This window comes from Pleuronectes platessa, chromosome 4, assembly GCF_947347685.1.
Source record: "Pleuronectes platessa chromosome 4, fPlePla1.1, whole genome shotgun sequence".
Lineage (NCBI taxonomy): Eukaryota > Metazoa > Chordata > Actinopteri > Pleuronectiformes > Pleuronectidae > Pleuronectes > Pleuronectes platessa.
In genome coordinates this window covers 8475647-8547735 of record NC_070629.1, presented here as the reverse complement: position 1 = coordinate 8547735, position 72089 = coordinate 8475647, and the positions used below count along the sequence as shown (strand labels likewise).

The 72089-nt window shown below is 41.3% G+C and overlaps 1 long non-coding RNA gene across 1 annotated transcript; it reads left to right on the top strand.

Moving 5' to 3' along the window:
• Positions 1-36899: 36899 nt before the first annotated feature.
• LOC128438694 (uncharacterized) lies at positions 36900-40727 on the top strand. The gene is made up of 3 exons (XR_008338379.1): positions 36900-37173; positions 39546-39695; positions 40616-40727. It is a non-coding gene; the product is annotated as an uncharacterized LOC128438694 (long non-coding RNA).
• The last annotated feature ends 31362 nt before the right edge of the window (positions 40728-72089 follow it).

The following is a 72089-nucleotide window of genomic DNA, read 5'->3' as shown; positions in this document are numbered from 1 at the left end:
CTCACATACTGTACCCATCCGCTACTTTAGATCTATCTGTTTTTTTTGGTTTTGTTTCAACATACAAACATATAAATACATATTTTATTTTCCCCATTGCAAAGGATTTGTTCAACGTGAGACTTTTTACTGGAGTAGTTGTTATTCTGCTGCTCTTGTACTTGCAGCACATTCTTCCATAGTCTGTTGATTTGGTTGCCCCTGGGAAAGAGGCTGAAGGCCAAGGTCTGGATCCCAGCACACTCACTGCTGCCATGTCTGCTTTGTTCTGCCTCCTCCACCTCCAATCCTTCACACCATCAGCTGGCAACTGTAAGGTTAGTGTATGACCCCGCTGCTAAGCCACCAGCTTTATAAATGGACACGCTAGCTGAAGAGACTCTGTCAGGATGGAAATGCACGCTTTGGAGATAAACTCAGACGATGATCAAGGGCGGCGGTGGAGATAATTAATGATTTCTCTTTTTCCTCTGTGGAAAAAAAAGAAGCCCCCCCGCCCCCCCCTGTGGCTACAGCTGACCAACATTAGTAATAAATTCCTCATGGTTTGACAACATGTTGGGTGGACTTTCTGGCCCGGGTAAAGCTCGGCACTATGTAGCCCCTCATTGTCCCATAGGTTTTACATTACATTTGGGATTGAGTAAGTCCCAGAGAGATCAGGATCCTCTCTCTTCCCCCCCCCCCCCCACTCTGTCTCGCACTCACACAAACACATGCGTATGCCTTCCCCCTTTTCAGGCCTTGCTCCCACACACTGCTCGCACTCAGAAAAGCTACAAATCCGGCCTGTTAGGAGAAGAAACACAAGCTGCTGTTGCATTGGCACTGCAGTTGTGTTTGTATCGCGATGGCATGTCAGCGCATGTTTTCCTCCGCTGAGTAAAACTGCTGGCACCGCAGCTGCCGAGGAGATAAGCACAGGTCTGAAAATATTCCTCAGAGTGAGAAATGCCACAAAATGTAATATATTATCTTGACGTATCACACATTTAGTTTTCGATTGAATTTCTGTCAAATCGCCCTGAAGGTGATGAGGTGTAGATGTTTAACAGCCATAGTCTTGTCAGAGAAAAACGCCGGCAGTGCACCTTAATTTAACGGACATGTTTAATGCTTTGCTGTATGTCATAACTTTTCTTGAACTTCAGCCCTGCAGCGACAGGAGTCATTTATGGTATAGGGAAACATTTGGAAAACTTGATAACGAATGAAAGTCAGAACAGTGAGGAGTCAGGAAAGGGGTTGTGTTTTTATTTTTGCTGAAGGGAAAGTATCATTATTCATCTCGATGCAGGCTGGTGTTTTTTTAATCTTTTTATTTGTATTATCTTTAAAACTTTGAACCTGATTGTTGATGCTCCAGTCATTAGTGCCCGCGTCATTCATTTAGGAACATTTATCGTAACATGTTGAAAATCAAAATTTAAACAAATAGTTGCAAAAGTAGCAGGAAGATTCATGGATCAAAAATATAGAGATTAAAATACTGCTTTAAATATGTGCATATATAGGTGGCAATGGTTCAAATGATTCTTCTTTTAACTTATTGTAGATGAAGTACACTAGCTGTTTTCAACTCAAAACCATCTATTTCCATGAGTTGATGGAGACCAAATATGGAGACTAAAACAAACTGAATATTGTGCTTACAAATGTCAAGAGTTTGTTACAGTGTGTATAAATATATAAATATGTGTGAGTAAATATATCTTATATAGGATATATGAAAACCCTCTACTGTTTCAAAAATAAAAATAAACAATTTTTTTTTGTCATGGAGACTACACAAATTATTCCCAGTCTATTTTTTTAAATAAAAAAAAATGTCTTCGGCGACAGTATGTTTGAATAAAAATGCCATCTTTAAGTGACAAATATTTGAATTACCCTGAAACCCAAAATGCTTTTAAAGGATTGGAGATCTTGAGGTTTTAATCATTTGTTTGAAGACGCCTTGCTCTCATCTCAGCTTCAGTGGTTGTGGATCATTTCACTGTCGGCCTCCCGGAGCACATCTGTCCCATCTGGATCGAAGTGGTTTGTGACTGTGGATCCGATTACAGTGAGGCAGCAATGAGACAAAGTCATGTTCTAAAAAAAAAGAAGAAAAACAGGGAACTTAAACGTGCCTGTTGTATGGGCTTGTTCTGGTGGAAATACAGTCGCTTTTATAGTTTTATAGATTTTTCACTGTATTTGACTTGTAACGTTTCGGTTATTTCACAATTCTGACTCCACCAGACTGTATATCACAAGTTGCCCTCAATTGCTGCTGCTGCTCTCCAAAGCTTTGGCATCAGATCTGTGAGCTTACGAGCACAATGATCACATTTATACCTACAAGACATCTCTCAGCACCTGTTCAGGGAGGGGCAGGAAGCTGAGCATCCTGTACATGGGCATCGCACACCGCTTGGCCTTGGGCATGTGCTTTGCCGTGCCATGCAAGCACTGTGTCACACTCTTCAGCCATATATCATGCTTTTACTTCATGATGATTAAAAAGCACACAGTCAAAATCAACACACACACACAGAACATATCCTTGATCGAGCTCAGTCACTCTGCAGGATATCCTAGAGAATCCACACTGCAAATGTCACAGTTGTTTGTTTAAGCCAGGATCTTTTCACTTGATCTTTGTCTGAGTGACTGAGCTATAGCTTCCTCCATTGTTGAATCTCGCTGATTCTCTTTCACGACACCTGCACATCCAAATAGGTGAACAAAGTGAAATTCAAAACTAGTGATGAGATAATGGGACATTCTGTTCACCATAGCATTTCTCATTTTTCTCCAGTGCTATAATTCTAATACAACAATATAACACAGCAAACACCCTATATGTTTTTTGTGATCCATCAGTCTACAGGCTACCTGTATTTCAGAAGTATGAAATGAGAAAATCCACCCACCTTTAATGAATTTACTTATATATGTACAGTACACAGGGGTTGAATGCCTATGTCATATACCAAACTGTATTTTAATGCAGTTTCTCCTACCCCTCCCTTTCCGACCAATAAATAAATAAGTGGGAGTCAGAATTCGAGACGGGCCAAAACTAGCAGAAAGGAAAATCAAGGTCAATCAACGTTTTTCACATTAAAGAAACAGGCTATTTTTAACAAGTTTGCAATATGAAACCAATAATCATTTCGTAAAGTCGGCATAGTGAGGTTCTGGTAGCCTGAGTCTGTTGTAGGTTTTCAGTGTGGCTCTAGCAGTAAAGTCAGAAATTGGCTTGACTTGGACTTTGTATCTTGACAAATACATGTATGACTATGTCCCACATTTGGTATGTTCTAAATATGAAATACATAGTGGTTAATAAAGTAATAAAAGTGCATACAGCTTTGCAGTACATCTGTTGGAAAGCACAGCTATTTCATGCATCTTTGATTGTGTGCTACATGAAAAGAATAAGAATTAAGGGCATAAATTATGTTGCATAAGTGCACAAATTATATCAATCACGAATTCAAAGTAAGCAGAGGCCGCCACTTTTCTGTTTGTTTTACTCCTTAGAGTAAATATCAGCTTTAAAAGTCAAATTTATAACCTGTCAGTTGTATCTATATTTGCACTTTCCTTACACATGTGCAAATTAACTCTAAACTATTATCTTTCTTTAGAGGTGGTGGTGGCCTGGATGACTGCGCTGTGCAGAATCATGGATGAGCTGTGAGGAAGACAAATCACTCTGTGAGTCGGTGTAAGTTGTCCCGGAGCTGAATGAAGTGGTATATTTATAGGTTTTCCTTCATACCTTTGCGATGCATGTCAGGCTAGAAAAATAACTGCTTTCAGTTTGATTTGATTGATTACAAAGAGGAGCTTCTGCTGTTTCAGTCCAAACAGCCCTAAATCACACTTGTCACAAGTTTCCGGATTTAACAAGGCATCTCGGACTGGAGGAGAAGAGAGACAAACATCTCTTATGTGCAAACTCTGCAGCAGGCTATTTTTCACATCTGTGATAAGGATCTTAGAAAAAAATACTGGTGCTGCAGACAAACTAACAAGCTGCTTGAGTGTTTATGGATACATTTGACTTCAGCTGATAAAGACACAGTGTGAGAATAACAAATGGACGCAGACGGCTTTCCAAAAACATCTTGTAGTTTTACACAAGAAACCATTTAAACTAACCCACTCATTTGTGTTGTTATGTAAACTCCTGCAAATACTTTAATCTGCACATTTTTATGATCACAGACATTTTTTTATTAAGGCAGACATTTTGTCTCTTGTGTACACATTTCCTGTTAGAAACCCAGCAGGGCGTAGAGTGGATATGAATGGTTAAAAATGACCAATGTGTTTTCTGTCACAGGTTCACACGGGTCAAGTCGAGTCTCCTTAGTGGATTTACTATTCTACTGGGGCTTTAGGTTGACTCTGTTCAAAACATCAACTCCACATGGCTATTTTCAGAACTGATAATCAGGACTTCATATTTAAGAATGAACCAGTTTGGTGATTGCTGAGGGATTCATTCTTCTTCTTCTTTTTTTTTACTTATGTAAAAACAGTTAACCCTTGAGGCCACAGTGCATTTTATTTTTGCATTATAATTGTAGAGGATATGTGCTGGAGCTGCACCAAATACATGGTGTTAAAACAGTGAGGGCATATACAAGACATTAGCACTTCATAAGAGCATATAACATGTTCAAAATTATGTGAAGATTTTAAACTAATTTTAAATTAACCAAATGTCCAACAATCTCTGATGGATGTTGACAGACTGTTCCCAGGGTGAGCTGCTCTGCTTGCCCAAGGTCTGCCTCCTCATCTTGAGGAGAATCTGCAACAACTTGAATCTTGAATTTTGCAGCGTGCCAACAACCTGTTTCCCGACCCACACGGCCACAGTCTTAAAGAACTTTCTTCTGCGACTACAAGAATTAGGAGTCTTGTCACAGATGGTTACGGCCCCCGCAGTGCCCTAATTTCAACATCATGGATTCAGTGGGGGATTACCTGAAGAGAGAAGGCACTGAGACAGACTAAATCCACATCCAACGCCAGCAACTTCTCCCAGATGGTTGGAACCACCTACCTGCCAAGTACCTTGAAAAATGGTGCGCAGGTGTGGAATCGGTGCAGTTTTAAAGGCAACGGGTGGTCACACCAAATATGAATTTAGTAGGTATGAATAGTATTCATTCATAGAATATTTCACAGCCCTGTATAGATAGTCAAAACTAAGGAAAAACAAAAGCACAGAATATGTCAGGTTACGTTGTGGAGAAGATGTGTATAAAATGATAGACATGTATAATAGTGCAATGTAAACTTACAATACATTGGAATAATTTCTATAAAAAAACATAATATAAATAAAACATTATCCCCTTGTATGGAATAAGTGTTAGCCCCCCCTGTATTGCCATATGATGAAGTTTAGCTGCCCTTACTGTTCTGCATCACGTTAAAGCTGATCAGACGAATTGAAGGTTCTGCATGTGAAGCCGCCTTTCTCTCCACCTGGAGCCCATCATGGCTGCCAGTGCAGGCCGAGCAGCTGCAGCACTGCACTCTGGGATACCGGACACCCTGAGCTGACGACTCTGATGAATCTGTCTGCTCCTTGCCCTGTGGCCCCCATCAGATCCATCCTACTGGGAAACAAGTGTGTCTGACTGACCCAGACCAAACACACACACACACACACACACACACACACACACTTCTCGTGGCCTCGACTGCCATGCCACCCCATTAATACCAATTGGCCTTTCTTTATGGCTACAAATATTTTTCACATGCTCCCCACATTCTCCAAGATCATCTTCAATCTCAGCGGCCACAACAAACGCTCCCAGCTCCTTGTACTCTGGAGTGAAAAACCACAGGATACTCAGCCGGGGATATTTGTTAACATGATTTGTGAAACTTTTCTGACCACAAGACAGACTGCAGCGGAGGGCTGCACGGTGTGTGGGTGGAGAAGAAGTCAGATCCCCCTCTGCCACGTCTGATGGTTCCTTTATTGTGTCTACAACACAGCCAGCAGGGGAGTCTGTTAAATGCCAGTCAGCCACACACACAGGCTCATTGTCAAAATAACGCCGAGCGGCAAGGTGTTTGCTCTTGACACATCAACAAACAGAGCTGAGGAGATTTCACTGCTCAGACCGAGACCAGTGCTCCCCCAGTGCAGGGCAGATTCCCTGGTCGACCAATTAAAGAATTACAAGCCACAATGATATTATTAATAGTGTTTACAGAAATAAACACTTCTACGTTGATAAATCTAACTGCATGGTGTGCGTCCTTGGGTCAGACTTTATCGTGGAGCAGAGTTTTGTTCTGGTTCACATCCTTTGGGTCAGATAAATCCAAGTTTATTAAACAGATAAGGACCAGCAACAACAGCATAGTTCTGCATCCCCATTCATGCATTAAAGTAACTATTGACCTTGGAAATAGTAGTCTCAACTGAAGCTCCACTTAATGATGTGGCTTTAACTCTTAATGCTTAACTTAAAGTTAGGGTCAGTATTTGTCTATGAAACATATTTTAGTTTCCAGTGCACGCTCATGTGTTTTGGGGGCTGAGCTTTGACGAGAGGACAGATGAGAATAGGCATATTGTAACCTAGTCATGCTAACTTATCGAGGATTATCAACCCTGGCCTCAAAGCTACTACAGGGGTGGGAAGTCGGAAGTGTGGAGAAACTGTGTGTCTGCTTGTTTTAGATCTTTGCTTTTAGTTTGAAGTTCAGCATTGTACTTTATTCAATTTTTTTTCTTTCTTTCCAACAAAGTGAATTTTTCTCGTCATCTACATTAGCAAAAAGCATCCGCCTTCCCACAGCGGTTGCAGATATTATCAATATAAAAATCAGTTACTCTGGCTGAGTGGTGATTAAATGTGCAAACACAAACACACTATCTGCAAATCCCCAGTCCTCCCTTGTAAATAATTTTGGCGCAACTCTGCTGTATAGCTATTGACAGAAAAACAATAGGGCAATTATATCTGGTTGCCTCCTGCTCCGGTTTTGTGCGAATGTGTACTTTTGTGTGTTTTATGGCCGGGCTGCCTCCTCCTCCCCCCGGGCCACACCCTGGACTCCTGGAGGCATTCGGCTCCGGACTTGTTTTGAGTCAGATGGTTTGCCAGTAAGCGGGAAGCCCTGATGCCACAGGCCTGTGTTTACTTTTCACTCAGCATATTAGATATGGCTTCACTCGACCCTTATGCTGGTATCAGCTGGGCCTGTGTGTGGGTACGTGTGTGCCTTTGTCTGCATTCGTGTGTGCACAGATGCGAACGTCCTTTTGTGTGTGTGTGAGTGTGTGTGTGTGTCATCCTGCTGCCAAGACTCACACGTCACATACACACGAGTTTATCAGATGAGGATTTCATGCCTACCCCATGAACCCCTCTACTTCTCATGGTTATATTGGTGTCTGTTACAGATACAGATCCAAGACTGTCGCTTCAGATTTAGCGCTTTCACTATTGTGTGTATATTGCATAAACAAAAATAAGGACACCTATCAGCATCTGTGTGCATCATGTGTTAAAAGAAAGATATGGGCAAACTTGAATTCCTGCACTGCCAAGATTATTCTTGACTGGATCTCAGGAGTTGTGCAATTGTTTGTGATTGAGTGTTTAGAACAAGAAACCACAAATGTAAGATCCTCGTTATTGCAGCAAAGCTGAAAATGAAGGCAGGTTCCTGAAGTCCAGACCAAGGTTAACTGCAGGAGGCGTGATTGGTGAGTATGACTTGCGGTCAGGGGATGAGAGGGGTCTAGGGGCAGGCAGAGGGTGTTCTGAGAGTTTTTTTTTTCTGTAATGACAGGGTGCCGGGCAGCTGGATCCTGTTTTCCAGTGCAATCGGGGAGCGTAGCAGGGCATGGACAGCTCTGTCTGTGGGCCCTGTGTTCATTAGTGGAGCAGCACTGCAGCACTGGGGGTGATTCACAAGCATATCAAGTTAAAAAGAAATGCCTGGCCGCAGAGGGATTTTCCTGCTGGGTCAGAGTATGAGTGTGTGTGCGTGTGTGTGTGTGTGCATGGGGGGTGTTGGGAGAGCAGAGTGGGATGGGATCAAGGGGATGGAATTAGTAAACTTCAATTGGAAAACTTCCCTGCATTGGAGGAGACACTTTAAGGTCATCGTCAGCACTCCCGTCGGCTCCTTGAAGCCTGCTCAGACAGTTTGGGGGGTTTCAGTCGTGTATCTGACCTGCTCACCATGTGACTGTGTGAAGACCTGGGTCCTGTGCTTGTGTTTGTTTGTCAGTGTTTTTCCCCCCTGACGCTGCACTGGGCCACCACCGGTCCAGGCACGGTGCCAGTCGATCCGATTTCAGCCTGGTTGTGTTTGCTTCTCGGACTGGCTTGACAGAAACCAATAAACACTGTCTACCCACCCTTATACCTCCTTCCTAGTCTCACCCTCTCAGAAGAACTAAGAAATGCCATTCTTGCTCTGCCAAAGCACACTAGGCATTATGGGTCCATTTGATTTGTTTTTTTCTCCTCCAGTTCTGTTTCTTCTTTGTTGTAATTTCTTGCATTCCTGGCAACGTGCAACACAACAAATGAAATCAAAACAGCAGGTAAAGTGAGAACAAACTTTTCTGTATTTTCAAAGTATAATTTTTCTGCGATGCCTCGGAGCCTCACCGGTCCATTTGTCTCTGGTGAGACCGCAGGGTGACTGTGGGGGTGGTCTCCCAGTGTTTGAGCCTGTTTCAATCTGGATATATCTGGACTTAATTGTCGGCCCGCTCCCCCTCTCACCCCCCACCTCTGTTTGTTTCATGTGGTTTTTAAGCGCATATTGTTCAGCTCACAGTTCCACTAACATTTAACCCATCATCCGAATTCAATCGTTGAATGCAATAAATTAAACAGTTCAATTTACGACATGCCCTCATGTTTCCTTTGACTAACAAACACATGTTACTTGTTTTGATATAAAATAAGCAGAGCGCTTTTCATTAAGGCTACACGTAGGCAATCATGGAGGCTAATATGGCTGTCATACAAAATGGTGTTGATATTGTTGAAATTGCAAAACAATTAAAGCAGTGAAGTCGATGGGAAATTAGAATTTATATCGAGAAGAAATTTGTATAGATTCAAGATTCAAGATTTTTATTGTCAAATGCACAACAAAAACATTTAGCAGTCGCTGGCAATGAAATGCTTGAGTCACAGGCTCTCTTCTAGCATTGCTAAAGTAATTACAACCAAAAAACATAAAATAGAAATAGTATAAAATTGAATAAAATAGAATATCAACATTTAAAATAGAAAATAAAGTATATATATCTAAATATATATATTTACAGATGAAGAGAGAAATAAAGTAAAACAACAATAGTGCAAATATGCAAATAATATAATATACATCATCTGTCAAAACCTATACGTGATAAAAGGAGGGAATTTATGCTTTATTAGTTTTGCTGCCATCATAGAGTTCTCAACAGGCACGCTTTGCACGTGTGTCCAAAAATGGTTTAGAAAGCAGGCGACACAGTGGTGCAGTGATTAGCCTCATAGCAAGAAGGTTTCGGTGGGTCATGTTCTCGCGAAGTCTGCTTGAGTTTTCCCCGGGTACTCCAGCTTCCTCATACAGACCAGAGACCTGCCAATTGGGCTTAGGTTAAGTGGACATGTGAGTGTGTATGGATGTTTGTCTCCTGGCCCTGTGATACATCGGCGACCTGTCCAGACTGTACCGCGCCTCTCACCTAATGTCAGCCGTTCTCCGCTCTAGCTCCCATGTGATCCTCAAAGTGGTCAAAGATAAAAGGTGGATGGACGATTGATAGGTACTGCGTCATTATAAGTAATATTCACTTGTTCAGGCAGAGAGAACACAAATTTCATTTTGGCTATTGGAGGCTGTTTTTATTGCCACCATTTTAATCTATCTCTTTTTCTCTTCAGACAAAAGTATGCTTTTTAAATGTGTCACCCTGCATGTGACAAGCTGGCTGCTGTCACGTCTGTTGAACTGTGAGAAGAGTTTTTCTTTTCTTTTTCCTGTGCAAGAGGTTTTTATCTCTCTCTGTATCTCTGCACACAATACACCACTATGCCTCCATAATGGCATATTTGCCCAAGACGTCAGTGTTATGAGAGTACACACTTAGGGACCTTTGAAATGTGCATGTGTGCTATGGCTCGACATGTACGGATGCAGACTTAGAACACACACACACACACACACACACACACACACACACACACACACACACACACATACACACACACACAAGCACACACACACAAATTATTTCGCATGAAGAAACACATGTAGTCTAAATAGAATGGAACCGTACCCGTCGGACTAGTTGCTGTCTGTGACATCCAACACAAAGAGCCTGTCACATGAAGACGGCTTCGAGGAACAAAGATCTGCCACATGTCTGGTGCAGTTGCTTTATTTGACATCATGCAAACTGTGTTTATCTTACTCCCCGGCAGTTATGCCTGGCATTTGCACAAGCATTATGCCAGGTTTCCACATCCAACAAACCACAAGACAAAAAAAATAACATAACTTTGTAGATTCATTCACTAATGTCTCTTTGATGTGATTATTCGTCCTAAATGGACATGGAATACTCTTATTTCACTCAAACGTGTTTCTTGGATAAATAATCCACATTAATGAATTTTCTGGCGATTATTGAAAGGCCACGGTAGCTTGACCTCTTCTCAGTTTCTTTCTGAAACTCATTCAAACCATATCAGCCTCCCTCCTCTCCCCAAAAAGCCCCATAAATCACTTTCCTGTAAACAGTGGTGACACGCAGCCTGATGTGTACTTCGATATATCTGTAGGAGCCCACAAGACCTGAAATGTATGCCCGCTTGTGTTCCAGAGTCAAACTGTAGAGTCTGTGCTCACATGTTTTTTATGTGTGTGCTCCTACCTCTATGTTTGGGTGGTTGGTCTCTATATGAGCTGTGCACGTTGTACACACATGGCATCGGGGAAATGTGTCCTTATTGTTACAAATTATGTTGTTGCACTTAAGCGTGGTAATGCTACCGGTAACAATAACACAGATAGAGAGCGGGCCGCGGCTGGAGCAGCTGTGTGACGCCACCGCTGGGCTGGTCTGCTGCACAAAGCCACTCAGTGGGAATGGTTTCTGGTGTAAACACACTCTTGGCAGGACATGAGCCTGCAAACAAAACCTGCCAGAATGTCAGTTAAATAACATTCACCTCATAGCGCACATAACTTTACATCATGCTTCACAATGAACATACACACCTATGACACTTGTCATTTTCAGATTAGCAGATACAAAGAACATTGGCAGGGTTGGGTTACACCATTGTCTTCACAGAAATTACTGTAATAGTAAGTGATGGCACACGCACAATCATTTTACTAATATTCATGTGATCACACACGGGTATTTTGATCAATGTGTGAAAGGCTTCACAAAAACAATCACCTCATTGATTAACCATGAGGCTAATTAAATGTGTCATGTGTACACACCCTTTTATGTAACACCTTCAATGCTGCACATGTCAGGCTCACAACAGCCCAAGAATAAAACGTGCACGGAGAGAAATTAAAGGCACATTTTGTTATTGTTATTTTAAATGTTTCACTTTGTAAAAGGACAAACACTATATACAACATGTTAGTCCCAACAAGGTGGCATATATCTCTATCTAGTAAAAAGAGGGTTGTTGGAAATCATGGAGTAATTAGGTTAAGGAGTCCACGATCAAAGCTGTGGCAAGAATAGACTTTATGCTGCAGATGAGAACTATTTTGGAAACTATTTTCAGCTTGTATAATCAAGTTGAGATGCATTTAGATTTTTGTGGCTTGATCGTGTGTTAGATGATCACTTATAGTTGACTAAGGCATGTAAACCTGCCACTGTAGGAGCAGTGGTTATATAACCGTCAGAATGAGCCACTTCCTAACCATGCACATGCACATATATGTGTGTCACAGGTGCGTTCCAATTCGTGGAGCCTGGGAGAGAATAACACATTTATAATGTAAGCATGGCTGCTCTCTCCATAAAGGTCCTGTCACGTCTGAATTACGTCACTACGAATCTCTGTATATCCAAACGGGCGGTCTGAATGACCTAAAGCCATTTTTTAACAGATATGTGAAGCCTGCAATGTTACATATGACAAGTCTGAAATGTCTTGAAAGTGTGTTTGTGTGTGTGTGTGTGTGTGTGTGTGTGTGTGTGTGTGTGTGTGTGTGTGTGTGTGTGTGTACTTGTACTTATGTATTTGTCAGGACCATCAGCGCTTACAGAGTGGGGGCAATTTTGGAAAGTGAGAAAATATTTGCCGGTCCTCAGTTTTGCAAAGGCTTGTTTGAAGGTTAATATTTGCATTTAATGTTAAGGTAAGAATTATGTTTAGGTTAGGGTAAGGGTAAGAGGCTAGGGAATGGATTATAGCTTTGAGTACAAGTAGAAGCATGTGTGGGTGTGTGTGCATGTATGCGTGTGCACATAAGATCGATGCCAACAGAGACTTTTCATCAGGTGTTAGCCGGGTTGACAACTGGCAACCGAAATCCTGAAACCCAGGAGAGCTGCCGAAAAAGGTCTCTGATTACAAGCCATTATTAATTGTGAGAGCAGCAAGCAGAGGCCGAGGCGATCCGTTTTCTGAGCGACAAACACAGCTTTTGCCTGCTGTTATCTCTCTAATCCTATCTCATCCATTTCCTGTCCACATCAGCTCAGTGTTGTTGCTCTGAGCTTGACCCAAAGTGGCAGAGAGCACAGAATAGGGAGAAGGGGGGGATAAGTGGGGAATGAATAAAGGGCTGGGGACAGATTTAAGGGGTCTGACCGGCGGTGGCCATGAGGGGGTTCCCCATGGATCAGTTTGAGGCCCAGGTGCAGGGTTTTAATGAAGATGGTGGAGGAATACACTTTGAATAACCGTTCCCATGTGAAGTCTCACTCAACACTGTGGCCCTCTTTGACCCGGATTAGTTTCCTTTTCCAGGTTTAGAAGCAGGATGCTGACCCTCAGCGTCCCCCCCCTCCGCTACCTGAACACTAAGAGATAGCCCTGTTTCCCTGGGGACAGATACTGCGGTTGCGCCTGTTGTCTGGACTGAAGCCAGCTTGGACTTCTGACAGTGGCGACGTTGCCCATCTGGCAGGGCAGACAGGAAGCCTTGTTCCCTGCAGTTTGATCCATCCGGTCCTTCGTATTACACCATGTTCTTTAATTTCATAAATAGCAAATGATTTTATTTTTTCAAAACAGATGCAACTTTGCTTTGTCCCTAATGCATTAGATATAAAATAATAATTTCTTTGATATGAATACCGAATGAAACCCTCTCTCTAAACTAATGGCTTTTACTCGATTGTTTTATTTTTGATATTATTTATGTGTTCCTTTCCTTTGTCATTTTAAGTAATGTAATATTGTACCTCTTGTCTTTTATTTGTGTCATTTTCTGTATTTGATTAAAAAATATATTTGATTTGAATGACTGTTGTCTGTGATGGTTTGTATTATTTTTATTTGTTCTCTTTTTGAAGCACTTTGTAACAGCTTTGAAACTTAAAAATATAAAGTGTGTATCATCTATTATAAATGACTGAGTGAAACCTGACCTGATTTCAAAACACTCACACAACAGGTAGAACTCATATACACTTGCTCCTCCGTTTCCTTTGTGTGTGTTTGTTTGTGTAGCTATGTGATGTACCATTCTAAGGATGCAATCCAACACACGGTGCTTTGCAGTGTGAGATGTTGCTGATGATTGGTTGCGTCGACTTGAGGCCATCAGCACTGTTTGTTCTCCGTCGCTGCTTCATTGTTCGGAGACCGAACGTGTGTTAGTGAGCTCAGGCTGCATGTCTTCTACTGGAGCCGTCAATGTGTAGATGCTTAGCACATCCGCTTTTTCAGATTTGGGTGAGATAAGTGTGTGTGTGTGTGTGTAGTTTGCAGGCAGAGAATGTGTCTGTGGTTGTGCACACACCTTGTCTGTGGTTTCTCTCCATCCTCCTTGTCCCGACTCTCTTCCTGGGCTCCTGCCCGCCTGCGCTATCTGTCCTCATATCTTCATTGGCTTCCTCACACCTGTTGATAAAAGACATCCTCACCTGTCAGCAGCAGCCACCCAGATACTCGAGGGCCCAATCCTTAGAAGAGCTGAAAGCACGCGATGAATGTGTCTCTCTGTTTATCGTCTCCTCTCCTCTCCTCTAAATCCCACATCTTTGATATGCTGGTTGTAAATTGTCTCAAAGCTTTGGCTCAGTTTACAATTGACGATGAAGTGTTTGTCTTCCGTTGCCACAGTTAAGGGTAAACTTAGTGAATCAAGTTAATTTTACCGACTTTTAACAATCTGTTTAATTCTATATTATTTTATTGTTGTATTTATCTTCATGTCTTTTCTTATACAGCCCTTTGGTTAACTCTGGTTGTTTTAAATGTGCTTTATAAATGAACATGACTCGACCAACTCTGTTCACATAACTCACCATGCATGATTTATATAAATAGCTCTGTGGCCAAGACGTGTCTTATCATTACACTCTGCTGTGGAAGTACATGACACTAACTTTACAAATAACATTTAATTCTCTTGTCATGGGGGGAAACTCCTCAGCCTGTGAAAACAGCTGTGTAAATCTTCTATGGCTGCGTAGGAGCTTTGCCGAGGTCATGAAAACAACCCTGGTGATGTCATGGGGTTATCTCAGCTGGGGTTTGGCAATGACACATTTGAACTGAAAACCTGTATTACATCTAGGGTCCTGGGGCCTGTACCGAAATGCAAGATAACTGGATTATCCAGTAATCTTTGGGATTAACCCAGGTTTTGTGATCCCAAAGCTGGCTCCCTTTTAACCAGTATGGATCCCCATGGTAAGCTGTGCCACACAGAGACCTGCTGCAGAGCATCAGATGCATCATGCTAATCAGATTGACCCTATCAGTCATTAACTACTTTTCTCCTCCCCTCTCCATGATGGTCAGAGTTGGACTCAGTGAAGCCAGGTAACCCAAACAGAGCCTGGCTGAGTTGAACTCATTTCATGCTGCAGGTCCCTGGAGCCTGAGAGATGTGGACATTTACTTGGCAGAGAGGGTCGAACAAATAGACACTTTTGAGCTGCTTTATGGGTAATGTTGCTTTAAGGGCAAAATGCTTTACCTTTACTTGGGATTAAATTTCATTGTATCTCCACTTCAGCTGAATCAGTTTTGACAATTAGTTTTTTTGTCAGACCCGCACAGGGGCTTTAACTCTGGCAAACCAAAAACACACCTGCACTGGAAGCAGGAGCCTGTTTGGCAGCCTGTCTGTAATGCAAACTGAAGTAAGTCCATTTGGTTTTCAACGGTATGACTTGAAATGTTGCTGTTAATATAGTTGCTGATATTGTACACAGTCAAGGTGAACTTGTTTGACTCAACAACACAGTGTGGGATGAATGTTGCCTCTGTTTCTATATCAAATTTTAATGAGTTATCTCTACTACAGCAACAAATACTACAAATCCTGAATACTAAACCTTACCTGTCTGTATGGTGCATTTGATTTTGTGCTATGGGTGTTGTAGAATGATGCAATGCTTCATGGCAAAGAAGTGACAACCATCACATTAAATCTTGGTTACTCACAACTGCCACCTTTTTCTCTCGGGATCACTGGCCTGTTGTTTAATCTGGGAGCGGTGGTGCCCTCCAGACCCCAGAATCCAGAAATGTAGCCAGTTGATTGCAGACTTTCAGAGGGAGAATGTCAAAGAGGGACTCCGCCTTTCATGATTTCACAACTTCTCTTTACCTCCTCTTTCTTTTTCTTCATGTGGCGTCACATCCTCCTGTTGTGTGTCTTACTCTCAATAATAGATGCAGGCGGCTGAGAGACGTCATCAGATCTTAGATTGCCTTTTGTCAAGTAGAGTGGCGTTATGCTACGTGTGCGTGCACGTGTGTGTGCGTGAAATGACAGTGTGTTAAAGACGTGTGTGTCACTAAGGTGAGTGTAGGTGGCAGGGTGCTGACAGCTGGAGACAGGTTCCAAGGTAGTGAGGTTACAATTGGTGTTAATAGACGTCTGCCTAAAGAGCGGATCACAATACACATTAAAACACATCCCCAGTCGGAGCTCATTCAGCGTTTTTCTCTGCCTGTGTTTAGCTGCGTTTTCAGGGTTTGTTTATGTGTCATCCACAAACTATTTGAACTGATTCTGCAGCCAGCATGAAGCCGCGGAGCACCCACCTGCTGTGTGTGGTAGAATGTGGAGTATGTGTTTTCAGCTCTAAACATTGGGAGAAGCAGAGACGATGCTTGCATCATATGAGGAAGTCTCCTGAATTAATACAGATTAACATGAGGGTAAAAAGTTATTTGAACCATACGTGCCGTCTGTACCAGAGTCCTAAAACTGTCCGGGTACCTATGGGTAAATTAATTGAAGTGTAATGGGTAAAAAACATATTTATTTAAATTCAGATTCTGGAGATTACATACATTATGTCGACATAAGGGTTTGTTATATTGAGGGAACAATACTACCCTCCACTCAGATAAGCATCAGTCACCATCAAACTATGTAGAACATCACAATGGATCACACAATGACTGATATAGCCAGTGGTAAATATGCTCTTAGGGGCTTTGTCGCTTGTAAAAAGTGCCACAATGTATTAGCTTTGATAGCTACAAGCTAACTACAGCTGCAGGAGCACAGGTCCTCTGACAATTCAAAGAACAGAACTCAACGACCAAACAAGAGGACAAGGATGCCATAACCCATTTGATATGAGTGACTGTGTAAGTAGCATGTGTCTTTGATCACGGCTGATTAACACATGTCAACACGTCCGGAATTGACTTGGGAATAATTTTGGTTAACGGGTCGGGACCCCTATGGGTCTTAGCAGGTGTAGTTTTGCAAAAGTGGATTCGTGCTTTAAGATACAGTATTTCTCCTGCTTCATTTCTAATTTAGTTTGCTACGTTATACCATATTATAATCAAGTTTTGCAATATAAATAAATATATAGTCTAAATATAAATGATCACATGTCCAAACTATAATGTGTCATTGGGCTGTTCCTTTAAAGTCAAATGCATCCCGGTTAATTGACTGACCTGCTGCTGTGTAAGAGAATCTGCTTATCAGCCCAGTGTGGTATCAGTCTTACTCTACCGTGTTGTGTTTGCTGTTTCCTGCCGGCCTCCTCTCCCGCAGTTCTGGTTAGACACAGTCATTCCAACCTACAGCATCGACCTGTGTAGCTGCCAGCCTCTGGGGGTTGACAAATGGAAAAAAGCCTGAAGATAAATGAAGCACAATTACCCGAGGTAACAAATGCTCCATATGATTTATGCCCGACTCAGGTTGCTTTATTTTTTCCTGGGTTTGATTCTCCAGGAGGACAGTGGTGGAGGTGGTGCTAACCCTGAGGCTGCTTTCTGCTGAAGCTCGGCCAGAGAGCAACAGACATTGACTAATGAGCTATGCGAGACCACCACCATTGATATTTACCTTGTTTCTCCACATCCAACCACTGTCTCAACAACGCAGAGGCCAGCCATCATCCTTTTTAGTTTGTTCTATTTTTTCCCCCAAGTCTAGGTATTGCTCCTGCCAAGGGGGGCCCTCCTCACACGCTTCTCCTAAAGGCCCGCCCACTGACCCCCTCGGGGCAGAGGAGAGAGAGGAAAAAGGTGAGAGGTAGATGGAGAGGGGAGAAGGTCAGACTGAAAGCTTCAGGCGTTGTGAAGAAACACACACTTCCCTGTGTTTTCACTTGTCTGAGTGATGAACTATCTTACACACTACATGGCTGAGAGTAAAAAGGCCAGAGGGGTTTTATACTAAAGTCCTAGTTGTGATGGACATGGACTGGAGTCATAAAACACCCTCATGTATGGTTGTGCTGACTTCTTTTAACAACCTGAGACCGGGGTTTACTTGAGGGCATTACCACTGTTTGTTCAGTTCATCTTTTCTGTTCTTATTGCGTATGTAACATTCTAGCTTTCCTCTGTAGAGCTTTAATTTTCGGAATCATTAAAAGTGCAGTTTGGTGAGATCGAAGAAGTAAGAAGTGAACAAGCAGTTTGTTGACAATGAGGAAGAAGTTACTCTACCTGAGGCCATGTGGAAGCTCTCGCCTCACATTTTGCATATGAGCCATTACCGCTTTGATATCTTGGCTTTGTGCATGTGAGAGTTATGAGATTTGAAAAACTGATTGTGTGCAGAGTTGAAAACGTACTCTGGTTACAAACCTCTGGCCCAGGTGGTCCCTCTCAGACTCCAGTGCTTAACCACCATCGGGAAAAATAAGAACCGCAATCCATATTTACAGTGGAACAGTCAAGCCTCTCATTTTTTCTCTCTCTCTCTCCTGCCGGATAACAAATGGCCGCAGCGATACATTCATCAAGATGGGATCAATTGTGCAATAAAGCGTAGTCTTTCTCAATAAGCTTTACAAATTCAGGGAAGCTCTTCACAGGAGGTACTAATTTGTCAGCTCAATGAAATTAATCACCCGATTGAAAAATGGCTCCACTAAGACGCAAGTGTCAGCCAAGGCGTGGCAAAATGATATAAGTGATTATTCGGGTTGAGACCATTAACCCAAGCAGCTGTTATTATGATAAATCATCCAGGAAACCTAAACAAGCCCGGCTCACTGGGTCACTGCGAATGAATATTACCCAATTCCATCCCTGTGTGATTTATGCACTGTTTGGTAATCATAACAGGTACTCTCTGTGAAATGTTGAATATACTGTATTAAAACATGGGTCAGGTTTCTCTGTGGATTGTTCTGTGTGTTATTTAACGTGCAGTACTTCATGTTAAAGGGGCAGCGCCACATGGGCTTGGGTTCTGAACTTTGTACTTTTAAGGGTAGCGACCACATTACATTGGTTCAAACAAGCAACGATTTACATAAAATTAGTCGGTAAGTGAAATCATCTGTAATCCAGAGCAAGTATAATCTTGTGTGTCTACACAAGTGGCTTTCCCATTAATACTTGTGTGCTATCCGTGTAGCAAGCGGGGCTACATTTCTTCAAGGTGTGCATCAGGCTACGAAAGTGGTCTCAAGTGTGTTTACACTTTTCAAAAGTTTACAGAGAAAACGCAGTCTGCATTAATTTTAAAGTGAAATGAAAGCTGCCCGTAGCAACACATATGACCTAATGAAACACCTGGTAAAACACAAATAGATCTAAAAGCTGAACACTGGACGGTATTGGATATCCTGAAAGCAAAGGCTCAGCAGCAACAGCTAATGTTGGCAGCACGCCTGCACCCAGTGCCAAAGACTTTGCTTTGAAGCCTACATGGTTGACAAAAATTGATAGCAACATAGACATCTACAGTTGGATAAGCTTTATTGTTCAATGTTGGTTAGCTTCTATAAATCACAAACAAATTTAAGGTGCATGCCACTTAGTACAACTGTTCATCAATACGCTTTGTACTCTGGGAGTTGAAATTACTATTTATGGTATTACAGAGAGAGTAAAGTGTCAAATTCCTGGTACTGGAATTTAACCGATTCAAATGTGAAAAGTAAACAACCCTAGCACTGAATGTTGCATTTAAAAACAAACAAAATCAAAATCACAATCAATTTTAGACAAACGTTTTAAATGTTAAGACTTGCAATACATTTACTGTAAATCAATGTAACCCATCTGACCCTTTCACATTCTCCTCTAAAGAATATAATTAAATTGTTACGTTACGATGCATTATGACACAAAGTGATGCGACAAGACATGATATGAATATATGTATGTATATATACATATATATATTGTATCATGTCATATACTCATCAGTCTACAAAAAACTGTCTTTGTGAATACAGTCTCTTATATTATCAAAAACAATCAACCAGTGAGTGTCACAGTGATGTATTTAGTCAACGTGGGCCTGTGTGGAGCTGAATGGGACCGATGGGAGGTCAGGGAGATATGAGGCTTGCTGCTATTTATTGGTTGCACAATTTTCTGCAAGTTTCCCAGTGCAGCCCTGATTGAGCCCTTTAGACACAATAGAATGGTTCACTCACATTTGAGGAGCTAAAGTTACCAACTGAACTGCAAAGACAATACTACAATCTAATGTAGTTCTTCTTTCTGCTAGAGTAAAATGTATCAGTCAAGGTTGCAGCTATAAAAAAATACCCAAATCAGCTCATCTTTCAATTTGTTGTTACACAGGTTTTCTTTGTTGTTTTATCCTGTCTTATGAACCTTCATCAAAATGCTTGTTGGATTACTTGCCAACAGCTTATCTTCTTCTTCCCACCCCCCCCTACCTCCTCTTTCCAGTCCGGTTTTATGGGGATGTATGGGGAGTGAAAGTTAGATGCGACCTCTCCAGCCGGCACGTCAGGCTGCCGTGTCTGATGTCTGCAGCCAGCGCTGTGTGTTTGCATTCAAAATACCAAGCTTCAAGTTGTAAAGATGTAAATATTGTCCATTCAGCAACTTTAAATGTTTGTGGTATGACTTTGGAAGACTCATTTTGAAGCTACAAGTTGTTTAATCAGACTATATGGTATCAGGTTAACAGATTGTACAACGTGTAATATTCTTTTTTATAGCTGTTTGTGTGTGTGTGTTTTTACAACAAAGCTGGAAATCACGTCAACACCTTTCTTCTTCCAGTTTTTTGGACAGCACCGGGATGACTCCTCGCCGAAAAACACATCTTGCCCCGAGGGAAACTGTCTCAGTTCCTGTGCAAATAAATAACAGCGCATGCAGTCAAGACAAAACAGCAATTATCCGAGACAGAGGGAGAGGGAGAGAGAGAGAGAGAGAGAGAGAGAGAGAGAGAGAGAGAGAGAGAGAGAGCTAATGTCATTCACACACCACTATTTTCATGTCCACCACTGTTTCTGTCTTTACATGTTTGCTGCGACTGTTTCCACTACTGGTAAATGTGCTTGGATTTGCGCCGTAAACTCCAGGCAGTTTGCTGTGTTTGCATAAATACTGTTTAACACTTTGATGATCATAAGGTCTTTATGAACTGATCCATCAGTGAGAGACTACTGTTATCCCCAAAGACAACAGGAGTTCATTTTGAGTTCTGTTGACACTAAAGTCTGAGCTGGAAACCGTGTCTGTGCGGTTGTTCCGGGCTCTGTGCTGCTAAGTAGTGAGCGGCTACAAATGCAGGCATGTTTCTGTGCTAATATGAGTCGGTGTATAAACTTGAGTCTTAATCCCGGCTGACAGCACAGTTTGATTTTTTAAGATGCCTTGCAATGAAAGCCTCTCCACCCTGTCTTAAGTAATAAGAGATTGCAGGTAATCTCCTGGTTTCTGGCAGGTGGCATTCCTCTACAGCAGCGCTTCTGAGGCACTGTGGGAGACGTCGTTTTTCACCTGAGAGCCATCGTAATCCTTTCTCAACACATCAATTGGTTCATTGATGAGCGCAGAAAAAGATCCTTATCAACTCAACAAGGTCTGAGTGAAAAGTTTTGTGTTGCTCTGGCATCTGTGTGTTTTTATTTTATTTCAGGCAAAGAAATGTTTTGGGCATGTGGATTTGTTTGCAGAGATATTCATCTACCTGGAAGCATGTAGGACGAATGGTATATAAAGCATCTGCAGCCAGGATCATGGGACTTGTAGTTTTATTTCTAAATTTACCGGCCAAACTGAAAATAGATTGTATTTGAAGTCGTCTATGAGATCAGTGTTTCTGTGTAGAGGTACATTTAGCTTTTTTTCTCTTTTCCATGTGGCTTGCCTGTAGAGAGATAAAATCTTTTTTGCAACACACATTCTTGTTCCTTGTCAAAACTACAACGCAACTTGAGTGACATCACTTGAGGCAATCTATCAGATTTCACACAGCTTCCCCTTCACCCTCAAAAAGCTTCATCCTTATGCAGTAGCTCTTCCCTACACTTAAATTAGCCTATAAAACTATTCTGTCAACTTTACAATACAATTGATTTTCAAATGTGAATTCAAGGTGTAAAAAACAACAAACCCCTTGATATCTTTACTGCTGTAACATTAAATTACCAGTGGCATGAGATAAGATGGGAGGTTGTGGTCTCATTTGTTTATGAAGAATCATAGTTTAATTCACGATTATAATGATTTAAAAAATGTTACAAGCTAAACTTCATGACATTAAGCACAGACACTCTCTTGTCAGCAGCCATTCCTGGGAAACAACCAATTTCCTCGCTGTGCTGTGTAATTTCCAGTTCCTGCAACAGGTGGGTGACACGTTTTTAAAGGCCAATGTAGTGATTTAAATTTAAATGGCATATTGCTAAAAAGAAACTGGAGCAATAACACATTTTTTGGCTTTGGTAATTCAGAGGTATAGAGGTTTATTACAATGGAGGAGGATAAGGTGTGGTTTCACAGTATAAATGCATGTGTGTGGAGTGTGTGTGTGAGTGCGTGTGTGTTTTTGTGGGTGTGAGTACTTAAGGACCTTTTTTCCAGCATAAACATTGAACTTGCCAGGACCAGTCGACCTCATAGGGACCAAAGCTCATGATGCAAATCGTAATTTTTGAGGTCCTGGTTAAGGTTAGTGGTAAAATGTGAATGGTGGATTGGTTTAGGGGTTAGAGTTAGGGTTAGATATGGTCTGAGAAAGGTTGGGGTTAAAATGCAGCAATGTGTCACATGCATGCAGGGACCATGAATGTTACAAAACATTTTAAAAGTCCATCTTTAAAACTACAATTAAAATCCCACTCTAGTAGGAATAAATGAGTAAGTAAGTAAATTAAATAATTAAATACGATTTGTGAGAGTAGGTTTAAAGGACCCCAGACACAGGTGAGGCAGCAGCTTTAGTTCTTAAAAACGAGTTATTGTAGAAGTCCTCCCGACCACCCAGGCCTCTCCTCCAGGTGTTACATTAAACCAGACGAGGCTTGTTAATATGACACTTCATTATTAATATTAAGGTTTGGTTAGGCTATCCACAATGACTGTAGGTCAATTAAAGTCTTAGCAAAGATAGCTGCGCAAAAGTGTGTGTGGTGTGTGTGCGCGTGTTTGTTTGAGTGTGAGTGTGTATGTGTGTGTGTTTGTGTGTGCGTGTGTGCGTGCGTTTGTGTGTGTGTGTGTGTGTGTGTGTGTGTGTGTGTGTATGTGTGTAAGCAGCTCCGTTTTCCACCTCATTTCCTCTCAGCCATCTTCTACGTACATTTCACTGTAAAGCCTTTAGTTGCACCCTGAAAGGAAATGAATAGATCTACAGTACCGGTGAGATTAAACCCACTGCACCCTCTAAGAAACATTAGAGAGCTGCTGTCCTCCATGCCTGATAATGTTTTGGAAATGAGGGAAAGCTGAGTTTTCCTCTGGCGTCCTCTCTGGCTGTGGGAGTTGTGATGTGTGTTTTTATACTGGAGCTGTGTAAGCTCTGGCCAGTCAGGGCAGATGTGAAGGATGGATTTTCTCGCACCGCTGCCAAATCACAGTTGTCTTTTCAAGGCCTCTGAAAAATTACCATGCACTGCAAATGTAACTCCTTTGAATTTTATTACAAGGCAACATTACTACCTGCACTCTAAAAATAAAGCTGCAAGATTGAGCGAATACCAACATGAGGGATTGACCACACAAAAAAAATAATCACGCCATGTTTTGGAAAGGGTTTTAGGGATTCTCCTGATAACAAAGTTAGATTGACAATTTTAAAAAGGTTTTCTTACTTAAAAAATAAATAAATATATATACATATATATAAATGCCATTTTTTTTATTGTTTTGCAGGGGTATATTCTATCGTGCCCACTCTGTTAGTATAGTCCCACTCAAATGATCCCAGATGAAAGACTCTTCACCAAAAGAAGATGATAAAGTCTTTTCAATAAAACGTGGCATCGTTGACATGTTTACACTGCATTAGCATTTCTTAGCAGCCAGCCAAGAGCAGCAATGGAGGCAGTTTCCACTGGTATTCAGTAAATATTCACTCGTCTTTGTGTGATTCACCTGAAAGGTCATATAGCAACATGTCCGATCATCGCTCAGCCCCGCGCTGATTGGCTGGCTGCCTGCTCTTCATTGTCGGGGTGCTTATACCAAGCAGTGGGTTGTACTGATTTGCTATTTGGAGAAGATTTAGACCTGTCACACATGCACACACACACACACACACACACACACACGCACACACACACACACACGCACACACACACACAAACACACACACACACACACACACACACACACACACATACACATACACATACACATACACACTGCGGTTTTAAGGCTAGGGGGGTTATAGGATTATAAAGAGGAGAAGTGAAAATTCCTGTTTGGGAGATCTGCTGAGGCTAAAGTTTCCCCATCGCACATGTCAGGGTGGAAAAACTCCCAGGAGGAGGCGGGGATCGAAGCGTCAATCCCACACTAGGCTCAGGGTAAACACACAGGTATTCAATGACCCAAACAGAGCTCTCTGGGAGTCTTTTAGCCCTGCTTGTGTTTCTTGCTTGTGTCACTCTGAATTGTAACGTTGCCACGCAACCTCATGCATATCCAGCGCTCGCAGCAACAACATACCTGAATATTTTTCTTGACATAAAAGCCAGTGTATCATATTCTTTTACACCCATGAGTGTAACTCAGCTGCAAAACTTACTTACTTACTTTAAACGTCTTAAAGCTCTCTGGAGATCTCGTTCCTAATGCATATATGTATAATAGGATGAGAATGTTGAAGGTAGTAGCAATAATTAATATAACAATAATAATGAGAGTAAACATAAAACTTAAGAATAATCAAAACTGGAACATAAAGCCACCGGCCAAAAGCACTTTGAACCACAACAACTGACTGAAAAGTTTTCGTCACACACATTTATACATAAAAACTCACTATATATACATTATTAAATGTGGGTTGAACCAGAGTTAGATTTTATTGATCAGATGAAAAGCAGGGCACACATATGCATAGAAAATATAATAAGGATTTACAAAGGCCTCCATCCTACAATGTCTGTGAGATCAAGCATCCCAACAGTGGCCTGCTCCTTCAAGACAGTGTTTGGGGAGCACTGCAGCTATGAGTGAACATGCATTACAAAGCGGCAGCTCTTGAGAGACTAAGCTGGATGTCATCGTCTGAGGGAGAGAAAGAGAGACTGCAGGGACGTGTAACAACAGAGAGAACAGCACTCAGCTCACCAGCCACTGTCAGCCACACAGTCATCTGAAAAGTCTGCATTTGTCAACACCTCCCAGAATCACTGTTCCTACGTCAGAGAGAGAGAAAGAGAGAGAGAGAGAGATTGTGTGTGTCTGTGTGTGTGTGTGTGTGTGTGTGTGTGTGTGAATGACAGCACTAAATCCTATGAGTCACCTGAAAACCATAAATCTGTATGATTTGCATAACTGTGTTTGTATATGCATGCATGTGCGTCATCTATTATTGTTTGTGTGTGTAAAAGCCTGATGTGTAGCTGTGTTGTGGTTGTGTGTATTTGCACATGAGTTATTAGCAGCGTGTGATTATGCTTATAATTGGTATAATAGAATGTAAAAATAGGCTAATGATGAAAATAGGATGACTAATAATGCTAAAACTTAGTTTTAACGATAGTGATACCGGAGTAATACTTACAAGTTTTAATGTTGTGCTTACCAGCACTTGAAAAGACAAAATATCATTAAATTCACATGTACCTATAGCCGATGTAATTAGGTGGCACAGAGTCATATTCTGATGTGTCTAAATATAGCAATATTATACTGAAGTACAAACTGTGTTTTCTGGGTATGTTCTTTTTTAATCAAAGAGTGGGATCAAGTACTAAACCTAATCCACTATTTGCATTTCGTCCATTTACATGAATATTTCTCGACATCTTTTGTTTATACTTACACTGTTAATTTCCCCCCAATTTTCAGTGTAACATGTATACATTTTACCAGTTTGTTTTTCTCCATCGTCGGGAAACTTCAGTCATTAACAGTTGTTAAGCATCTGCCCAATGAGTATATATGACTGTATCATCTGCTTACACTGGGATTTATACAGCATAGATGGGAGATGAGCGATTTAAGAGCTATACAACAATGGTCCTAGTATGGTATAGGTTCCCATTAAATGTGAAGCTACACTCAGGTGTCTGATTACTATCTTAGTTTAGCATAAAGACTGGTAGCAGTTTGGAAAATCTATTTTGGCTCCATCCAATGGTAAACAAATCACCTATAGCATAACCTAAATTAATAATCTCCTGGCAACAGTGTCCTCTGAGGTGCTATGAGTTCCTCTCCTTGTTTCCTCTTAACTGCAGCAAGAGAAACATCGGCTCTCTCTGTGTTTCTCTTGCTGCCTCAGCATTTTAACCATGGGGAGCATCTCCTGGTTTTGCCAAGGGAACTTTGCTCTCATCAGGATAGTAAAGGGCCCTTCCTGCTACTAATCCGACACTATAATCTGGCTCTAAAACTCAACACTCACAATATGATAAGTATTTGACATGTAAATATGTTGAAATAGATTTCATGGCTTGAAAGGTATCATTAAAAGCTGTTTATATAATATATTTGTAGGATCTGTATATTTCGAAAGAAAAGACTGGATTTATAAAACACTACAATAATGAAATAACAATAGCAATAAGATTTGACTTTCAGCTTTAACTCTCCTTTTCTAATGGTAGATTTTCACCTTTGTTAGGACACGGTGTCCAGAAATGAAAATGACACCAGCTGACACTTCTGTTGACCTCTTCACATAAAAGAAAAAAAAGAGGCTGTACGGAATATTGAATGTGTACTACAGCCCATTTAACACTAGTGAAGCTTAAAAAAATCAGCCACCCTTGAGAATATTTGATTCAGCAGCTAGTGGCAGTGGAGGTGATGCTGAGATCAGTCTTTGGCACGCTGTGCACCTCCAGGTCAGCCAGAGTTTAGCCAAGGAACACAGGAGCAGAACAACCCTGAATGTTGTGGGTCGGGTTGTTCTCAGGTGAGTTTAAGGCATGGATAATCTCTTCTTTTTTTTTCTTCAGTGAAGGGCCTGGCATTGAAGGGCAGGTTGCTGGTGTTGTTGGGAGCCCTGGCTCTGAGAGTGAGGTCATGGCACTGGGACTCCAGCAGTCTCCCTCAGCTCTGTCGTGGCCCCGAGGCTCCCTCACATCTGTGTGTTGTCTGAACCAGCAGCAGGCAGCTGCTCCCTCTCATTATATGCCCTAATGGATGGATCCGTTTCCCGCTGACCTCATCCTCCCTCTCCCCCATCACTCCATCCTGATACCCCTTCACCCTTGCACATACCCCCCGTCTGAAGCACTGAGCAGGCTCAGCTCCGCCCAGCAGTGGAAACTAAGGTAATGCCTCAGATTACAGCCCAGGAAGTAGGTAAACGTTTCGGTTCATTTTCACAAATGAAATTGTCACACAGGGTGAAGCGCTTCTTCGTGACATATTGTGAAAGGAGAAAGAGAACTAGCATCGAAGTTCAGTTCCAAGTCCTTCACTGTTCCCCCTATCCCTTTATTTAATGTAATTCCTCCTTTCAGCCTGCATACTTTATCATAGACTGTGTATAAAGATTGATCACATGAAACCTTCCCAAAAGTGAAGCCAAAGCATGTTTATCACCCCCTGGTGGCTCGCTGCAGTATAGATCATAAACCCTGCCTCCTCCATCTTATTTAGTTATAAGATTCTATAAAAATGGTGTGAAACATCATGACTGTCAGTGACTCGCAAATGGTTGAGTACCTGAATCCGTGATACCTTGATACTGCGGCTCCATCCCCGGTCGCTATGGCTCCAAACATTGTATTCGATGAAGACGGCTCTCTCTTTTCTCTTCTGCAAGTTTTTTCGTTCTTGATCTATAGGATTTTTCAGTATTCTTTCTTGTTATGCATTGTGATCATGTTAGTGGCTGTGTGTGTGTGTGTGTGTGTGTGTGTGTGTGTGTGTGTGTGTGTGTAACAGAGAGAGAGCATCAGTGTGCATCATTTATCTGTCCTGTCCGGTCTATTGAAAGAAAGAAAAGGCTAAAGAAGAAAAAGGATTCTCACAGAGCTTGCCACCTGTGTTTTGCTGCTGAGTAAACAGGAGCCGTTACCAGCGGAAGACAGCTTGCGGTTTGCGCTTTGGAGTTGAATTTCAACTTCTCTCGGCTCTTTTGATTCCTCTGCAGAAGGCAAAGCGAGCTATCAACACAACCTCCCATCGAGGCTCTTCTCCAGGCGTGATGGATAGAATCAATAATGCCTCGGTCTACCCAAGATATTTGTCTTTATCATTAGCTCAGGGACGCTCTGTTTGAAGTGCTGTCTGAGCGGCAGCCTCAGACTATTTATAGGCTGGGAGGCTTTTTTCACCGTGCTCATCTTCTCTCATCCCATCATGTCTGCTCTCAACTCATCTTAGCCTTGCCAAGATGCCGACCGAGGAATTACTCTTTTATCGCAAAGCTTCTGCGTTCATTACCGAGCGGCTCCAATTAATCACTCCCTATTGGTTAGCCACAGCTCTCAGACCTGTCACTCACCAAGTGTGGAGGGCTGGGCAGATCTGGCAACCAGTATCTTGAGGTGCAAAGCAAGAGAGAGGGAACAGAGGAAAAAGAAGATGGAGAAAGAAACAGAAGATTGAAAGATGGTGAGAATGTGAGATGGTTTCAACGACTCAATGATAATCTATCCTACAGATGGAGGGAAGCAAAGAGAGAGAAGGGGAGGGACTATGTGCCTTGTGATGGGAGTTCAGCGATCCAATATCTGAGTGTGTATGAATGTGTGTTTGTGCGTGTGTGTGTGTGTGTGTGTGTGTGTGTGTGTGTGTGTGTGTGTGTGTGTGTGTGTGTGTGTGTGTGGTTAAAGCCAAAATACAAGCGCAGCGGCAAAACATTAGGTTGCTGGGCAACAGGACTTCAAGCAACAGTAGTAGTGAGTTATGAAGAAAAGTGGTGCATGACTCAACTTCTCAGATCTGGTTTCAGGACGGTGCAGGGCGGAGCAGCGGGAGGGGACAAAGACAGAGAAATGTCTCCACCTGTCCTGATTTGTCAGGACGCGTGAACATTGACAGCGGTCGCTACATAGTCTGGAGGCTGGTGTTAGGTTTGGGGGGGTTTGTCCAAATCTTTTACACAGCATGAAATCGAAAGATGAGGTCAGTGCATCACATGTCTGTCAGGTGGTTTATAGGATGAGAGACTTAAGACTGAGCGTAGACAATGAGAGAGTGAGTAGTGATAGTAGTCCCCCAATCCTTTGCTAAAGTGAAAGTACATATATCTTTCCGTAAACACAGTTCATTAAAAGTAAAAGTTCTACATTCAAAACCCTGCTTAGGTCAAAGTACATGAGTGTAATGTAATACATGTAAATAATGTATCCAAATTATGGCTCCTGTACTGTCATATATATATGAAAATAAGCATTTCCCTGTTGCAGCTGGTTGCAGTAAATTAGATTAGTTTTATATTCTAGTGGTTCTCAACATGGTGATTTTTTATTGAGTCACAAGATCTGTCTAAGGTTTCATAAGAGGATTGATGGGCTACAAAAGTGAAACTGTGCCGTGGCTCTCTGTGCCAGAGCCAAAATGTACCTTGTTAGCTGTAGTTTGATCCTGACATTTATTGAAATACAGTTACAGATTAAATGCATTGAGTTGATTTCCACCAAAGAGGAAGAAATAGAGAGAGCAGGTAGGTGAGGATTCTCCTCGGATTCTAGGAAAATGTCTGTATTTTTTATAACTGCAATCATATTTACAGTTAACCTAAAAATGTGTCAGGACATTTTTTCGAAAAAGGACATTTTCAAATGAAGCCCACAGTCTAATGAAAGTCACATTATTCTCATATTACACTATTATTTATTTACACCTGCGCTTTACACTTTACATTGTTTGTTTACATTTTAAACTTTTCTCAGTAGAGTACACCAAGGCCCAACAGTCCTCACCTGTAACCACATTTAGATCCAGATTTATATTTGGATCTAAAAAAGCCCTGTATCACAATGTCTGTGTATCTGGATCCTCACCAAACTTGTATGGGTTCTTATTCTTCTTCGGTTACTTATTGCGTAATCCTTGTAACTAACAAACAAACACAGAGGAAAACATAACCTCATTGGCAGGGTGAAATTATTTGTACATATATTTACAATTATTATTTAAAGGGTACAACTGGTGATATTCAATCACAAAAATATTCTGTGAAGCCTGTGCAATGCAGCAACCCTTGCAATAACAGGAAGACTGAATGCATTTGTTGGGGACTATTTTCAGCTGCGCTTAAATACACATTTGGTGCACCACTGACTTTTTGCAGAATCAGAACTACACAGACAAAACCTTTAAATCCAATTAATTCTTGATTTTGGTCTTGGTTCAGAAATGTACAGACAATCACCAAACAGCTTCTTTGTCCATATATCATATCAAATATTCCTCTATTACCAAAGCCTCAGCTACAGCTTCAGAGGCTGTACCCTCCCCTGGCTGCTGCTGCTGTAGCCTGAGGCCATCGGGTCTAAAGTATGTCTACAGGCAGGAGCAGTTGCTGCAGGAAGCTGAGGAACTAGGATGTACAGCTGAACACCACTTCCTCAGGTAAACTCGCAAATAAGAGGCTGAGCCGTGGAAACACAGTGTACTCTCCTGTGCTGATTACAGTGAATGTGCATACCAGATGGGAGGCACACATGTTGCACTGAGCGTGCAGCGAGTCCACTCGGTATTTTCTCTCATCTTCTGCATTGGAATTTAGCTCGCACTGTAACATGTGCTTTTCCCTTCCGCTAAGCCTCCAAATGACAGTGTCTCATAGAGTAGCACTGAGGAACAACATGTGTCTGCTGTGTGTTGGTGTGTTGTGTAACACGACTAACTAATTATAAGAATGGGGTTTGAAGTGCACCTGTTTATGTGCTGTTCTGACTGTGTGTGTGTTTTCTCATGTTTGTGGTTTACAGGGTAAGAGTGTGTGCAATAATAGTTTGTATTGTATTGTTATCATCATTGATATAAGCTATTTTCTGGGAGTGTGATGCTGTTGTGGTAAAAAAACATGTGACACTACAAACTGAATACTGAATAACAACAAAAGAATAACTGATGTTATGTTGTTTGTTCATCCTGCATCTGTGTCTCCTGTCCTCACCACCACCCTGTACTATGTTATTTAACCAAATGTAAAGTAAAGGCTAACATGTAAGACAGTTGTGTGGTAGTATAAGTAGTTGCTGATTCTTTCAGAATAACATTGAGATAAGAGGATTATTATCACCACTGATGAAGCTGGTTAGCATGGTTTATCATAACCATGGATAAAACGTGTAAAACCAGAACTTGTCTTTCTTCCACTTGGTTCATGTGCAAATTTAACAGATATAATATTACATTTTAATTTATGAATTTTAGAGGTCCAGAAAGTTGGGGTTTGAGTCATGTTGGCTCAATCCCAGCAATAGGCTGGAAGTGGGGATTGAATGATCTGTTTAAATATTCTGGCTTTAAAAAAAAAAACTACATTGTGAACAGTGCCCACAACATTAGCTCTCCCTCACAAGGTGAATTTTGTTTTGCTTGCGCAAAACAAGCAAACATGTTTCAAAATAAGACTGTAGAACAGTGGAAGGCAGCCTAACATCAGTGAATATTTTATTAATTAGTGGAATTAGTATGAAGTCAATTGTCAGAATCGATTTGAATTAAATTTCTGAATGGCGATTAATTGAGTAGTGTTTCAGCATATATTTTGAAGCTGCGGAAGATGGTCTCATAATAACTTCTCTATTTTAAATATGAATTAATTAACTTGTTTATTTTACTAATTTCGGTTCAACCCTCCCGTGTGAGATGTATTATAATCTCTTGTGGTGCTGCCATGGAAAACTTTATTTGGATTTGTAATAAGGGAACAAAGAAAACATGTTAAAATGCCAGAGTCACTGAGAAACCAGAACTAGTACAACTCTTGTTCATTAGCTGTAATATATTTTTTATTATTTCAAAAATAGAAACTTCTCGTGGCTTATTATATTTGCCATTATTTAACAAATTTGTAATTTCAGTAATATTTATATCAAAATCAATCCCTTATGATCCTGAGGGTTTAAAGTAGGATATCAAATTCTTATTTTTAAATTTATTGCAGTTTTAGGAGTTAAGGAGATAGTTCCAAACCAATAATATAAATGTTGTTATTGTTTTAGAGGGTGAAAGTGGAGATCTCCCCTGCCCATCCCCTTCCCCAATATGATCTCTTAAAAACATAGTCTGTGCACGTTGTCCTGTGTAAATGTGTCGTTCAGTAAGAGCGTGCACTCAGGCAGTAAAGCATGCCGGAGAGACCATTTCATAACAGAAAGGGTTCTTGGGGGACAGTTTCCAATCGTTTCCCTCCAAGAGTATGTGTGTGTCTGGAGGATTTCAGTGTTTAGCTGCAGACTCAACACTTGCTGTGCTGACAACACAAGGCCTTGTCTGATAAGAGCGGCCTGCTGCTCTCCTGGCCGGCCCTGCACTGCTTCACCGACACCTGCTGCAGCTCAAGGCTCTCAGAGATATTATCTGACCTACATTTCCTGCTGGAAATGCGAACGCATGGACTGGAGTGGACCTGAGCTGCACCGATTGCTCTTACTAAACGTGTGTGAAGCAATCAATCACTGGCGGCTGATTTATAGTCCGTCACTGGGACCTTAAAAGTAAGACTTTCAAAATAAAATCAACTATTAAATCAAAATTACCCCCTGGGACTCATGCCCTCTGTTATTTGCCACCACAGAACAATAACAGTGTCAGAAGTGACTCACTGAGTGTCATTTGTTCCTCTCTGTCTGACAGAGAGTCTCATATTTCAGAGGTTCCTTCTCAATTTCTCACTATCTGCGCCTCATCTCGAAAGTCTACCTGTCAAAAGCCTCGATTTCATCCATGACTGAGTTTGTCAGCTCGCAGATTAATCTACTGTTTATTTAGCTTGCCCGGACTATCTGCCTTGAGCTCAGCAGAGAGTGATATTGGATCCTCTCTTCCGCACATACCAGTAATGTCACACTGAAACTTACATGTCAGGTGCCTTTGTGTGCGTCTCATTCACTCAGAGAGACCAGAGTGACGAGGAGGAGAAGCTGCAACACATTGTTTAGCAACTGTACAAGAAGCCTGAAGGGTCGAGGGTCAAAGAAACAGGAGCCTGACAAATAGAAAATTATGAAAATCTTGTAGAACAGGATGGAACAGTATCGCTTCAACATCATGTTATCAGGATAATATAGTTGATCCCTTTTTGATCAAGGCTGGTTTAAACTTTCATCAAATAATGAAGTCACTAAATATAATACGTTAGATTAATTTTTTTGTTGTTGTAGTTTTTGCCCAAATATCATGGCTTCCATGTTTTGTATCATTAGCAGAGTATCGCTGAAGACAATTAAAGGGCCAATACACCAAATTTACACATTTAGATCAATTTATTCTAAAATAACCCTGATGATGTTATAAGGCTTTCTAAATGAAAGTTGCTGTCATCAGAAGTGTGACCTCTGCTGCTTTTATTTTGACCATATTTGCCACAAATGTATTTCCAGTGCAATAATAAACTGTTGGAATTACCTTAGGTAACCACCCATCAGCCATTTTTCAACCCAGAAAATCTTTATCAAGTTTGTAGTTTTTGGATAAGTTACGATTATCACTTTAGTCGTTTTGTGTCTTTATTCTAGAAGCAAGTGTAAGATGACAGGAAAAGGGCAGAGAGAGAGAGGGAGAGCGAGAGAGAGAGAGAGAGAGAGAGAGAGAGAGAGAGAGAGACAGAGAAGGAGATAGATATGGGAAATTACATAACAAAAGTACATTTCTGTAATCACACCACACATGTTGAGTTTCATTGTCAGTGCTGTCAACTCTTGACATGAGGGTGCCCTATGATTACTGTAAAATTGCATAATTCAATAATACATAAGTGTAGGTAGGGCACCTGCAAAAATACCTCTCAGCAGGAGAGAACTGCAATCATGACTTATAAATACACACACACACACACACTTTCTGAATCTAATAGTTTGAATCTGAGCCAACATATGTGCACATCATAACGTGGTTGACCAGGTAAGACACGTGCTCTGTTAATGAGAACATGTGATTCACTTCCTTGTAAAAGGGCTGTTGTCGGTCAGGCTTTGTGTTCGGTTTCAAAAGGTTTTGTGCACAACAAACAGCGAGCCTGCACGCATGACTACAGTGGTTGTTTCTTTCCTTTGTGAGGATCAACCCACTGCTGCTGTCCTTTCAGGAGAGCAGGGAGACTCACCAACAGGGTGTCCAAGCAAAGACCTCAACCAGAGAAAAGTCACTGCCAAGCTGCCTCCATGCCTGTGAACGCTGCCAGCAACGTGTGACAAGCTTTGCTCTTAAAGGAAAACTCCTGTGTTCAAGAACCAGGTCTCAGCTGCCAACGTTAACAAAACGCTTACCATGTCTCTTGATATTACAGCCAGGCATTGGCCCTCCTCGCTGCAGAGTTGTCAGAAAGCAGGAGGTACAGGGTGCTGTCACTTTGAATGACTCCATGAATAGGCCCAGGCCCTTACATAGCCCACCGGGTGGCTGTAAGCTGTTTTGACACGGGCACTAATACCTCTCTTGCACTTGGCCGAAGGGTTTGGGTTCAGAGCTTTGTCCATGAGGAGGAACGCTGCAGCGTTTGGCAGCTCAAGCCTGCGGAGACAAGAGTGGTGCTTTCCTGTCCGGCTGACATGGGAGGGAGTGTGACATGTGGCTCTCGTGGCGCTGGATGGATGTCAGTCACTGCTGCTCATCTGACCGTCTGTCTGTCTGCCTGTCATTCTGTCTGTCTGCTACCCGGCAGCCTCAGGTGAATAATGTGAGAAATAATACATTTTCTTTTCTGGTCTCCCTTTTGCACTTTAGAAAAACTGAAATGTGTGTAACTGTGATTTGACTGAAACACAGACCCACCTTTATCCTTCATACTTACAGCCCTTCACACATCTTAGCTCCAATGTGACAGTTGTCCAACCGCAACTCCATATCAGTTTTATTACCCATATACTGGAACGCTTAAAAATGCATATCACATGACAACTCTCCTGCATGTGCAAGAAGTTGTATCACAGTGAAATGCAGAGTTTAACTGCACAACAGCTGTTAGCAAAGACAACAGGGCCCGCTACGCTTGTAATTGATTATCTCTGTTGTTCTCCACTGGTAGTCGAGGCTAATAATGGTTGTTTTCGTTCAGAATGGGGTCATGTGATAGGAGCCTGACGAATCAGCAAAGGCCACGTCATGACCTGAAAAGACCCAATCAGCAAGCGGTTGTGAGTGTCCCAGCTCTCATTCCGCCCGTTCAGACTAAAAATAGAGTTCTCAAGCTAAAACGGGGCCAGCAGTGTTTCCAAACCTCTACGTTTTAGCAGCTCAAAATAGTGTGGGCGCCAGGTGTATCCACAGCAGAGATGATATGTTTTCAATTGAAATTGTAGTGGTATGGATGTAGCCTAATCAAGTGAGGGTAAGTTGAATCCCATCAATTGCAAAGCTTGTCTTATATCTGCAGGCTTAAATTTGCACTATCTACAGCATTATTCAGGTGATGGCAATCAACAAACTTCCAAATATAATGTAGTAATGACAGAGCAAAGCACTGGGCCTGCTGCATGCATTCATACGACTATAAAGAAGTCTGGATAAATGCCCCCCCCCCCCACCGATAGCAAGTACATATAACAGTCATAAAAAGTGTGGCAGGTTGAGGCAGCAGATTGCCCCTGAGCACGACAGACAGTCAGAGATGTGGCAGAGGATAAAACCTTACTGACATATAAAGTTACACTCGTGTTTTTATTGGTAGGATAGAGTTCAGTCTGACATGAATTTTTATGAGCGCAATACACATGCACGATCAATCTCATGATAATATCACTTTATTACTTTAGACGAGATATGATGATAGGGTTTTTCAAAGGGAAGTGTGAGACTTTCCAATTTTTCTATATCTTTATTTGTGTCAATGGACACTGTATGGCATTTTCTATTTGTAGTAGTGTTACATGAAAAATCTTTACCACTTTAGCATTTAAAATGAATTAGTTTTTTAAAGTTATCAAGTTTAGCACTTTCACATCCTCAACATTTCAGTTCTGGTTGTTATGGTGTTTACAGCAATCCTGACACACACTGGAGTCATTTTCCTGAAATTATACAGAGGGGCTGTAAGTGAGAACGTATATTTCCAATTGCTTCGTACATTCTCCTGAATGTTTTCCTTCCAGCCCGCCTACAGCAGAAATGTCAGAAAAATTTAGGGTGATTGCTCATTGTGAAAAAATGAAGTTTTTAACAGGCGACAAACACGCGTTTGTACATCATGTCCTGCTTTCTGCATGTACTCAGACGCAAGACCTCGCCTGAACACTGAGGACATTTTCCTCCTGATATCAACTTGTTTGACCTGAACAATCTCCTTCTTCATATGTGAAAGACGAACCCCAAAAAAAATTCAGACAATCTTAAAACAGTTGTGTGTAGTAGATCACATGTCCTTGACAGCTAACTTAAATATTCATACTTACAGAGAAAAGACCATCCCAATATAATTTTACCATGCAAAACCCAAGAAATCACAGTGGTCTCTTAGGTGTTGCTCGGCGAAATGGTTGAAAATGATGGTTTAAAGTTATGTGCATGTGGTGACAATGAGCACTGAGTCAAACTGTAAACTCCTGTGAGTATACAAATAATCTTAATCTTAAATAAATAGGGGAATGAGGTTAAATCCTCAGCAGTGATAAGGCGGCCTAACTACGGGAAGCTAAGGGAACACAAACAGCTGCAGATAAGGCAGGTTTGATCCACTGTGTGCGCTGCAGACCAAAGGCGCTCGGATGCTGTCTCTGTGTCGTCTTGCAGACAAAAGCCAGACGGAGAAAAAGAGCCGCTGCAGACGACTACCACGGGGAGTTATTCTCTCTGTCAAACATGTTTGCTGTGGACTTGCTTGTTTGTTTATTGGTGGCTTGTCCCGTTTGGAATCTGAGAGCTGATCCAGTGCTTACAGTCAACCCTGCAACAAAGTGGGAGAAGTGCTCAGGTTTCGTCTGTTTGACTCTTTGTCTGGAAATCACAGGTAAAGATCAAGGGAAGAAATATGCTCTTGTTGTGGATAATTAAGATGTGAGGTAAGGTTGTTTATCTGTGCATCTGAAGTGTTTCCAAGCTTTACATTCTCTGTGCATGTAGTTTAGATGCACTGGTGGCAGACGTCTTAACCTTTATTTGATTTTGTCTAATTCTACTAAGAAATATTTCACTTTTCCTAAGTGCTCGTGTCTAGATTGACAGTGGGGGAGCAGGCAGAGGGTTTGAAACAGTCTGTCTTTCATATTCTTTGAATGTAAACTGGACCCAAAGTGAGCTGTGCTGACTCACGGCTCTAAAACACACAAATCATCAGCCAAACATCTTCTGTCTTTCCACGAAAGCAGAAAGTTTCAGCCCTCGCCACAGCAGACTAGCAGGCTCAGCTATGCATTACTGCCATCTAATGGTCAGGGAGCAATAAAACACTGACATCACACACTCAACTCAGTATATTGTTCACTGAAACAGCTGTTACATAAGCCCTAGTCCTGTGAATAAATATGGGATGCAGAAGAGGCACAATTATTATTTGCCCTTTAAAGAAACTAGTGTGGCAGTGTTCTAAACCTGTCTGTTTGGAATGGCCTGTCCTCTTGTCCTGTGTCAATGTTCAAGAGCTACTTCAGAATGGTTCCTTATCATTAGTGAGTCCTCCTCAAACAGTTGCGAGATATATCGTCACTTTTAATTGTTTGTGTGCAGAGCTTTTTATAAACAGTCAATGGAGCAGGGGGAAGTGACACAACTTTGTGCTACTCCTGCCTGGTTTATCTGCAGTGAAGATTTTATCGTCAATGTTTTTCACCAAATCAAACTGAATTTGTTTTACTACTGTTCATGTCTGTGGTTTATATATAATATTCTTATTATATCGATTAACTTAACTGAAGTTATAAAACAAAATCTTAAGACCCATTACTACTTTTAGAAAACATCTCTGTAAATCTCCTCAATACAAAGCATTGCAGCAACATAACAAACGTTTTTACTTGTCCAATTGCCAAGCAGGAAGTGATTCTATGAATGTTAATGCATCAAGATCTGCACCAAGCGACACTCGAGAATATCTGTCTCAGTCCGATATACTGAAATAAAAATAATAAAGTCATCAAAATGGTCTGGTAACGATTTTGACCCTTAGTTTGACCCAACCACCGACTGCTGCTGTAGGAGGACGAGGAAGAAGGCCCATTGCCCCGCCCCCCACTGACAGCAGAGCCCTGGTCGCCTGTTTATTAAAAGTGTTCAAATTAAACACAACACATGTCCAAATCAAACCAAGCTAAACTACACTTTCCCACACCATCAATAATATACATGCCTGGTGTGAAGGTATATCCACCATATACAGACAGAAAGACGTCTGTGGAATTAGCAGAAAGATTATTTGAGGTTTAAAGAAATAATGAGTACAGTCCTGAACTCATAGCTCAGCAGTAGCCTCTAACCGAGAACATTTTCTTTTACGTGTGTATTTTTCGTGTTCTGCCAAAACAGCTGCCCCATCATTGTTTGGTGACAACTAAAATCATGAGCTGATTCAACCTTATCTGATCACAGCAGCCCACCTCCTTGTGTATCTGCGGCTTACGGCTCTTATGGGCCTTTGTGACTTAATTACATGTATCAAACATCAAATAAAGGCTGCAGCTGGCTCGTGGCTGTGTGTACAGTGCACCAGCTCACAAACATTGCAATATCACAAAAGCCAAAAGCACAAAGGGGACGGCGAAGTGTATCAGTTTCACAAGCACCGGTTAAACACCGCTCCAAATGTAAGGAAATACACACTGAGTGGCGGGGGGGAGATAAACACACACTTAAAAGCAGCACGTTGATACACTGTATCCGCTGTCGGAACAATTCACCTGCCGCCATCTCTCAGCGCGGCCATTCACAGCCCCCACCATCTCTCCTCTGCCAGAGCAAATTGACATGTCATCACTTGACTATATTGATCAAACCTCAGGTGCAAAGTAGAGCCGCCCGCTAGACACCTTACCTAACTTTTTTTTTCTCTGTCCCTGTAACTTCAGTGATGTGACACTCGTGCCTCTTTGGAGTTCAGTGTCGGCAAACACGAGGCTGAAAGCTGCCGTGGACTCCTTTAGAAACCACTACAAAACCTGCTTTAGCTGTAGCTCGCCGGCTTTCAGTGCCGTACAAACACAGAGCTAATGTGATCCTGGCTAACCCCGGTGCCCACAGTGGCCGCACGAGTGTCGTCTGCTGACAGCTCCTGTTAAGACTCTATTGTGTCGACATGGCCACGGAAGACAAGAGGTTCAGTGACAAAGGGTGGTTAAAAGCACAAAGGGGACATGGTACACACTCTTATCTTTCTCTCTCTCATCACAGCTGCCTTTTCCTTCTGGCTGTCGCTCTGTCTATCACTCCGGATGAATGGGGATCCCCAGGCCTCACCTCAGCTCCTGCAGGAGAGAGGGTAGTGGGGAGTCTGGAGTGGGGGAGGAGGGCCTCGCCAAGCTCCTGGACCGCCAAAGACAGGTGCAGGCCAAGATATGAGAGGCTCATAATGGTGCTGACAGATAAGTTGCTCTCAGAGACTTTGGAGGGAGCTCTGTTGCTTCCTCAGCCTCTCCAGTCCCACTCTTCCTCTGCTCATTTGTCTCAGGCTGTAACTTCTAGAGCAAAGGTGCTGTTGTGCCTTGTCACTTTACACGTGTTCAAAGCAGAGGAAGAAAAAACCTTCTCCAGTTTAGTCTCATAGGGGGAAAAAAACTCCTCGTTAACGTCGAGCTGTATCCAAGACTTTTGGCAGGGCCTAAATGAAATTTGTGTCAAAGAAACATCCAGCTCATATCAGATATTAGTCACTATTGATTTTCCATTTAAAATGGGATTCCCCTGATTTAATTTCTCTAATTCTCTCTGATGTGATTACAGATATGTACTTTTGTTATGTCATTTCCCATCTCTCTCTCTCTCTCTCTCTCTCTCGCTCTCTCTCTCTCTCTCTATATATATATATATTTATGAATCAAGAGAGGAATAAAAGAAAATAGCAGAACAAACTTGTTGTATTGTCTGTTTCGAGTAAATACACACAGAGCAGTAATACATGTGAAATTAATGCAATTAATGTAAGGCAGAAATTCACAATGTTTTCTGTCTGAACAAACCTTTAGCATCTTCATTACAAAGTTCTATTAAATTGTGTTCTTCGAGACTTTTGGATGCTGTAAAATGCTTTAGTCAGCTACACTTAAATAACTCATATTCACTTCTTTTATAATCAAATGTAATTTAATGTAATAACCAAGTCAGGTTATAATGAGTCAACTTAATCTGCCCAGTTTCATAATTTATGTTCATGAGTTGTGATCATTTAGTAAAGTTGTTTCAAAAACTCTGTTAGCTTAGCATGCATTGTACTTGTGTTATGTATCTGTTTGTATGTTTCTCAGATGAGTCACATGGTCTTCATCCATGATGCCATCCACTTCAGCTCCGCCCCACCTCTGTGCAAATCCCTTAAGTCATACTTCAACAACCAAGTAATACTGATTGGAAATTACAGTAAGTAAAAAAAGTTAACTTTTCATGTTGATACAATTTATATTTGGTTTCTTATACTATATTAGTTAATTTATGTAAGTTTATCATCTTAAAAATTGAGATCTCTTAACATTTTCTTTGCAAAGCATGTGAGCTGTACTCCATGAAGGGTACAACCTTAATCCTTTGTACCAAAGTCTCTTCACCAAACTGTTTCATGTCCTGTTTTGGGAGACTTAATCAGCCCCTCCATATTAAAAAATGCAAAAGGTCACTGAGGTCACAGAGACAAAGGCCTTTATGAGGGGGGGTGGAAGCCCTGTGTGCTGGGGATGACAGATGCCGAGACGTGATTGGCCTGTTCCTGCACGGATGGGATTCGCTGTCAACAGGTCCCAATTAGTCCAATCAGAGTGGAAGGAAACGGCACAGAAAGGATACTTTGTGAGCGCCACTGTTTGTGAAGCTGGAGGCAAAAACAAAACAGTCGCTGGTTCTTTCTTCCCACCCCACCGGGCCATAGCAGACTCAATAGGGGCAAATTAACCCAGGATTTAGACTCCTTGTTGCATCACTTTGTTGACACATGGTGCTGTATGGGGCTACATTGTTGCAGCCTCAAATGTAGCTGTTGATGTAAATATTGCCACGTACATGCTATTGTGTTTGTGAATAGTACTCAATGACCAGAGCTACTTCCTGCCACAAATGTGTCATCGGGAGCCTTTCATATCGAGCACAAACACAGCCACAATCCATGCAGCAGTTCACATGAAAACTTATTCATCAGGGAAAAATAGGGACGGGGCAGAGCAGAGGACAAATGCTGAGTCACATTTAGAAAATAAAATTATTGAGAAAAAAAAGCTTCTGAATAACTGCAGAAAACAGATGGTGATGGCTGAAAAGTCGTATTAAAAAAAAGCCTATAATTTATAACGGTGTTGATTATTTGTACGAGTAGGATAATAAATATGTGACAACACTCTTTAGGATATGCAGCACTTTGAGGAGCTTGAAAAAATAAATATCTATTTCATCATGATGAACGTCGACGACAGAAAATGTATTCACATAATTAAAGAACGGGAAATTGAATATGAATTAGGATTCCATTAAGCAAATAACCATCTTGGAACATTGACCTAACTAACTCATCAACCAGGGTTTTAGCGAGTGATGGGACATTGACCCCTGACCTGAGGAAGTCATTTAGATGGCGGGGCACTGAAGGTCTGATTCATGGTCAGAATATCAGAGGAGTCTTGATACCAGGGGCGGCAGAGGTGAGGATGGACAGGTAACTGAGAAGGAAGAGCGAGGAGCTCTTCTTTCTCCGGATCTGTCACTGCCCTGTAATTGAATCTGGTTAGTGTCTGATCATTAAAAAATCCAATATAGTGTACATTCCCACGTATACCAAAGTAGTCCTCAAACCAAATCAAATACAATTTTTAGAGGCATCTAGTGAAATGTCGTCTCATATGATGAACTCTCCTTCAGGTCTAGTTTCATAGTTATTGTTGTAGATAAAGAGGAAATTGTGTAGATAGGGTTTAGACGACATGTATTATTTTCTAAAGAAAATTATATTATTCTGGTGCTGTCTGTGCCCTTAAAAAAAGCTCCCACTAATATTATGACAGGCGTCCTATTGGAGCGTGCTGTTGTGAATGGCCCGAGGAGCAGACGGATGCCAGCCTCCCATGGCCTGATCTTGGATTCCTCAGATATGTTTTTTTCCACTGCACAAGTGTAGCATGACACATACTGACGACCACAGTGTGGCATGTTTTTCCGTAGTGTTGTGCAGTTTGGTTTGGTTGAAGTATTTCAGAAATTTTCTAGCCTGTATTGCTTGGATAAGACAACAGTGATCTAAATGCCTGATCTGTCGGTAAAGCAATGCTTGGAAAATGTTCTTGGAAAATGATAGATTTTAAGTTTCCTGCAGAGGCAGCAGGGCAATGAAACTGTAAAGTGAGCATGAGTAACAATAGGCTCTACGACAGGCAAATGGCTTCAATCTCCAGAGATCTATGGAAAAAAGGTGACACCATTCCACTCATGCTGACAACGATCTCTGAAAAGACACAAGAGATCAGTTTTCACAAGAGAAGAAACAACATCTCAGGCTTCTGCCCATACCACTGTAAGTTATGGTTAAAGCCTGCTATAAATCCAGCATATGTCTATCAGGATTACTTCATTCAGGAGCATATGACCTTCCACTCAATAAAAGCTCATTGTTACTTCATCTGGATGTTTGAACTTCACTGTGAAATAGACTACTCTGTGTGTTCTAATGAATGAGGAAAGTCCGTCTGTACTCACCTTCAACCCGAGTTTAAGATTTTTAAGTACAAGTGTAAAGTAGCATTCTGGATTGAAGGCCAATCATCGAACTTTTCAGAACCGGCTTTGTGTAGAGACAAGACAATATTAAGTATATTAAGATAAACAATGTTTAATTTCCCACTATGGTGCCTGGACTGAGATATATTCAAACAAAAGTCTGCCAGATGATCATTTGTTCGTCACTGTCAGACTTTGGCCAGCTCCCAGCCTGTGAACGAGAACTACAACATCCACTTCTGAATCTTGAAGTCGATTCTCAATTTTTTGAATAATGGAGTGAGCTATACTTTTAATGAGCCTTTTGTTTTAGACTTTTTATCACTTCCGAGGTTTCCTTTTTAGTTTTTTTCTCAGACTTTTAGTAGAATGACGTAAAAACTACACAATAGAATTTATTGAAACTCGTGGGGTGGGGGTATGGGCCAAGAAACCTCCTTAGCTTTTGGTGTGCATTTGATTAAAGCAGAGGGTCCAGGATTTTATTTTGTTTCACGTTAAAAATTGTAAGAGCATTTGCGTAGGTATATGCACCCTGAGTGCCCTTCTCCTTAACAATGTAATTGAACAATTTTATGAACAAAAATGTAAACAGATTATTTGTATTACTTAACAAATCTGTATCATTTTCAATCAAAGCAATATAGCATATTTTTACTTTTCAGCATTGTTCTGATATGTCTGTTACAAAAGTACAGTATTTTTGTCCTCACTCTGCCTTAATAAAACACACTAAACTGTCAGAATGTAAAACAGATACCCCTATTTATTAAACACATCTGCATAAAACATGATTTTGTGATAGAATCTTTAAACAATATAAACATATTAAGTGAAACACAACCAACTGTGATTTGTCTCTTTAGACACATCAGTGGCAGTAATGTTCTTGAGCAACACCTTTTTCTTTGTGATCAGACAAACATCTGATTCATTTACTTCATTCAGTCTTCTCGTCCTCTACTCTACTCGCCCAAACATCACAGAGGAAAAGAAAGGACGAATAACTTTTCTCTTCTGATGAACCACTTTGCAAAACAGCTCAGTCGCAGGAGGGTGTGACAGCCTGAAGGAAAGGGTAGACATTGTTATGAAGTGCCAGTCACTGGTTTCAGTCATCGTGCTATCTCATTGTAAGGGGATACGCTGAGCTCAGAGGTTATTTTAGGGTTCACAGTCACATCTAAAGATGTGAAGGATCTCTGGTTTTTCTCTGGTATCTGAAGGACGACGCTGAAGAATCTCTTTAAGATCAAAGCCTGCAGATCAAACACGCTGCATCCATAAGAGAATGAACACAGTCATATATGGATCTCAATCACCGTCTGTCCCCAGCACCAGCAGGCCCAGAGGAGGTACCCCTCAGGTTCTGCCGTCTACGCCACAGAGATTGCGGTACAGTGGCCTAACTAGGCCAATTTGCCCTCTGTTCCTATGATAATGAACAGCAGCCTTGTGGAGTTCAATAATCCATGGATGAGGCACGCCCCCCAAATCCAGAGTCCATAACAGGACCAGTACTGTGGCACGTATAGATACTTCCAGGGGATAAAACACTGCAAGTCAGGAGGATTAATGAGCAATAGTCTTCAACTCAGAACACAGAGGGTCAACTCCAGAAAGCACCCCCCCCCCCCTTCTTTTCCAAAACATTAAGCCCAAGGCATCTTTTGTTTTGGGCCAAACACACAGTCTTACACAAGTAGGAAGAAATATTTAAGGCCCCTCTGAGATTTCCCCTTAAGGCAGTATTCTGAGCAAGCAGGGGGCTATATGTCATTTTATATGGAGTGTAAGAGTGACTGCTCTATCATTTAGTCGGGTAAAAAAACGTAAAGCTTTGAGAGATGTGTGACCGGTCTGCATTCAGACATTCCTCATTCTGAGCATTTCAGTGGTTTAATGGGCTGAAGGACAAACTGGGTACGTGGTATCTAGATTTGGGTTAAAATCACATGACTAAACACATAACATTGGCCGCTTGTTCAAACACTCAAGACAACCTATGATTATGATTTACTGACAAGTGACCAGTTGTGGTCACAGAAATAACCGACGATCCTCTCTCAGAAGCGAGGGTGGGAGTTCTACCATGTTGTTGAAGTGCACTACAGAGCACCACAAAGACAGGCTGTGCTGAGTATGACGGCGACTCACATCCCGTCTCCTATCAACAGTCAGTGTTGGTTTCTGTTCAACTTGACCAAAATCTGCAACTAACCTCTACCACAATCCTCAACTCGACAAATAAAGACAACTTGAAGAATGAGTTTTAGTGTCTGTGTGTGTGTGTGTGTGTGTGTGTGTGTGTGTGTGTCATCTTAAATTAAAAAAATGACATCATGCATAGTACTAATAATATATTAATTTATTTTAATCTATCACATGATTGGATGGATATCATTATGACATCACCATGAAGTCAGATAATTACATCATATACAGTAATGCATACCATTATGCAACCAATAACATTTGATATACAATCTACAGCTTATTATACAAATATAGCAATCATTCATCATCATATTGTAAAAATGACTTCATGATGATCTCATTGTGAAATGGCATTATTATGCTACAATATAAAAGAGTTTACATTGCCTGATGCAGTCTATCGTATGCAGAGAACGAATAACTCCCTCCAATACTTTTTTATTCCTTATTGTTCAAGCAGTAGACCGAGATGCTCCTGTTGGGTAGTGAAGGTTTAAGAGCGTCTTGATAGCTGACGCGGGCAGATGAGATGGGGACTGCTGAGTGGTTTGAATTTGCTGCCTTCAAGTCACAGTGTAACTGCCTCCACCACCGGAGGCATGTTTACAGGTGGAGGAAGGGAAAATACGTCTGTCCCGAGGCTACATTCCTCCTGTTAGTCTGACTGACTGATCTGTTGCAAAGACGACCTTTGATGCTAAAGATGATGCACCAGCTAGCTTCCTCTGTCTGAGCAGTCAGGAGCGCACCGAACACAACCATCTGCCAGTCAAAGTTAATTTAGTGGAGGAGCCTCTCTCGCCTAAAGCAGGGGGCGCTCCCAGTGCTCAGCATACCTGTCCAGCACTGATTGAAATAAAGTGAACGGCTGAGGCCTCACTGGCCCCTGACAGAGCTATGAAACAGCAGAGAGGGGTAGATACACACAGCCCATGTGTGAGAGTGTATTGTGGGCTGTTTAGTGTCCACCGCAATGAACTACACCCCTTCCCTGTTTTAATATGTCCCAGTGTGCAGCTAAACCTGCGACTGCTGTTATTCTTCCCGCAGCGTTCAGTCCGCACAGACAGGGCTTCTCTTCTATAACCAGCAGGCCACAGTGCATACCAACACAGCCCATAACACACAGCACGCACAATTACACAATTACACTCACCAAACTACATATTAATAGATGTTGAGGTATGGGATGGAAGCCATTCCTGGAGAAGATGGTTAGAAATTTTTGTAATTTTGATTAAAAAGATAAAAATCTAAAATTCTGAGTAAACTCAAACTGCATATAAGTATGAGTTAAGGGGCGACAATGTAATAATACAATATGAAATTAATAAGTACTCTTCTCAAACTGGAAGACCATACTCTGAATAAAGATGATAGGAATATCAGTAAAACAATATACTTGTACGTTTTATGCTTGTGATCCAATTATTTTTCATCTTTTAGTCTCAGGGAGATCCTGAAAGAAAACAAATGTAGAGAACCAGCACAGCCATGATTAGTTTCACTGTATGTTGAATATCAGTATTGGATTTAGGCAGTATTTGTGTAATAATGATAAGCTACATGCAATTATATACATGTAAATACACAAACAGTGAGTACTTGGATTGTATATTTAAGTGAAATATAACCTCCTGGCACAAAGATAACCTTCCACTCAAACTGCTCTGTTGCTAGATGTCTTCTATAGTCCCCTGGTTAAATGAATAGGCTCCCTCGGGTGCTCTCCTGTGTAATTTATTGTCGAACAGAAACAGTTGAGACAAGGACTTATGGCCTGTGAATTGTATGTGTTAGCTGCCCCATAAAAGGCATAACCTCGTCAGCTTTAGCAGTGTGCAAACTAAAAAGTGAACAAGGCTGTGTGTGTGTGTGTGTGTGTGTGTGTGTGTGTGTGTGTGTGTGTGTGTGTGTGTGTGTGTGTGCTTGTATGTGCGCGCGTTGTAAATGGAAAATCAGCTGCAGTCCAGATGGCCTTATAGCTCACCCCTTACCTCATCCCTGACCTGCTGCTGGACTGACAGAAAACTGTAAGATGGTCAGTTGTGTCAAGACAGAGAAATACAGACGTGAAAAAGTATTATAGATCAGGCATATTGTTTTTCATATCTTTACTTCATTGTTATTAAGGCTTGATCTGGGTTTGAAAGTTCATCTCCCATCAGACGAGCAATGAACGTTTGTGTTTTTACCTCCACCAACGACTTTATTTTTGTTTTGCTATTTGTCAATCACTTAGCAGGATTATGGAAAGAATATTGTGAATACATGGTTGGGTTTTTCATATTCCGACACCATTCTAGTTTAACCAAATTTAATGTATTTGTTTTCAATATTTATTTGCAATAAACAGAAGAACCATACTGTGCCTGCAATGCAAATATATCGTAGGAAGAACCTTAGCACTGGATGCCGAAAACAGGCATGTCAATCTGCAGTTTTGCTGAACTGCTCAATATTGACACACTTCTCTTGAGTTATATGTTGAAGAAAATTATTATCAAAGTTCCAGAATGATATTTCATAATTAACTTAAATTTAAAATAGAGCTGCAGATTAAAATATAGCAACTACTCGGGTTGCATGTTAATAGATCTTCCTCTATGACTAGCAAGTGTACTTGATTAGGCTGATGAATACCATTAGACACAGCCACAAACTCAGGAAAATGTGAATAAGTGCACTATGAGGGAAGATTTGTCTTTTATTTCAAAGGCCTGGGATTACATTTCAAGCTGATTTTAGCTGATGATATACACAACATTCAGATTTAAGTCAGCAAATGCATTTGGTTTAACAGCATTTACTCTGGAATATCTAGCACAGTCTCTTAATGCGTCCTGTAGTTTGACAGGCAGAATATTGAGCCAACAATGACCACAGCCATTCTCAGTGCTCATTTCCCTCTGTGGCCATCCACACTAAATATAAACGCAGTCAGAGCTTTGGATAAAAGCACTCACCATGGCATTATAGGTGTTATAAGCTAGATGCCTTCTCCTGTGACAACATGAGCATGATTAACATGCTAAACTATCTTTGTTATTTTCATAAACTCTCTAGTGGAAATGGTATTCTCATCAAAAAGAAACACCAAAGTCTCATTTGCGAATATATCACAAAATCTGTAATCGCTGCTTACTCTGAGGTAATTCAACACCTCCAGTGAAATATGGACGATGACTTACCACCATGTGAGACAGCGGCGTGTTTTAGCTGGTTTCCCAGGCTGTATTTAGATTTGTTATGGTTGTGGGAATCATTCATAATGCCAAGGTCATGGCTTCTAGATGGCTTTTCCACTATTAGACCTCATTATAGCTCATTAGCCCTCAGCTGCTTGTCTCCTCACCCTCATAACATGCTCACACACACATTAATACACATATTACCTCTGCTCCGGATGGACAGATGGAAAGTCGCACATGCACACAGAAACACACACATACAATACACAAACACGAATACAACCGCTACACCCGCCCCCCTGTCAAACACTCCCCCTACAATGCCAAATGGCAAATAGCGGTGGCTGAGAGTTCCTAGAAACTGTTGTTTGGTAAACGGAGAAGGCTGGGAGTCAGGGAGGGGAGTGGGCGAGCGCAGCAGGTGGTTCAGTTTCACGTCCCACTGGGTGCATTCCCTCATTCTAAACCAGAGGCCAAGGTAGCACGGCTGTCTGGAAAACAAGTTCATCAACAGCTCCCGACATGCTGCTCCTGGACTTAGAGTGGGGGGTGTGTACCGTGGGGTGACTGATGGGAGCTGTTGTTGGCCAAAGACCCATCAGGGTCCAGTCAGGCCTCTTCGGTCCCGCCTATCCTCAAGCAGCACGGCCCTCCATCAGAGCTGACCCCTCTCTGCATGGGGCTCAGACTTCTGCCATTAAAAACACAGAGTGAACTTCAGCAGATTTCCGCAGATGTTTGGTAAAGATCAAATGAAAGCGGGCTGGAGGTTCCTGGGAAGCCAACACTGCCTCAGTTGTAGCTAACTATAGGGCTGTGAATTCTGACTCCTGGTGGGAACCAAAGAAACAGCTAAAAAGAAAGGATTTTGTTTAGAAAATGCTAGGCTTGCGCAAAAGAGGTTAAACAAGGTGGAGAAATACCAGCAGCCAGACAATCATAGAGGTTGGCCAGAGTCTTGGAACAGACAACCCATGAGGACTGTAAACCAACATGCTGAGTGATTATTACCAGTATTTCAATTAACTAGTTTTTGTTTTTTTTACTTGTTTAAACATCTAACTCCTTGTGTTTCTTGCCCTTGAAGATTTCCCTGCAGTGATATTCCCATGTTTCCATATCTCAGCGAGTAATTAGATGTGTTTAATGTTTCAATCATAACTGATAGAAATGATGACAAAAACAATAAAAAGAGCCCAAGCTGCAATCAATAATTTGAAGGTTAAAAAAACATGGGACCTTTGAGATACATATTTTCTAAACAGTTGCAACTGTGGCTGTGACCGTTAAACAAGATTAAGGCTAATGCAATTTAAAGTATCATCAAGATTCATAAAGTATAAAAATGTGACTGGAAAATCTACTTCACAGAAAAATCTGCCTAAGGTTTGTTAATGTCATCACCCCAAGTGACTGTACCAATTAAAGTTTGCAGCACCCCCACTTTTGCTGAATCGGTGGAGAGCAGCATCCTGGTATCAGGGTGAAGAAAACCCAGGTGAGGCTGTAGCGTGTTGTTGCCACTGAGCATCGTGGTGATGTCAGGGAAGGAGAGGTAGATGCTGAATGTCGCGTTTTTCAAATTTAAATGACAAATAATGATGTGTTGATAAAGTTAAGGGGGAGCCAGCGCGTCTAGTTTACATGGACGTGGTCATGGTGTTGAAAAAGGCAACTTTAGAGCATCCATGAAACTGGGTGAGTTTGAATGCTTTCTGATAAAGTTTACGTTCTTCATGGGGTTCAGAGTTCAAAAAGCAGATTCCACTTCCTGACGGAGACAATGTGACACAGAGAGCCAGGTTTTGTGTTGAGGGAGCTCTGAGCTAAGAAGTTAAAAGCTGATTTATTTTCTCATCTGCTCACAAATGTCAGTTTTTCCCAAGAAAACCATCATAGACTTGATTACTGATGTGGGACCAGCTACTGAAGAAACTTTGAAGGTCACTGCATGACATTATTCCATCTGATCTGTTGAATTGTCACCGAGTGTGACTAAGAAAGAAGTTTGATGGAGGAATTAGTGACTTTGCAAACCATGTTTTTGCAAATTTGAGGATTTGCATCGTAATCATCATCATCATCATCATCATCATTATGATCATCATCACTACCATCTGACCTCAGACGCCTCGCCAAACTGCATCAGAGGTCAGTGTGAAAAAGCTTCTGAATCCCTGTTCTAATGGTTGGTTAGAGGTAGTATGAACTGGAGTGTTTGACCTCTTGTTCTGGGCTGTCACCTGTACTGTTCCTCCTGACAGCTAAATGCTACATCACTGCATCCATTCCCTGTTTATAATTAAGGCAGCAGTAGGAGGTGCAGCATTGGTTAGTTTGACAGGTTCATGGGTCAGTGGTGTGGATGTCCTCCCCTGCTGAAGTGTGTCAGCCTGAAACGGTTTGCTGAGAGAGAGAGTGGAGAGGACACAGCAGGAGAGGGTCTCTTAATGGAGGAAGGGCTGTTACACTCAGTTAAACTGCAAGATGATAACAGCAGGAGATAAAGCAAACGGTAGCATCGGAGGCTGTCGCCAGGAAAGCTGTGATTCGGTTCAGGACCTAGGAAAGCGCATACGGCCCCAAACATTAATAAAAATAATTGGTAGGTTTTTGATAAATAGTCCAAAAAAACATTGCGAGATTTGACACAATCTTAATTATATAAGCTACGCTGTTTCTATCTGACTGGTAGGAATCAACAACCCAGGAGGCTGCATTTGAAGACCAGTTCTATCACAACTTTCTTGTCCCATCTACAGTGCCTTGCATAAGTATTCACCCCCTTTGGACTTTTCTACATTTTGTCATGGTATAACCACAGATTAAAATGTATTTCATCGTGAGTTTATGTAATGGACCAACACAAAATAGTGCATCATTTGGAAGTGGGGGGAAATATTACATGGATTTCACAATTATTTACAAATAAAAATCTGAAAAGTGTTGAGTGCATATGTATTCACCCCCTTTACTGTGAAACCCCTAACAAAGATCTGGTGCGACCAATTGCATTCACAAGTCACATTTGCAAGTCACATAATTAGTAAATAGGGTCCACCTGTCTGCAATTTAATCTCAGTATAAATACACCTGTTCTGTGACGGACTCAGAGTTTGTTGGAGATCATTACTGAACAAACAGCATCATGAAGACCAAGGAGCTCACCAAACAGGTCAGGGATAAAGTTGTGGAGAAATATGAAGCAGGGTTAGGTTATAAAAAAATATCCAGAGCTTTGAACATCTCTCTGAGCACCATAAAATCCATCATAAGAAAATGGAAAGAATATGGCACAACCGCAAACCTACCAAGAGGAGGCCGTCCACCCAAACTGAAGAGTCGGACAAGGAGAAAATTAATCAGAGAAGCAACCAGGAGGCCCATGGTTACTCTGGAGGAGTTGCAGAGATCCACAGCTGAGGTGGGAGAATCTGTCCACAGGACAACTATTAGTCGTCTACTCCACAAATCTGGCCTTTATGGAAGAGTGGCAAGAAGAAAGCCATTGTTGAAAGGGATCCATAAAAAATCCCGTTTGGAGTTTGCCAGAAGCCATGTGGGAGACACAGCAAACATGTGGAAGAAGGTGCTCTGGTCAGATGAGACCAAAATTGAACTTTTTGGCCTCAATGCAAAACGCTATGTGTGGCGAAAACCCAACACTGCCCATCACCCTGAGCACACCATCCCAACAGTGAAACATGGTGGTGGTAGCATCATGCTGTGGGGATGCTTCTCTTCAGCAGGTACAGGGAAACTGGTCAGAATAGAGGGAAAGATGGATGGAGCCAAATACAGGGAAATCCTTGAAGAAAATCTGATGCAGTCTGCAAAAGACTTGAGACTGGGGCGGAGGTTCATCTTCCAGCAGGACAATGACCCTAAACATACAGCCAGAGCTACAAAGGAATGGTTTGGATTAAAGAATGTTAATGTCTTAAAATGGCCCAGTCAAAGCCCAGACCTCAATCCAATAGAGAATCTATGGCAAGACTTGAAGATTGCGGTTCACAGACGGTCTCCATCCAATCTGACTGAGCTTCATCTTTTTTGCCAAGAAGAATGGACAAACCTTTCCATCTCTAGATGTGCAAAGCTGGTAGAGACATACCCCAAAAGACTTGCAGCTGTAATTGCAGCGAAAGGGGGTTCTACCAAGTATTGACACAGGGGGGTGAATACTTATGCACCCAACAGATGTCAACTTTTTTGTTCTCATTATTGTTTGTGTCACAATAAAATTTATTTTGCACCTCCAAAGTACTATGCATGTTTTGTTGATCAAAAGGCAAAAAGTTTATTTAAGTCTATTTGAATTCCAGTTAGTAACAGTACATAATGGGAAAAAGTCCAAGGGGGGTGAATACTTATGCAAGGCACTGTATCTGCAGCTCTGTTGCCAGGTGATACTGGTAAGAGTGGGACAAGCTCATCCTATAGCGCTAGAGGTTTATACAAAATGTGCATCAAATCAATATGATTGACATCTTACGCAACCAGTTTGTCTTGCTGGCAGGAAGCCTAAAAGTGAGTCATTATCATACACTTTTTGTTAGGTTAAATCAAATTCCTGTCACACTGATTCACCTCAATGGATCCTTCATACAGTGAATAATTACTATGTGTATTTGTCTGTGGTTGATGTGTCTTGTCCGAACATACCATTGACACAACTATTGTTGCCTGTTTCTTGAAGGGTTGAGTTTTATGCCAAAGAAAAAACATGTGCTGAGAAACCAAACCTGTAGGTTCAGGTTCAACCGCAGTAATCTCATCCCCTCTTCTTTTGTGATCGACACTGGGTGGCAAGTGGCAAGAGGTTTGTTTTGTAAGGAAGCTGGGGGGGTATTACTTTCTCTCTCTGTGTGCTTACATAATTGTATAGATTAATATCACCTATGTACAACCCCAGTATTGTACATCTTGCCTCCATCTCCCCACCCGTCACTGTGGAGTATCAGATATGGGCCTGGACTAGTTTTGAGGTTACAATGGTCTTGTCAGGGTAGCTAAGATTAATGAAGCTAGGTTTTGTATCCTGGAGGCTTTGATGGCTCACCTCTACTGCTGCATATGTTTCCATAGCCGTATTTAGCCTGCTGTTGACCCTAGGCTACATGCAATGAGACCTGTAGAATGTATGTCAGGCAGGCTTGACTTTAGTATTTATTGTCAGTTTCACAATAAAAGCATATTTAGATTAAAATAAGTGTAACTTTTTGTACAATACTGTGTCAGTATTGCACAACTTTGATATAGTTTTCTCTGTATTTAACAAAGCTAATACAATTTGAGTTTCTGGAGCTTTTTGCAATTCAAATTAACCAGTAACTCAGTTCATTATTCCAAAAAAGCATTAACTGTCTTAAGAATGTGTGTAGCAATATTGAGAAAGAAAAGAGAGGGAATATTTAGCTCCTACGCAGCACAAATAAAAAAATCTATGGTGCACTGCTGGTGAGATGATCAGTGTAAGTCTACTGATATCATATCTGTTGGATTCATCAAAGACGAGTCAGTTCTGCTGGAATGTAATCATTTTACCCTCCTCTATACACCTTCAGACTTACAGTCTATAGGTCATTGTCCTGACTGTCGTCAACATCAGGAAGTGACCAGCTACATGATCTCAGTACAGTACGCGCCCATAAATCATAGGTGCTTGCGCCCAGGGGACGACCACACAATGCCAGACATGCCGTGAACTCTCCCTCCCTATCTGTGAACTTGCCTCCAGGTGGTCATATCAGGTGTTGTCAGTCCCGTGGGACACACAATGGTCCATGTTAGCCATTGCTGTCAGCACGTCAGCTCATCAGATGAAGGATGGCAACTTTAGAAAAGAATGGCTCACCTGCAAGTTTGTACAATTGTCCGACCTTGTAGTTCACACTCAGGGGATTATGTAAAACCACATTGGTATTGACATAATCCTGTGAAGGCTGCCAGTCAGCTCACGAGGCCAGTTGACATTAGCTCCCCAGACAATAAAAACCTGCAGTTAATTGCTTCTTGGAAGTTCATCAATGTTGTGATGTAGACTGAAAACATATGTATATACTTTTACAACTGTCCATATTTTCTTAATGATGTAAACAACTGCCTGCCAATGCAGAGGGAGGAAAAAACTGAAAGTATTGATGCTCAGTTGACAGCTATGCTTTTTCAATTCACTCAGCCTGTCTAAACCCACAGGATCACTGGCCAGATCTCTGAACACGTCAACAGCATGGGAAGCAAATTATGGACTGACTGTCTTATTCTAACCCAAGGCTTCAAGCTGATGTAATAAATATGTTTACATTAATAAATGCTCAAATGACTAAATATACAATACTTGAAAGGGTTACCCATGCAAGAGTCATACTCCCTCAGGAGTGGATGGTTGATAACAGGTTAGCAGTCATCGATGTGTCCAGAAACCCAACTTGCTGCCAGTGTTGCTCTGCATCTGCTGGGTGGGCAAAAGTTAGCAAATTTTACCTGATTACAGATAAATAATATGTTATTGTTATAAAGTTTGTTACTGATGCCCCCAAGTGGACAAGAAACCAGAGCAAATTCAGTTTCTTCTCCAAATGTATGAGTTTTACACTATGACAATACAATTGTTTTGACTCAAGGCAGCAGTGAAAGTTTCATTAGGAAGAGGGGGTTTTGATTCATGCTTCATCTTAATGCTAGGTAATGCCTGCCATAGCAACACAGGGGGTTAGTTGTTTGGACAAGGCTTCGAGGCTCTGAACAGTTAGTTGAGTGTGTAGCGTTAGCAAGTGGCATGTTTGGTGACAAGAAAAGATAGCTACCCAACATCTTCCCGTCACGCTAGGTGTCAGTGATATTTCTTATCTTGTGAAAGTCTGTGTTGAAAGAGTCTTGTGCACCTGCGGTCTCACGGCACAATTCAAGACTTCTGAGACTTTCATTTCCCCCCACTTGTACTAACGGTCACAGTAAAGTGAAACATCATACGTCTCTGTTCGGTTACAGCTAAACTTAGCTACAGATGCATTTTCCAGATCTATTATAGCAGTGATATGTTGTCTCACTGCGTGTGAGAATGCCCTCATTCAACTTGTGTGTTAAGTGCAAGTGTTTGAGTGTGTGTGTCTGTGTGTGCGCAGCAGCTTAGCTGGTGTGAGATGGCTATCTGAGGCCATACATCAGGCCCGGTGTGGCAGTGAGCCCGTGTAATTATCAGGTCTCAATGGGACGCTGTGTTATTTTTGCCCAGGGTGAGATGCTTATCTGGCCCTGTCAGCAGCCACCTGGATGGATGAGCCTGGCTCCTCAGAGCACCGGCTCACCTTCCCTCAGCACCGAAGACAAACTGGCCAACTTCTCCCATGCAGGCCACAGCAACCTCTGCTCACGGTCAAGACAAATCGGCTCTGCCAAGAGAGTGACACTCAGAGAGGGAAGGCCAGAGATCAGCGGATAGCAGTACATTTAGACTGATATACCAAACTGGTGTTGGTTTTTAATTATAATTTCACAGCGGATCAATATTATTAATCTCTGATTAGAATTATGTTGACATTTATTTTATAGTCATCAAAGAAGTAAACTTTATAAAAAAATTTACGACAGAAAATTACATTCAAAGTTAAAATATATCCCATATTATTAAATAAACCTATTCTTTGTCTTTGTCCATTTTCTAATTATTATTGTTGTTTTATGCTTTAGTTCTAAAACAGCTGAAATTTTGACCTAAAATGGTCGAGACATCTATGTTTTCAGCTCTTTGAAGCAGTTTTGATAGTGGTATGAGCTAAGTGCTAATATTAGCATGGGCAAATTAAATTGTTAATCACATTGAGTTAACATGCAAGCTTACTCGCATTTGCAAATTTGCCCATGAGTTATTATTCAAAAGCATTATTAGCTTTGCAGAAAATTTATCATGAACCAATTCGTCTCCAGGATATTTTGGCTTCATTACTGGCTAGTGGGAGGAAGTGGAGACTCGTCCATCATTTTATACATTCTGTGGGTTCACCAAAGATATTACAGGCCATCCTGAGGGGATCATGGAAATCTGCAACGAAACGTATGTGTCCAAATGTTAACTTCACATGTTGGAAAACCATAGTTCGTTGCTTTTATCTGATGACCATGGGAATAACAGAGCGATCACTTCAATAGGCTGTTAAATCAATTCCCATCCTGCTGCTAAGGATGATGGTAAAAACTTGGAACTAGAGATTTTGAGTCTTATGGCACTTTTCAAATGATCATTGTGGTTGTATTGAGTCTTCTTCGAAGTTATAATGGAACATGGTAATGTGTTGTTTATGTTTTGAAGGGTTTGATTGTAGCCATAGTTGTCATATGACACAATAATTATTTAAGTGTCTGTTTCCCTGTCATATTGTATTGTGGCATTTCACTATATCTTAATATATTGTATGCTTTCTGCACTTAAATAGATTTTTATTTCAATACAGGTTTTGGATCTGCCTGTGTATGAAGCCTAAAGCACCATACATCTGCTCTAACAGCCTCAGTTGTTTTGTGGGTTTTAAGTCACTGAACTGAGGAATTGTGTTGTTTGGGAGCCGTTACACGATGATAGCACTGCATATTTTGCTGCCAGACATTAAAAATAAAAAAAAACGTTTTTAATTTTAAACTGACAGCAAGTGTTGGGCTTCATGCAAACGTCGTGGTAATTTAGGAAGTGTTCTGAAATGAATCTGCCTGTAAGCTCTGGGAGGTATCTTTTAGTGGTTCACACCAACAGCGAAACACAATGAGGAGACATAAATGTACAGCAATTAAATACACCATATCTGTAATCAGTGAGCTGTGGCCCACTGTGAATCTGGGCTGTTTCGTATTACTTTTTTTACCCTGTGTACCAGCAGTAAAACATGGATTTATTTGGCACAATGATCAAAAGATTAAAAACACAGTGTGTTTTGGGGACACAGTGTCAATGTGAGCATGATTTACAGCAAGAAAAAGCCTGAGCAGAACCAAAAAAAACCCCATTGTTTTATAGTTGGCCTGTAGGTGACACAAGGCTTTGATTCGTCTCTCAGCACCCGCAAAGTACCCATTTATGTTTGGCCTTATCCACCACCGAAGCCCTTCCTGCCCACTTCTCCCAAGCTGTGTGCCAGTGTTGGAAAGAGTGATTTTATTCTGTGGGACAAGGGATCTGAAATAACCTATTCCTCTGTGTGCGGATGTTTTGTTAACATGATTTAACAGGGAATACTGGAGTTCAAAAGAGAGAGAAGAAACCGAAGAATGGTCCTAATGGGGTTTCGGTTGGTGGAGGCATTTGTCCTTTTTTTTTTCTTTTAGTTCTTTTACTATAAATGAAAAACAACTTTGAAAAAGCATTTTTTACACTACAGATTCTCTAGTGTGTTTTAATTATTATCATTCTCGTTAGACAGATGTATCCCAGCAATGAATCACAATTGAATATAAATTGTGCTTTTATTTCATGTAATGTTGTTGTGATTTGTAACAAGACGACACTTAACTATCTTTATCTAGACTTAATTTACAGTCGTGCTAGTACTTCTGAAGTGTTCAACAGTTTTCAATGGAAGGTTTGCTTAAGACTTCATAACAAGTCTTTCTTTTAATGTGTATAGCATATAAAAAGAAGGTCAAATCCAGTAGAAGATGAAGAAAAAAAATCTCCTGGTGAAAAAGCGGTGTCATACACGTGGGAGACACTGAAAAAGTTGTAAATAGAGTTTGTGGTGATAAGAACCGACAGCGGTGTCGGTGAGGTAAACATGATCATGTGATCTATGCAGTGGAATTAATGCGTCACTTCCAGCTTCTGTCTGCTGTATCCGGCTGCTCCACCTCTTGCCTGAATAATGTGAAGGATTGGATGCTGTTGTGAACGCGTTGGTCTCCCGCTGTGTTGTGAATGTGTGAAAGGCCGACTCTGGGTAACCTTTGGACCCAATTCTCCGGATTTTACCCAAAAGTTACGTCTGAAAACGGCTCTATCCAGTGGCTGTTGAGATGTTTCATTCATAACTACAAATACCCAACAAATTGTGAACATCGAAGGGAAAGTCAGGGATCACCATAGTCTTCAGGATAAATCATTTTGTCAATAACGCTCTTACAAAATGTTTTCCAGTCCGATAACTTACTAATTCTTCTTATTCAAACTTTGTTTAGCTCATCAAAGACATTAAGATTTATCCTCTGGAGAACATGAAGATCTTTACATCATTAACTGGAACACCGACCAAACCATGGTGCTGAACGTTTATTCACAGTGGTCACATTATTCAAATTAGTGTGCTTACTTTCATTCCAGTAGTGTAATCCCATTACAATGAACCACCACAAATACTCACCTGACACCCGTTGATTGAAATGTATGTAATAATTGTTATTAGACAACAGTCTCGCTTCAGTTCTGCTTCAGGCTGGAATCAGTGGCACTTGTCTTTGAGGATCACTTTACATAAGTCAGTGCTACACAAGCAGTTTGTTTTGATGTGATGTGATGTGCTCTGTATTGTGTGCTTTGAGATGGTATCAGGAGTTGGCCTAATCTTCCACCAAAAGGCATATCAGAATCTATACTCATCTACTCAGGAGTACACAAACATGTCATTAGGAAACTCATTACAGTCGTATTACAGATACATGAAGCTTAGTGTGAATGGCATCTGTTCTGCTTGTCTCCTGCCGTCTCTCAGTTCATTTTCAATGTATTTGAATGTCAGGAAACATCTGCTGCCAGAGTAGCAATCAGAATAACTATCATTACTAAAACAAAGGAAAGTATCAAACTCAAAAGTTTTCTCAACCTAGTTATCAATCATCGTAGACAGGGTTTTTTCCTGGCCAAAAATTAGGCGGGGTTGCTGCACAGCTGTCAGACAAGTGGGTGGTGGTTGTACAGGGCCGGGGCCCTAGACAGCTCCTCTGACCAGGCCAGAGAGCACACAGCCCAAGCACAGCGCCACCAAGCCCTGGTCACACACCCAGGGAGCCATGCACAGCTCCACTAAATCTGCTTACAATCTTCATTTTGGGTCTTTTCATAAATGTTTGGGCTGTAAAAAAGATACTTTTCACAGTTCTCACCGGCGCTGTCTGTGCAACTGACAACAGAATCGAGCCGACCCGAGAGAGAGAGAGGCGAGCAGCAAGCAGTGGAGTCAGTCTGTGTGTGTATGTGTGTGCGCGCCGTTACCTTTCCCTCTTATTCTGGGACTATAAGACAGAAGCTACTCAATTCAGCTATAGTAATGAACCGCTTATAGTGATGAATTTGGCCCCGGGACAAACGTTTTCACCATGAACCGTTTGCACTCTACTATAATTTTGTCAGGAGGCACGGAATTTGGCAGCCTCACATTCTCTACACAGGAAAAACCCTGGTACATGGTTAATGTGCACACACACATGCAGACTTTGTGAGTGATCTCTCTTTTCTGCTGTATAACTTAGAGGAGTTGGGTACTACAGTGACACAGAGTATTGTTGCATTTCTTAGCTTTTAACCAGCCCATTAGTCCCAGATAACCTCTGCCTGATGAACCCGAGCAGTTTAAAACCCTGTGACCCCGTCCTTGACCTTTGGCCCGACCCCTTCCACCTTACCCCTCACTCGGCCCAACAAGAGGCCACTGAGAAGAAGTGGGTGATTTCCCAGTGCCTTGGAGGTAGCTAGGGTTACTGGAGCATACGGATTCATTAACAAATATCTGTCTGTTTGCCGCGGTAATGAGTAAGGCAGCAATTTGAAGTTGAGTGAACAGCCGCCTGGAATTCAGACTGGCCGGACAGGCTGCTGGTGTCAATCAAAAGTCGAGGTTCACCCGCAGGGCATCTCCAGTCTACCTGCCTCCATCACCACTTATACTTTTATAGTCATGGGTTAGGGTGTTCCTCATTAACCATAGGCATAGTGGAGCACTCACAGATGAAGGGTCAGAGAGAGAGAGAGAGAGAGAGAGAGAGAGAGAGAGAGAGAGAGAGAGAGAGAGAGAGAGAGAGAGAGAGAGAGAGAGAGAGAGAGAGAGAGAGAGAGAGAGAGAGAGACACATGGGGCTCTTACACCCCCTACTGGCCAGGGACAGACCCTTATGTATTTTCAAGGCATTTCTTATCTTTTTCCTAATGATGAATTTTAGGTTATTCAGTTTTTGCTTTGCATTCTTTTTCATTTCAGTCCGTACATTAAATCGCCTTTAGAACCCAGAAAACGCACACAGTGATCTGTGGTGATGTCTGGTTGCATAATTGTACTTTTGATTATGCCCCTTTTTTACAGCACCACAAAATAGTAATTAAAATATACATAAATGAAACAATGTGCAAAAATAATCAATTTTATGCAGCAGAAATATTGTTTGCAATCAATGTCAAGCTCATTAATCCTTCTTGAAACAAAAAAACGTAGTCTTTTTTTATGATGTTCGTGGTTTTCTCATAATTGCAGTTAATTAATTTCTAATGGCCATAATTAAAAGTGGTTTATGAATAGAAGATAAATATAAAAAGATGTCTCTCATATCTCATTATTACATGCATGCATTATTATTAGAAATTCTAATTAAAAGCCCTTATCATGATTGTCTTTTGCTCACCTACGCACCGACTTAAATACTCAGAAGCTGAAAATTACAAATCTGTCTTTGCTGCTTCTTATTGTTGCGATGGAACGAAATGTAATATTCTTTCCATTAGTTATGACTATGACATGCAGTAGCACCTGTCAACCAAAATCAATCTATCAATAACGTTTTCCCCCAGATTTTGCTGACTCCATTTGAATTAGTATCAATTTATATTTTATGCAAAATTATAAAATTCAAGATCCTATCAGCTTCATCTCCCTATGTTTGAACTCAGCTTTTTCTGTGTTAAACTCCACACACAATTTCCAACACAAACACATTAGAAAGGATTAGACACTTCAGTGTGACCCTGAGTTGTGTTGTGGAACAGCGGTATTACATGTAGTAGTGCTTCAATATAGTCGTGCTGCAGTGGAGTGAAGCCTGATCAATCTGTCAGCTGAGCTCAGGACGGTAAGCCGGAGCGTTTCATCTCAACACTGACAGACGGACTAGCGGACGGATGGATGGGCTGATGGAGGGGTTGATGGAGCGCGGTGGCCAATGAACCATCAAGCCAAACGAGTCCACCTTTGAAAGTCCACCCATGCATGCTGGTGCTGATCTGGACCCCTGCAAGCTTGTGTCTGATACCCTTTGTGAATGTAGATTTGTGTCTGAACAGTCAGTCTGCACATTTGCATTTGAATTTGTGCGTGCACATGCATCAGTATGTGCCAGATTCTGTACTTGCATGCTTTTGTCAAATATACTGAACGACGTGCATTTGCATATGCACATACCTGTATGTAGGGCTGCTGGCCAGCACGTGTTTGTGAATGAATGTGTGTTTGGAGACATTTATTGATCTGATAAAGACCCCCTTAAGCCCAAGGGGGGGCCAGCATCCCCACAAAAGCTTTGAGCTGGAGGGGAGGTCTTTGCAGTGTAAACAGCTAAGGGCAACAAGTGTCTCGATCAGGCGAACAGATAGCAGCTGTGAACAAGGACTCTGACTCATTGCATCCTATCAGATAAACTGGCCATGTGGTGCATGTGTGGAGCAACACGGAGCCGCTTCACCCACTGCATGTTAAGTATTTATGTAGCAGGGCCACTCAACTAAGACAGAAATTGGTGTTGTGAGTGTTCTTAGTAATAGATATCAAGCTTTTAGTTTAAGGTATATTTATTGTAAAAATAATTAATACAATTTGCCTGTTGAGAGACCTTAACCTGGGTTAAACTTGTTTGCATATGTTTACCTTTAACGGAGCTTTTGTTTGGCTCATATTTCATGCATAAGTCTTTAAAAAATGCATGAAAATACAGGAATGTGTGGATTGTGTCCTTAAAGCTGTTGCTGCTGCGCTTTAATGTCGTTTGATCTTATTTACACAGTTACAAACCCTCTGTAGGGTTTTATTTACCCGTCTCAAACGGGGCTGACAGACAATCACATGCTCACACACCCACAGGCACTCTAACTCCTGTTCGGACTCGGTCTTTTTAACATTGGAAGAAATATCTGCAGAACAAAAACAACTCCAAACAGAACCTGAAGCCATTTCAATTTGTTGTGAAGTTGAATTTCTAGTCGTTCTTTCATGCATTGTGATAGTAATGGTGATCACAGTGAGTGATGGCTCTGCACTGGAGAGGTATTTGCTGGATGTGAGCTACAACAGTGAAGAAGATTCATGCCTTTTTAACGTTGTATTCAACAATCTTGTTATTGTTGACGGTCTGTGTTGCAAAGCCATATCAAATTTAGGGAAGTAACCCCATATCCACCTCATGCTCATAACATTGTACTGCGTTTGTTTCCCATCTTGTTGATGCGTTTCCAATGAGAAGGCCTACTTTAAAACTCTGGCTTGTATCGAACCCTCAGGGCCAGTCGTATCTTTAATCACAATGATCACACAGTACATCAGAAAACACAGAAAATAGATCATCCAATAATGCTTAAAGGAGAGTTTTGTTGAGTCCCATGTGCTGTTGGTCAGAGATGAATGGTTAATGTCACACCAGGACACACACTCTGCATCAATCCTGCATAGTGAGTCACTGGCCGTGGCCTGGCCAAACTAAACCAAATATTTCATCTACAATGTAAAACACGCTCGCAGCCATAAACACGCTTCAAAACGTGGTGGGCCACGGCCTGAAAAATGATTTTAACCATAACCGTGAGCATGCTCTCTCTCTCTTGCCTAGTGAGTGTTTATTTATGTAGATTAGAAGGAGTGGTGTATAATTATTCCAGCACTGCCAATGTCTTCTTTTATTTATTCTTCGTTTCCTTCGCTATGCAGGGACGAATATTGTCTTGGGATATTGGAAAACATGGAGCACACATCTATCTTAAGACACGCACTGGCCACTTGTGCATGTATCTGATTACTGGATTTAATTATTTGAAAATGTCCTCTGCAGTGAAGGTCCTGAGGGCTGGGTTTAATAGAATAGAGAGAATAGTCCAACTATTGATTACAGCTCTCAGATCTAAATTTTGAATTGAATCAAGTGTGTGTGTGTGTGTGTGTGTGCGTGTGTGCGTGTGTGTGTGTGTGTGTGCGAGTGCATGCGTGCGAGGGTGTGTATTTTTCCATTTCCCCTCTTGCTTTTAAATAAGAGCACTGAGCTGTTTGTTGGCTCAAGGTTTCTTCAGTGGTAATGATGCATGGAGAATGATGTGGGCTGTGCTGGAGACTGGAAGGCCTGCTCACCCTGGCCTTTCTGAAGTTACATTTATACCAATCAAAAAGACTCAAAGGCTGCCAAGGTTACTGTGTGTCTTTGTGTGTGTCTGTGAGTTTGTGTGTGTACGCATGCCCTCTTTATTTTTCTTTTTTATTAAATTAAATGTCAAATTATCCATATTCTGGTTGACCTTCTTTCATGTATAAATCCAGGGTGGTTTTATTCCATGGCCTGAATTAAAGATGTTGAAATATGTATTAGACATGAAGAGGGAGTTAAAATGAAGTGAGAACATTCGACTTTCAGCTGGTTATAGTTCAGACCGTGCACTTGCAGAATCATTCATTTTAATGTAGGTCAAGTCGTCACCTTTATAGAGCAGCAGAGGAGGGGAAGTTATTTCATTTACAAACCGAGGGCATTGGATTGAAAAGGTATAATTTGTTCGTGATTTGTATGGGAATAAAAAACAAAATAATTCTGGATTCATAGTCATATCAGCTATTCATATTCTATACCGCTTATTTTGTAAGGGTGGTGCCTGCCGACATTGGGCGAGGGGCATGCAAATGGAAATCCAATGGGATTTAAGAGCTTCTTTCTGAAAATTGTGTTAATTCAAGTGATGAATTTACCTTGAGTTTTATCAGTTAAAACATCTGCTCAACAACAACTGACCACCAAAAACCAAAGCATGTATACGTCTGACCGTATTGATGAGACAAGCTCCATCCTTCATCAACAACAACATCCCCTCCCAGTGAAAAAGAAAAGTCACATTTGTCTGTGTTTGTCAGTGGACAGGGGAATTGGTTGTGGTGTTGTGGGTCGCACAGGTGTGTCGAAAGTTGAAAGCATCGGCCGGCCAAGTCCGTGGTGTGGGGCCCCTGAGATGGTGCTGAAATGCCTCGTTTAGCAGAGCGAAGGCCCTGACATTAGAGAGGGTGATGACAGTAACCGTTAGAAGGGTCAGCTGCACTTCAACACGCACAAGACAAGGAGAAAGAAGAAGAGCTGAATGAACTTTAAAAGCTATGTTTAAAGTTAAAATGGTTTATACACCATCTCTAGACATAGTTGGGTGTTTATGTTCCAAAGTGACTCATACAAGCATTTTCAGATTGAACTTTAAATTAACAGGTTTCTGAACCTAATTTGGTATAATATATAAACAAGTAAAAAATAAGAGAAAAAAGAATAGCAAATGATTATGTTAGAATAGAGTCAAAGTTCACATTTATGGAACTGTTTAATGGCTCCAATGTAATCCCACTGGCCAGTAAAAATTGGTAGACGTGTTTGGTAAAAACAGAGCCGAACCCTAAAACACAGATGCATTTAGGTGCATCTGAGAAAAAGAATGCAATGACAAAGTCATCTTCTTTGCCATTTATAAACTCAGCAATGGCGTAACATCATCACTCAGTCAGTCAGTGAGTCAGGGACAGACATTGTGTTTATAGGGCTGCTCTCCAGCCAAAACAAGAAGCCATTATTTTGAACGGCTCTTGGAAAGCAACAGAGCCATAAGATCTGACTCTTCAAAAAGGTGTTATACTTATATGTAATGAGAAGTTTAGGCATGAAAAGAGTCTTTAGGGCTCACACCAACAGAAAATCATTCAGACCCCCTGACAGGGCAATGATTGTCTTATATATACGCCGATGCCAAGATGTGTGCTAAGGAAAATACAAAAGGTAATGAAAAAAAGAAGCAATGATTTATTTTATAATTCAGTCCAATGCTTTTGTTGTCACGTTTTAAAGTCGCTGCTGTGAAAAGGTCTGAGCAAAAAAAAAAGTATATACTGCTGTTTTCCAATAGTTCCCCTGCTGGTTCCCCACCAGGTTCAAGGTTCAGGTTCCAAGATGGGTTATCTATTCTTGTTTAAGCCAGTGCACACAAGAGGATTTTCAACTCTTAAAGGACCCATCATATGCCCATTTTACCACAGTTGATATGGTTCCTTGGGGTCTTAATGAAATGTTTGTAACATATTTTGGTCAAAATACCACAAGGATCATTTAAAACAGCACCCTTTTTACCCTTTCTAAAACAGCCCTCCTCAGATTGACCTGTTTTGAGTGCCTTCTTCAGTTTCTGCAGAACGCTGCAGCCAATGGCTCTAGACCGGGAGGATGAATTAAGTGACATCCTAAACGAAAAACTTGATGACGCATACGTGCACAACTGATATGATGTCCCTAACATCCCCTAGTGGCTGCTAACGTTTGCTAACATCTAATGGTAGTTGGTAACTTAAATTGTGCAGAAGACCTTCAAATGTACAAGGGATATTTACAATCTTGTCCTATATTCCAAAAATAATGACGGTTGGAAAACAGAGAACTGGAGTGTGGTTAACTCGTATTTAAACAGGACTTCAGAATAAATTCAGACATGGAGAAAGACTGACGTCATGTGTTCTGTTTTGCAGCAAAATACAAAAAAATAATGAAAACTATGGATGTAGTTATGGCTGAGAGGGCAAATTGTCCTATACATTTTGCAGCGCGAGCTTTAGGTAGGTTGGATATTGATGTTTTTAGTGGCACGTGTACAAGTACGCAACATCTGGTGGGTGAGTCTTCCCGGTCAGTTTGCTCTCATTGGCAAATATGTTTGATATTTAGGATTCCGGATTGGGGAGGCTCCGACTCAATAGGTGGCAGTAAAATGATCTGGGGTTGATCAACCTAACCTCGAGTGCCTTTGTTTGAACTTTGGTTGGTACATTAAAGATTCAGTCTCCTGAACCTTGGGTCTATAGGGCAGAGGAAAGGATCACTTTTGTCAGCGCTGTTTGCGAGAAAGTAGACTCAATCTTCCATCACTGTTGAAGCTGCTTTGTTGCAGTGAACTACGTACACTGCAACAAAGCAGGGTTTCAGGGCTGTTGAAAGCAGGATCCACATGTTGGCTTTTTTAAGCCAAGGTACTGTTTGCCCCTCTGTGTAACAGTTGAGTCAGACAGCATGTGCTGTTCCATCTGGTGGTTACATCATAAACAAGTATCGGCTGAGCTGTTCCCATTCATTGCGGTTTTTGTCTCAGCTCTTTAGAGGCTAACTCACCAGTGTTACACAAAGCATCTCGGATCCCCAACATCTTTTTCAATGGTTTAATGTTTCAATGCAGAATTGATCACCAGTTGCAAGGTTTGGCCAGTGCAGCAGATTGAGTACCACCAATGCCTCCCCCCCCCCCCCTAGTGTTTTTGCTGCAGCCAAAATATTGGCACCATTGTCCTGCACAATAGAAATTATTTTTGATGATAGTTCAAGTTCCAATCATCTTCAGTGTCTACACTTGTTCTTACATCAGTGGTGAGAGTAGTTTTACTTTTGATGTCTTTCACAGCACTTTTAAGTCCTTGGAATCGTACGCACATCCTCTCCATCCGTTTGGTCAAAGGGGTCCTTGAGGGAGGATTGTAACCAGGGTTAAGGACGTGAATCATTTTTCTAAAATCCTTCATCCTTCACCATTGATATTGGCCTCTTGTCAGTTACCAGCCTACTCAGGATATACCATTAGTCACAGTAATTACTCTCTGTGGTTTGCAGATCTTCTTCAGATCAAAGTCATGGGTTGTTTCTTCCTGAAGTGAGATAATCAATATGAGTATGATTAGCAGCACAATTAATATATAAATACACCTTGTTGTTTTATTTAATAATTGCTTATGTAAAAGGAAAGTAAATACCAGGCCAACACAACACCACAAATTGAACAAATGGACATTGGATAGGCAGCCATGCAATGACAAGCAAGTTCAGTGATTCACACAGACATTAGCTGTAACAAGTATTTGCTTGAAATAGCTTTATCAGTTACCCGGCTACATTGATCCAGTACAAAAAAGATTAAACAGGCCTTGTTATCGATGACATGAGATAATTGTTATACCTACTATTCAATGCTATATGTATTACAGATATCTGCAACGTAATTATGACTGTAATTACAGTTTAAACTATCTACAATTCAGTTCAGAGGAGTCGTAATTCAGGTTTAAAATGGCTCGGCCAGCTGAATGCGCCTCTCTGGCCCTGTAGAACCCTGGAGCCATATGGTATTTGTGATCCGATCACAAGTGGACAGCTCTGTAGTTTATTTGTTAAGTTTTTTTCTTGTTTATCATTTTTCATGCATGTGGGTGGGTTTTTGACAATGGATAAGTAGCCTTTACTTTAAATGATTAGGCTATATATAATTTGGATTTTAAAGATCAAGTTCTTTTACTTTTACATTGATCTTAATACTGGTGTCGTTAATCTGCATACTTGTTAGCCTGATTTTAGCAGCTTCCAAGTTATAGTAAAGTTAAGGTTGCTAATATTAGTTTAAACATTGCATTAGCATTTTAGCCACATGAGTAAGTTAGCTTTGATATTGAAAATGTTGGCTTGTCACCAAATATGGAACACTTGTTTGAATTATATTTGGCATGGTTCTGGGTATGATGTACTTATGTTATCCATCACATTCACTTACCTGTCGGTCTTTATACAGCTCTGCATGCCGGTCGGCAAGGTTTTTTGCAAACTTCGACATGTTGCCTTCCTTGGTTTGCACAGCTTTTAAACATATTTTTCAGACAGGCCTTATGCTGTCTGTAGGCTTGTCCTCACTGTCTGCGATTGAACCGACATATTTCCATATTTCGCTTCTTGTATCCGTTTTGTCTACAAGCCATGGAGCAGGCAAGAGCGCGCATAATTGTACTCTCAGCCATGAGTGGCATATAGTTACATAACAGGAGCCGTCGCAATACCTTTCTAGTTTCAGTATACCGGGCAAAACTACTCCCCAGTAGAGATGGCGTTGTCACATGAGCTACACAAGATTGGCTGCTTTACCTCCCCCACCTCAGGAGACGTTGCCACTGGGTTTGTTGTTTATTATAAAAGACCCGACTTATCCATTATTTAATTAGTCAATATGGACACAGCTACTTATGCCACCTTCTAAAGAGATGCATTATGACGATGTCCTCTGCCATCGCCAAGATGTTGCCAAAAACTCTTGACTCTGCGCTGCCTTTTAATGGATGTATTGCTTAACTATTATGCCGAAATAAACAATGCAAGGAAGTGTGTGGGTAGCATTTGAAACTGATGTCTCTTGGACATCTGACATTAAAATGGGTCTCAAACAAAAATTGAGAAAATGGTAAAAAAAAGTTATCGGACTAGGATTTGGTTTAAAAGAATGTGACTGAAACCTGGTTTAGTTTTTGCGCCGTGTAGTATTTTCACAATTTCCCGACTGTTTCTTTGCAACAGATGCACATTCATTTTTTGATTGGGGAAAGTCTATCCACAAGTGCTTTGATAATCAACTTTGCACAATGGGCCCAGCATACACCTGGTTATTAATTAATATGCCCAAAGCCTCTCTAATGACCTTTCGATCTTCACTAAAACTTGAGGGAATGTAAACTTGCATTGTATTTATTTTTGATGTCCGCACACGCACAGGGGTCGTGTTAATGCAAGCAGAGAGGAGTTTTGTGATTTCTCTTTAAACCAGAACTGACTCGTATGGATGCCCCAGCAGCAGAACAACTGTTGGAAGGTCATTCTTACTGCATGGTTAGGCACATGCACGCACACAAACTCCCACACAGGTGCTCATTGTTCACTGTTGGCTGCTATCAACCTTCACGCCCTGGGCTATGAATCAATTGGAAGGAGAGAGAGGGACTTGAAGTCAGAGAAGGCTCTTTAAAATAAACAGGGGTGAGCTGGTCTCCTCTTTCTGGTCAGATTTATTGGACTGGCAGTCGACCCCGACTGTCTCATGCTTGAGTGGGCCAGGTGATGGGCCGGGGCGGAGGTGGGGGAGGGGTCTGTGTGTGTACGTGTGTGTGACTCAAGAAAATGGTAATTGATCAGTAGTGGTCAGTAACAGGTCAACTGGAGGTTACAAGGATGGACAGTGGGTCACTATGTAGAGACCTTTTTGTCTCAATTGAGGACAATAACTGACAAAACACAGAGTGATGGTGATAAAGTACTTTTGGGGAATAAAGAGGCACTGTGATGAATTATTAGGTATGATAGAGGGATACGAATCTCAGTAAGATTTAGTTTTCTCCATTCTAAGGATTAATACACTTAGTATTTTTTTTGTATTATTATTTTTACATTAATTATTATCATTGTATTAATAAGAGTTCTTGTTTCCAAGTTTATGTTTGGACTGTGATTCGATCTCAAGCATTGTTAATGTGATGTTTCCCAGATCAAGAAAAGCAATACCAAGAATCTGCTTTAATCATTTCTTTATCACTGTTTACTTCCTGGCTTTAGCCGCTGTTTTTGTGTTTGCCAGGCTTTCTTATGCTGACAGGAAGAGGATGAGTTAGGTGACCTTTTATCTCCCTTATTCCATCACAATCCAGGCATGACTGCTTCCTATAAATGGAGTTCTGCATCCTGTTGTATTCGTATCCCTGAGAGTTCTGCATAGATCCACACTTGGTAATAAAAGCCAATTTTTATTATCCGGGTCCATATATGATAAACATCCATACAAATTCATGCCATTCAATTGAATATCTGCAGAAGCTTTTCACAAAAAAACAAATGTCAGCCTCATGGTGGCGCTTGGAGCTTTAACTACAAAGGCAAATCAACATCATTAAGTTGGCGGTCACGTTAACACCCATGTTTCCAGTTGTGATTTCTTCTCTGGAACATAATTGAATTCCAGTTGCCTGCATCAAAGAGCTTTGTGAAGGAATGGGCCATGTTCATTGACAGCCAAATTGATTCCGCGATAGGAGGGGATAATCTCTGGGAGGGAGGGGGTTGGACACTGTGATTAAGCTTGAGACGCTGCGAGGGCCAGGCAATTGAATGTGCTCATACAGATTCCTATCAGATAATAAGCTGGTTACTTAGATGGGAGTTTGTCATTCTGCATTTCCATTTGTCTCTGTTGTTTGACAACTCCACTCCCACCCCCCCTCCGAGTGGTTGTCTGATTGCAACATTGAGACAAGGACAAAGAGAGTGGAGTGATAAATAGAGTCTTCAGTTTTCACAGTGGCCGTCATCAAAACCACACACAAACAGACACTGTGGGCTGAAATGATGTTTCGATCTGTTTTACAATGGTGATACTAAAGTGTTTGGATTCATGATGTCGAAAAATTTGAGCAAACTACGAACATCCTTGAAGATAAGAATTTCAAACAAATTTCATGAATCGTATTTTCATTTAAAAGATGCTGTCAATCAATTACTTCATCCTTGAGCATTAAATTCATAGGCAGGATCCGTTTTTCCAATTAATCATCAAACATTCAAATCCCCAAGATAACTGCTGTATCTTTATACTGTACAATTTGATATCAGACTTTGAAAACAGATTATAGAGATAAACTAACCTGGTGTAAATTTTTATAAAAACAGGGAAAAGTTTGGCCTGTTCATCTTCTATACCAGTCTTGTTCTGACTGAGGGACTTAGCCCACACACGCTCACCCACCCAGATGTATAAAAATACTTTCTGGCCAGATGCAAACATACTGTGCATACACAGACCCTGTGGCCTTGTACCGTGGAGCTCACCATTATTTACTACATCCCAGGGACGAGCTGTTTGCCTATAACAACTAGACCTTGTTATCCTCAAGCTAGTAAATTTTGGAATCATGTTGCTTTTGCTCTCTCTGGGTCACTTCAGCTTTGGCTTATAGAGGGGGCACAGGCTAAGGATTCTCAAGTTCTTCTCTTCTTAGTCTGTCAGCTTCGAATTCACAGTGAAGCACATGCACTGCTTAATGATGGATGGTGCACAGTATCTCTGCTGGAATGCTCAAGAAATGTCTGCAAAGCTAATTTGTAGAAGATGCAGGTGCAAAAGAAAATTTTTTTAGAAACTAAGTGTAAAAAGGCCTGAAATCCAAACATATCCTGTGACCCTGGGTTTTGACTTTTTCACTCCTCAATTTTCTGTGCTTGTAGCATAGTTCATTTAATAATTTAAAGTCTGCTAAATTCTTAAAATTGAATGTGTAAATGTCATCCAAAACTGCATAGTAATACATCTTGATTTAATGCTTGCTGAGCTGTCAGGACCATCATCAGTGCACACCATACCAGATGCCTTGTTAATGACCTAAAACTAAAAGCTCAGCTGTAAAATTAAATGTACTACGATGCAGCTGTTAAGAGTTACATTTTCTTTTTCTGAAATTCTTTCAGCTGAGGTTCCTAATCAGAGGAGATCCAATTCTATGTGTTGTAGTGAGCAATTGGTCTGTGGACCTTCTCAGGAGGAACCTTTATCCTTTAAATCTGCGTTATTGTCATGTGAAGTGGGATAGATCAATGCT